Source organism: Leptonotus elevatus, chromosome 3 (genome assembly GCF_054856555.1).
Source record: "Leptonotus elevatus isolate MCC_2025b chromosome 3, RoL_Lele_1.0, whole genome shotgun sequence".
Taxonomy (NCBI): domain Eukaryota; kingdom Metazoa; phylum Chordata; class Actinopteri; order Syngnathiformes; family Syngnathidae; genus Leptonotus; species Leptonotus elevatus.
The window spans coordinates 30,662,201-30,734,289 of NC_141241.1; positions in this window are offsets into that span (position 1 = coordinate 30,662,201).

A 72,089-nucleotide genomic window follows, 5' to 3' on the forward strand; every position below is an offset into this window, starting at 1 on the left:
ATCTTCAAGTTGCTAAAATACACTAATGACAGCAAAAAGTTTGTGTCTACAACATTTAGTTAAGGTGTGAGAGCCAAAATGAACTTTTTATTGCTGTAAACGCGTTTTCAGCACCTGAATGTACACTTCAGGTGAAACTGTCAAAATCTTCAAAATGAGCAAAAGCACAATGAAATTAAGGCTGGAATCATCTTCAAGTTGCTAAAATACACTAATGACAGCAAAAAGTTTGAGTCTACAACATTTAGTTAAGGTGTGAGAGCCTAAATGAACTTTGTATTGCTGTAAACGCGTTTTCAGCACCTGATTGTACACTTCAGGTGAAACTGTCAAAATCTTCAAAATGAGCAAAAGCACAATGAAATTAATGCTGGAATCATCTTCAGGTTGCTAAAATACACTAATGACAGCAAAAAGTTTGAGTCTACAACATTTAGTTAAGGTGTGAGAGCCAAAATTAACTTTGTATTGCTTTAAAATTCATTTTCAGCCCGATTGTACACTTCAGGTAAAACTGTCAAAATCTTCAAAATGAGCAAAAGCACAATGAAATGAATGCTGGAATCATCTTCAAGTTGCTAAAATACACTAATGACAGCAAAAAGTTTGAGTCTACAACATTTAGTTAAGGTGTGAGAGCCTAAATGAACCTTTCATTGCTTTAAACGCGTTTTCAGCCCGATTGTACACTTCAGGTAAAACTGTCAAAATCTTCAAAATGAGCAAAAGCACAATGAAATTAATGCTGGAATCATCTTCAAGTTGCTAAAATACACTAATGACAGCAAAAAGTTTGTGTCTACAACATTTAGTTAAGGTGTGAGAGCCAAAATGAACTTTTTATTGCTGTAAACGCGTTTTCAGCACCTGAATGTACACTTCAGGTGAAACTGTCAAAATCTTCAAAATGAGCAAAAGCACAATGAAATTAATGCTGGAATCATCTTCAAGTTGCTAAAATACACTAATGACAGCAAAAAGTTTGAGTCTACAACATTTAGTTAAGGTGTGAGAGCAAAAATTAACTTTGTATTGCTTTAAATGCATTTTCAGCCCGATAGTACACTTCAGGTGAAACTGTCAAAATCTTCAAAATGAGCAAAAGCACAATGAAATTAATGCTGGAATCATCTTCAGGTTGCTAAAATACACTAATGACAGCAAAAAGTTTGAGTCTACAACATTTAGTTAAGGTGTGAGAGCCAAAATGAACTTTGTATTGCTGTAAACGCGTTTTCAGGCCGATTGTACACTTCAGGTGAAACTGTCAAAATCTTCAAAATGAGCAAATGCACAATGAAATGAATGCTGGAATCATCTTCAAGTTGCTAAAATACACTAATGACAGCAAAAAGTTTGAGTCTACAACATTTAGTAAAGGTGTGAGAGCCTAAATGAACTTTTCATTGCTTTAAACGCGTTTTCAGCCCTTGATTGTACAATTCAGGTGAAACTGTCAAAATCTTCAAAATGAGCAAAAGCACAATGAAATTAATGCTGGAATCATCTTCAAGTTGCTAAAATACACTAATGACAGCAACAAGTTTGAGTCTACAACATTTAGTTAAGGTGTGAGAGCCTAAATGAACTTTGTATTGCTTTAAATGCACTTTCAGCCCGAATGTACACTTCAGGTGAAACTGTCAAAATCTTCAAAATGAGCAAAAGCACAATGAAATTAAGGCTGGAATCATCTTCAAGTTGCTAAAATACACTAATGACAGCAAAAAGTTTGAGTCTACAACATTTAGTTAAGGTGTGAGAGCCTAAATGAACTTTGTATTGCTGTAAACGCGTTTTCAGCACCTGATTGTACACTTCAGGTGAAACTGTCAAAATCTTCAAAATGAGCAAAAGCACAATGAAATTAATGCTGGAATCATCTTCAGGTTGCTAAAATACACTAATGACAGCAAAAAGTTTGAGTCTACAACATTTAGTTAAGGTGTGAGAGCCAAAATTAACTTTGTATTGCTTTAAAATTCATTTTCAGCCCGATTGTACACTTCAGGTAAAACTGTCAAAATCTTCAAAATGAGCAAAAGCACAATGAAATGAATGCTGGAATCATCTTCAAGTTGCTAAAATACACTAATGACAGCAAAAAGTTTGAGTCTACAACATTTAGTTAAGGTGTGAGAGCCTAAATGAACCTTTCATTGCTTTAAACGCGTTTTCAGCCCGATTGTACACTTCAGGTAAAACTGTCAAAATCTTCAAAATGAGCAAAAGCACAATGAAATTAATGCTGGAATCATCTTCAAGTTGCTAAAATACACTAATGACAGCAAAAAGTTTGTGTCTACAACATTTAGTTAAGGTGTGAGAGCCAAAATGAACTTTTTATTGCTGTAAACGCGTTTTCAGCACCTGAATGTACACTTCAGGTGAAACTGTCAAAATCTTCAAAATGAGCAAAAGCACAATGAAATTAATGCTGGAATCATCTTCAAGTTGCTAAAATACACTAATGACAGCAAAAAGTTTGAGTCTACAACATTTAGTTAAGGTGTGAGAGCAAAAATTAACTTTGTATTGCTTTAAATGCATTTTCAGCCCGATAGTACACTTCAGGTGAAACTGTCAAAATCTTCAAAATGAGCAAAAGCACAATGAAATTAATGCTGGAATCATCTTCAGGTTGCTAAAATACACTAATAACAGCAAAAAGTTTTAGTCTACAACATTTAGTTAAGGTGTGAGAGCCAAAATGAACTTTGTATTGCTGTAAACGCGTTTTCAGCACCTGATTGTACACTTCAGGTGAAACTGTCAAAATCTTCAAAATGAGCAAAAGCACAATGAAATTAATGCTGGAATCATCTTCAAGTTGCTAAAATACACTAATGACAGCAAAAAGTTTGAGTCTACAACATTTAGTTAAGGTGTGAGAGCCAAAATTAACTTTGTATTGCTTTAAAATTCATTTTCAGCCCGATTGTACACTTCAGGTGAAACTGTCAAAATCTTCAAAATGAGCAAAAGCACAATGAAATTAATGCTGGAATCATCTTCAAGTTGCTAAAATACACTAATGACAGCAACAAGTTTGAGTCTACAACATTTAGTTAAGGTGTGAGAGCCTAAATGAACTTTGTATTGCTTTAAATGCATTTTCAGCCCGATTGTACACTTCAGGTAAAACTGTCAAAATCTTCAAAATGAGCAAAAGCACAATGAAATTAATGCTGGAATAATCTTCAAGTTGCTAAAATACACTAATGACAGCAAAAAGTTTGTGTCTACAACATTTAGTTAAGGTGTGAGAGCCAAAATGAACTTTTTATTGCTGTAAACGCGTTTTCAGCACCTGAATGTACACTTCAGGTGAAACTGTCAAAATCTTCAAAATGAGCAAAAGCACAATGAAATTAATGCTGGAATCATCTTCAAGTTGCTAAAATACACTAATGACAGTAAAACGTTTGAGTGTATAACATTTAGTTAAGGTGTGAGAGCCAAAATGAACTTTGTATTGCTTTAAATGCACTTTCAGCCCGAATGTACACTTCAGGTGAAACTGTCAAAATCTTCAAAATGAGCAAAAGCACAATGAAATTAATGCTGGAATCATCTTCAAGTTGCTAAAATACACTAATGACAGCAAAAAGTTTGAGTCTACAACATTTAGTTAAGGTGTGAGAGCAAAAATTAACTTTGTATTGCTTTAAATGCATTTTCAGCCCGATAGTACACTTCAGGTGAAACTGTCAAAATCTTCAAAATGAGCAAAAGCACAATGAAATTAATGCTGGAATCATCTTCAGGTTGCTAAAATACACTAATGACAGCAAAAAGTTTGAGTCTACAACATTTAGTTAAGGTGTGAGAGCCAAAATGAACTTTGTATTGCTGTAAACGCGTTTTCAGGCCGATTGTACACTTCAGGTGAAACTGTCAAAATCTTCAAAATGAGCAAATGCACAATGAAATGAATGCTGGAATCATCTTCAAGTTGCTAAAATACACTAATGACAGCAAAAAGTTTGAGTCTACAACATTTAGTAAAGGTGTGAGAGCCTAAATGAACTTTTCATTGCTTTAAACGCGTTTTCAGCCCTTGATTGTACAATTCAGGTGAAACTGTCAAAATCTTCAAAATGAGCAAAAGCACAATGAAATTAATGCTGGAATCATCTTCAAGTTGCTAAAATACACTAATGACAGCAACAAGTTTGAGTCTACAACATTTAGTTAAGGTGTGAGAGCCTAAATGAACTTTGTATTGCTTTAAATGCACTTTCAGCCCGAATGTACACTTCAGGTGAAACTGTCAAAATCTTCAAAATGAGCAAAAGCACAATGAAATTAAGGCTGGAATCATCTTCAAGTTGCTAAAATACACTAATGACAGCAAAAAGTTTGAGTCTACAACATTTAGTTAAGGTGTGAGAGCCAAAATTAACTTTGTATTGCTTTAAAATTCATTTTCAGCCCGATTGTACACTTCAGGTGAAACTGTCAAAATCTTCAAAATGAGCAAAAGCACAATGAAATGAATGCTGGAATCATCTTCAAGTTGCTAAAATACACTAATGACAGCAAAAAGTTTGAGTCTACAACATTTAGTTAAGGTGTGAGAGCCTAAATGAACTTTCCATTGCTTTAAACGCGTTTTCAGCCCTTGATTGTACAATTCAGGTGAAACTGTCAAAATCTTCAAAATGAGCAAAAGCACAATGAAATTAATGCTGGAATCATCTTCAAGTTGCTAAAATACACTAATGACAGCAAAAAGTTTGTGTCTACAACATTTAGTTAAGGTGTGAGAGCCAAAATGAACTTTGTATTGCTGTAAACGCGTTTTCAGCACCTGAATGTACACTTCAGGTGAAACTGTCAAAATCTTCAAAATGAGCAAAAGCACAATGAAATTAATGCTGGAATCATCTTCAAGTTGCTAAAATACACTAATGACAGCAAAAGGTTTGAGTCTACAACATTTAGTTAAGGTGTGAGAGCCAAAATTAACTTTGTATTGCTTTAAAATTCATTTTCAGCCCGATTGTACACTTCAGGTAAAACTGTCAAAATCTTCAAAATGAGCAAAAGCACAATGAAATGAATGCTGGAATCATCTTCAAGTTGCTAAAATACACTAATGACAGCAAAAAGTTTGAGTCTACAACATTTAGTTAAGGTGTGAGAGCCTAAATGAACCTTTCATTGCTTTAAACGCGTTTTCAGCCCGATTGTACACTTCAGGTAAAACTGTCAAAATCTTCAAAATGAGCAAAAGCACAATGAAATTAATGCTGGAATCATCTTCAAGTTGCTAAAATACACTAATGACAGCAAAAAGTTTGTGTCTACAACATTTAGTTAAGGTGTGAGAGCCAAAATGAACTTTTTATTGCTGTAAACGCGTTTTCAGCACCTGAATGTACACTTCAGGTGAAACTGTCAAAATCTTCAAAATGAGCAAAAGCACAATGAAATTAAGGCTGGAATCATCTTCAAGTTGCTAAAATACACTAATGACAGCAAAAAGTTTGAGTCTACAACATTTAGTTAAGGTGTGAGAGCCTAAATGAACTTTGTATTGCTGTAAACGCGTTTTCAGCACCTGATTGTACACTTCAGGTGAAACTGTCAAAATCTTCAAAATGAGCAAAAGCACAATGAAATTAATGCTGGAATCATCTTCAGGTTGCTAAAATACACTAATGACAGCAAAAAGTTTGAGTCTACAACATTTAGTTAAGGTGTGAGAGCCAAAATTAACTTTGTATTGCTTTAAAATTCATTTTCAGCCCGATTGTACACTTCAGGTAAAACTGTCAAAATCTTCAAAATGAGCAAAAGCACAATGAAATGAATGCTGGAATCATCTTCAAGTTGCTAAAATACACTAATGACAGCAAAAAGTTTGAGTCTACAACATTTAGTTAAGGTGTGAGAGCCTAAATGAACCTTTCATTGCTTTAAACGCGTTTTCAGCCCGATTGTACACTTCAGGTAAAACTGTCAAAATCTTCAAAATGAGCAAAAGCACAATGAAATTAATGCTGGAATCATCTTCAAGTTGCTAAAATACACTAATGACAGCAAAAAGTTTGTGTCTACAACATTTAGTTAAGGTGTGAGAGCCAAAATGAACTTTTTATTGCTGTAAACGCGTTTTCAGCACCTGAATGTACACTTCAGGTGAAACTGTCAAAATCTTCAAAATGAGCAAAAGCACAATGAAATTAATGCTGGAATCATCTTCAAGTTGCTAAAATACACTAATGACAGCAAAAAGTTTGAGTCTACAACATTTAGTTAAGGTGTGAGAGCAAAAATTAACTTTGTATTGCTTTAAATGCATTTTCAGCCCGATAGTACACTTCAGGTGAAACTGTCAAAATCTTCAAAATGAGCAAAAGCACAATGAAATTAATGCTGGAATCATCTTCAGGTTGCTAAAATACACTAATGACAGCAAAAAGTTTGAGTCTACAACATTTAGTTAAGGTGTGAGAGCCAAAATGAACTTTGTATTGCTGTAAACGCGTTTTCAGGCCGATTGTACACTTCAGGTGAAACTGTCAAAATCTTCAAAATGAGCAAATGCACAATGAAATGAATGCTGGAATCATCTTCAAGTTGCTAAAATACACTAATGACAGCAAAAAGTTTGAGTCTACAACATTTAGTAAAGGTGTGAGAGCCTAAATGAACTTTTCATTGCTTTAAACGCGTTTTCAGCCCTTGATTGTACAATTCAGGTGAAACTGTCAAAATCTTCAAAATGAGCAAAAGCACAATGAAATTAATGCTGGAATCATCTTCAAGTTGCTAAAATACACTAATGACAGCAACAAGTTTGAGTCTACAACATTTAGTTAAGGTGTGAGAGCCTAAATGAACTTTGTATTGCTTTAAATGCACTTTCAGCCCGAATGTACACTTCAGGTGAAACTGTCAAAATCTTCAAAATGAGCAAAAGCACAATGAAATTAAGGCTGGAATCATCTTCAAGTTGCTAAAATACACTAATGACAGCAAAAAGTTTGAGTCTACAACATTTAGTTAAGGTGTGAGAGCCTAAATGAACTTTGTATTGCTGTAAACGCGTTTTCAGCACCTGATTGTACACTTCAGGTGAAACTGTCAAAATCTTCAAAATGAGCAAAAGCACAATGAAATTAATGCTGGAATCATCTTCAGGTTGCTAAAATACACTAATGACAGCAAAAAGTTTGAGTCTACAACATTTAGTTAAGGTGTGAGAGCCAAAATTAACTTTGTATTGCTTTAAAATTCATTTTCAGCCCGATTGTACACTTCAGGTAAAACTGTCAAAATCTTCAAAATGAGCAAAAGCACAATGAAATGAATGCTGGAATCATCTTCAAGTTGCTAAAATACACTAATGACAGCAAAAAGTTTGAGTCTACAACATTTAGTTAAGGTGTGAGAGCCTAAATGAACCTTTCATTGCTTTAAACGCGTTTTCAGCCCGATTGTACACTTCAGGTAAAACTGTCAAAATCTTCAAAATGAGCAAAAGCACAATGAAATTAATGCTGGAATCATCTTCAAGTTGCTAAAATACACTAATGACAGCAAAAAGTTTGTGTCTACAACATTTAGTTAAGGTGTGAGAGCCAAAATGAACTTTTTATTGCTGTAAACGCGTTTTCAGCACCTGAATGTACACTTCAGGTGAAACTGTCAAAATCTTCAAAATGAGCAAAAGCACAATGAAATTAATGCTGGAATCATCTTCAAGTTGCTAAAATACACTAATGACAGCAAAAAGTTTGAGTCTACAACATTTAGTTAAGGTGTGAGAGCAAAAATTAACTTTGTATTGCTTTAAATGCATTTTCAGCCCGATAGTACACTTCAGGTGAAACTGTCAAAATCTTCAAAATGAGCAAAAGCACAATGAAATTAATGCTGGAATCATCTTCAGGTTGCTAAAATACACTAATAACAGCAAAAAGTTTTAGTCTACAACATTTAGTTAAGGTGTGAGAGCCAAAATGAACTTTGTATTGCTGTAAACGCGTTTTCAGCACCTGATTGTACACTTCAGGTGAAACTGTCAAAATCTTCAAAATGAGCAAAAGCACAATGAAATTAATGCTGGAATCATCTTCAAGTTGCTAAAATACACTAATGACAGCAAAAAGTTTGAGTCTACAACATTTAGTTAAGGTGTGAGAGCCAAAATTAACTTTGTATTGCTTTAAAATTCATTTTCAGCCCGATTGTACACTTCAGGTGAAACTGTCAAAATCTTCAAAATGAGCAAAAGCACAATGAAATTAATGCTGGAATCATCTTCAAGTTGCTAAAATACACTAATGACAGCAACAAGTTTGAGTCTACAACATTTAGTTAAGGTGTGAGAGCCTAAATGAACTTTGTATTGCTTTAAATGCATTTTCGGCCCGATTGTACACTTCAGGTAAAACTGTCAAAATCTTCAAAATGAGCAAAAGCACAATGAAATTAATGCTGGAATAATCTTCAAGTTGCTAAAATACACTAATGACAGCAAAAAGTTTGTGTCTACAACATTTAGTTAAGGTGTGAGAGCCAAAATGAACTTTTTATTGCTGTAAACGCGTTTTCAGCACCTGAATGTACACTTCAGGTGAAACTGTCAAAATCTTCAAAATGAGCAAAAGCACAATGAAATTAATGCTGGAATCATCTTCAAGTTGCTAAAATACACTAATGACAGTAAAACGTTTGAGTGTACAACATTTAGTTAAGGTGTGAGAGCCAAAATGAACTTTGTATTGCTTTAAATGCATTTTCAGCCCGAATGTACACTTCAGGTGAAACTGTCAAAATCTTCAAAATGAGCAAAAGCACAATGAAATTAATGCTGGAATCATCTTCAAGTTGCTAAAATACACTAATGACAGCAAAAAGTTTGAGTCTACAACATTTAGTTAAGGTGTGAGAGCCTAAATGAACTTTCCATTGCTTTAAACGCGTTTTCAGCCCTTGATTGTACAATTCAGGTGAAACTGTCAAAATCTTCAAAATGAGCAAAAGCACAATGAAATTAATGCTGGAATCATCTTCAAGTTGCTAAAATACACTAATGACAGAAAAAAGTTTGTGTCTACAACATTTAGTTAAGGTGTGAGAGCCAAAATGAACTTTTTATTGCTGTAAACGCGTTTTCAGCACCTGAATGTACACTTCAGGTGAAACTGTCAAAATCTTCAAAATGAGCAAAAGCACAATGAAATTAATGCTGGAATCATCTTCAAGTTGCTAAAATACACTAATGACAGCAAAAAGGTTTGAGTCTACAACATTTAGTTAAGGTGTGAGAGCCAAAATTAACTTTGTATTGCTTTAAAATTCATTTTCAGCCCGATTGTACACTTCAGGTAAAACTGTCAAAATCTTCAAAATGAGCAAAAGCACAATGAAATGAATGCTGGAATCATCTTCAAGTTGCTAAAATACACTAATGACAGCAAAAAGTTTGAGTCTACAACATTTAGTTAAGGTGTGAGAGCCTAAATGAACCTTTCATTGCTTTAAACGCGTTTTCAGCCCGATTGTACACTTCAGGTAAAACTGTCAAAATCTTCAAAATGAGCAAAAGCACAATGAAATTAATGCTGGAATCATCTTCAAGTTGCTAAAATACACTAATGACAGCAAAAAGTTTGTGTCTACAACATTTAGTTAAGGTGTGAGAGCCAAAATGAACTTTTTATTGCTGTAAACGCGTTTTCAGCACCTGAATGTACACTTCAGGTGAAACTGTCAAAATCTTCAAAATGAGCAAAAGCACAATGAAATTAAGGCTGGAATCATCTTCAAGTTGCTAAAATACACTAATGACAGCAAAAAGTTTGAGTCTACAACATTTAGTTAAGGTGTGAGAGCCTAAATGAACTTTGTATTGCTGTAAACGCGTTTTCAGCACCTGATTGTACACTTCAGGTGAAACTGTCAAAATCTTCAAAATGAGCAAAAGCACAATGAAATTAATGCTGGAATCATCTTCAGGTTGCTAAAATACACTAATGACAGCAAAAAGTTTGAGTCTACAACATTTAGTTAAGGTGTGAGAGCCAAAATTAACTTTGTATTGCTTTAAAATTCATTTTCAGCCCGATTGTACACTTCAGGTAAAACTGTCAAAATCTTCAAAATGAGCAAAAGCACAATGAAATTAATGCTGGAATCATCTTCAAGTTGCTAAAATACACTAATGACAGCAAAAAGTTTGTGTCTACAACATTTAGTTAAGGTGTGAGAGCCAAAATGAACTTTTTATTGCTGTAAACGCGTTTTCAGCACCTGAATGTACACTTCAGGTGAAACTGTCAAAATCTTCAAAATGAGCAAAAGCACAATGAAATTAATGCTGGAATCATCTTCAAGTTGCTAAAATACACTAATGACAGCAAAAAGTTTGAGTCTACAACATTTAGTTAAGGTGTGAGAGCAAAAATTAACTTTGTATTGCTTTAAATGCATTTTCAGCCCGATAGTACACTTCAGGTGAAACTGTCAAAATCTTCAAAATGAGCAAAAGCACAATGAAATTAATGCTGGAATCATCTTCAGGTTGCTAAAATACACTAATGACAGCAAAAAGTTTGAGTCTACAACATTTAGTTAAGGTGTGAGAGCCAAAATGAACTTTGTATTGCTGTAAACGCGTTTTCAGGCCGATTGTACACTTCAGGTGAAACTGTCAAAATCTTCAAAATGAGCAAATGCACAATGAAATGAATGCTGGAATCATCTTCAAGTTGCTAAAATACACTAATGACAGCAAAAAGTTTGAGTCTACAACATTTAGTAAAGGTGTGAGAGCCTAAATGAACTTTTCATTGCTTTAAACGCGTTTTCAGCCCTTGATTGTACAATTCAGGTGAAACTGTCAAAATCTTCAAAATGAGCAAAAGCACAATGAAATTAATGCTGGAATCATCTTCAAGTTGCTAAAATACACTAATGACAGCAACAAGTTTGAGTCTACAACATTTAGTTAAGGTGTGAGAGCCTAAATGAACTTTGTATTGCTTTAAATGCACTTTCAGCCCGAATGTACACTTCAGGTGAAACTGTCAAAATCTTCAAAATGAGCAAAAGCACAATGAAATTAAGGCTGGAATCATCTTCAAGTTGCTAAAATACACTAATGACAGCAAAAAGTTTGAGTCTACAACATTTAGTTAAGGTGTGAGAGCCTAAATGAACTTTGTATTGCTGTAAACGCGTTTTCAGCACCTGATTGTACACTTCAGGTGAAACTGTCAAAATCTTCAAAATGAGCAAAAGCACAATGAAATTAATGCTGGAATCATCTTCAGGTTGCTAAAATACACTAATGACAGCAAAAAGTTTGAGTCTACAACATTTAGTTAAGGTGTGAGAGCCAAAATTAACTTTGTATTGCTTTAAAATTCATTTTCAGCCCGATTGTACACTTCAGGTAAAACTGTCAAAATCTTCAAAATGAGCAAAAGCACAATGAAATGAATGCTGGAATCATCTTCAAGTTGCTAAAATACACTAATGACAGCAAAAAGTTTGAGTCTACAACATTTAGTTAAGGTGTGAGAGCCTAAATGAACCTTTCATTGCTTTAAACGCGTTTTCAGCCCGATTGTACACTTCAGGTAAAACTGTCAAAATCTTCAAAATGAGCAAAAGCACAATGAAATTAATGCTGGAATCATCTTCAAGTTGCTAAAATACACTAATGACAGCAAAAAGTTTGTGTCTACAACATTTAGTTAAGGTGTGAGAGCCAAAATGAACTTTTTATTGCTGTAAACGCGTTTTCAGCACCTGAATGTACACTTCAGGTGAAACTGTCAAAATCTTCAAAATGAGCAAAAGCACAATGAAATTAATGCTGGAATCATCTTCAAGTTGCTAAAATACACTAATGACAGCAAAAAGTTTGAGTCTACAACATTTAGTTAAGGTGTGAGAGCAAAAATTAACTTTGTATTGCTTTAAATGCATTTTCAGCCCGATAGTACACTTCAGGTGAAACTGTCAAAATCTTCAAAATGAGCAAAAGCACAATGAAATTAATGCTGGAATCATCTTCAGGTTGCTAAAATACACTAATAACAGCAAAAAGTTTTAGTCTACAACATTTAGTTAAGGTGTGAGAGCCAAAATGAACTTTGTATTGCTGTAAACGCGTTTTCAGCACCTGATTGTACACTTCAGGTGAAACTGTCAAAATCTTCAAAATGAGCAAAAGCACAATGAAATTAATGCTGGAATCATCTTCAAGTTGCTAAAATACACTAATGACAGCAAAAAGTTTGAGTCTACAACATTTAGTTAAGGTGTGAGAGCCAAAATTAACTTTGTATTGCTTTAAAATTCATTTTCAGCCCGATTGTACACTTCAGGTGAAACTGTCAAAATCTTCAAAATGAGCAAAAGCACAATGAAATTAATGCTGGAATCATCTTCAAGTTGCTAAAATACACTAATGACAGCAACAAGTTTGAGTCTACAACATTTAGTTAAGGTGTGAGAGCCTAAATGAACTTTGTATTGCTTTAAATGCATTTTCAGCCCGATTGTACACTTCAGGTAAAACTGTCAAAATCTTCAAAATGAGCAAAAGCACAATGAAATTAATGCTGGAATAATCTTCAAGTTGCTAAAATACACTAATGACAGCAAAAAGTTTGTGTCTACAACATTTAGTTAAGGTGTGAGAGCCAAAATGAACTTTTTATTGCTGTAAACGCGTTTTCAGCACCTGAATGTACACTTCAGGTGAAACTGTCAAAATCTTCAAAATGAGCAAAAGCACAATGAAATTAATGCTGGAATCATCTTCAAGTTGCTAAAATACACTAATGACAGTAAAACGTTTGAGTGTACAACATTTAGTTAAGGTGTGAGAGCCAAAATGAACTTTGTATTGCTTTAAATGCACTTTCAGCCCGAATGTACACTTCAGGTGAAACTGTCAAAATCTTCAAAATGAGCAAAAGCACAATGAAATTAATGCTGGAATCATCTTCAAGTTGCTAAAATACACTAATGACAGCAAAAAGTTTGAGTCTACAACATTTAGTTAAGGTGTGAGAGCAAAAATTAACTTTGTATTGCTTTAAATGCATTTTCAGCCCGATAGTACACTTCAGGTGAAACTGTCAAAATCTTCAAAATGAGCAAAAGCACAATGAAATTAATGCTGGAATCATCTTCAGGTTGCTAAAATACACTAATGACAGCAAAAAGTTTGAGTCTACAACATTTAGTTAAGGTGTGAGAGCCAAAATGAACTTTGTATTGCTGTAAACGCGTTTTCAGGCCGATTGTACACTTCAGGTGAAACTGTCAAAATCTTCAAAATGAGCAAATGCACAATGAAATGAATGCTGGAATCATCTTCAAGTTGCTAAAATACACTAATGACAGCAAAAAGTTTGAGTCTACAACATTTAGTAAAGGTGTGAGAGCCTAAATGAACTTTTCATTGCTTTAAACGCGTTTTCAGCCCTTGATTGTACAATTCAGGTGAAACTGTCAAAATCTTCAAAATGAGCAAAAGCACAATGAAATTAATGCTGGAATCATCTTCAAGTTGCTAAAATACACTAATGACAGCAACAAGTTTGAGTCTACAACATTTAGTTAAGGTGTGAGAGCCTAAATGAACTTTGTATTGCTTTAAATGCACTTTCAGCCCGAATGTACACTTCAGGTGAAACTGTCAAAATCTTCAAAATGAGCAAAAGCACAATGAAATTAAGGCTGGAATCATCTTCAAGTTGCTAAAATACACTAATGACAGCAAAAAGTTTGAGTCTACAACATTTAGTTAAGGTGTGAGAGCCAAAATTAACTTTGTATTGCTTTAAAATTCATTTTCAGCCCGATTGTACACTTCAGGTGAAACTGTCAAAATCTTCAAAATGAGCAAAAGCACAATGAAATGAATGCTGGAATCATCTTCAAGTTGCTAAAATACACTAATGACAGCAAAAAGTTTGAGTCTACAACATTTAGTTAAGGTGTGAGAGCCTAAATGAACTTTCCATTGCTTTAAACGCGTTTTCAGCCCTTGATTGTACAATTCAGGTGAAACTGTCAAAATCTTCAAAATGAGCAAAAGCACAATGAAATTAATGCTGGAATCATCTTCAAGTTGCTAAAATACACTAATGACAGCAAAAAGTTTGTGTCTACAACATTTAGTTAAGGTGTGAGAGCCAAAATGAACTTTTTATTGCTGTAAACGCGTTTTCAGCACCTGAATGTACACTTCAGGTGAAACTGTCAAAATCTTCAAAATGAGCAAAAGCACAATGAAATTAATGCTGGAATCATCTTCAAGTTGCTAAAATACACTAATGACAGCAAAAGGTTTGAGTCTACAACATTTAGTTAAGGTGTGAGAGCCAAAATTAACTTTGTATTGCTTTAAAATTCATTTTCAGCCCGATTGTACACTTCAGGTAAAACTGTCAAAATCTTCAAAATGAGCAAAAGCACAATGAAATGAATGCTGGAATCATCTTCAAGTTGCTAAAATACACTAATGACAGCAAAAAGTTTGAGTCTACAACATTTAGTTAAGGTGTGAGAGCCAAAATGAACTTTTTATTGCTGTAAACGCGTTTTCAGCACCTGAATGTACACTTCAGGTGAAACTGTCAAAATCTTCAAAATGAGCAAAAGCACAATGAAATTAATGCTGGAATCATCTTCAAGTTGCTAAAATACACTAATGACAGCAAAAAGTTTGAGTCTACAACATTTAGTTAAGGTGTGAGAGCAAAAATTAACTTTGTATTGCTTTAAATGCATTTTCAGCCCGATAGTACACTTCAGGTGAAACTGTCAAAATCTTCAAAATGAGCAAAAGCACAATGAAATTAATGCTGGAATCATCTTCAGGTTGCTAAAATACACTAATAACAGCAAAAAGTTTTAGTCTACAACATTTAGTTAAGGTGTGAGAGCCAAAATGAACTTTGTATTGCTGTAAACGCGTTTTCAGCACCTGATTGTACACTTCAGGTGAAACTGTCAAAATCTTCAAAATGAGCAAAAGCACAATGAAATTAATGCTGGAATCATCTTCAAGTTGCTAAAATACACTAATGACAGCAAAAAGTTTGAGTCTACAACATTTAGTTAAGGTGTGAGAGCCAAAATTAACTTTGTATTGCTTTAAAATTCATTTTCAGCCCGATTGTACACTTCAGGTGAAACTGTCAAAATCTTCAAAATGAGCAAAAGCACAATGAAATTAATGCTGGAATCATCTTCAAGTTGCTAAAATACACTAATGACAGCAACAAGTTTGAGTCTACAACATTTAGTTAAGGTGTGAGAGCCTAAATGAACTTTGTATTGCTTTAAATGCATTTTCAGCCCGATTGTACACTTCAGGTAAAACTGTCAAAATCTTCAAAATGAGCAAAAGCACAATGAAATTAATGCTGGAATAATCTTCAAGTTGCTAAAATACACTAATGACAGCAAAAAGTTTGTGTCTACAACATTTAGTTAAGGTGTGAGAGCCAAAATGAACTTTTTATTGCTGTAAACGCGTTTTCAGCACCTGAATGTACACTTCAGGTGAAACTGTCAAAATCTTCAAAATGAGCAAAAGCACAATGAAATTAATGCTGGAATCATCTTCAAGTTGCTAAAATACACTAATGACAGTAAAACGTTTGAGTGTACAACATTTAGTTAAGGTGTGAGAGCCAAAATGAACTTTGTATTGCTTTAAATGCATTTTCAGCCCGAATGTACACTTCAGGTGAAACTGTCAAAATCTTCAAAATGAGCAAAAGCACAATGAAATTAATGCTGGAATCATCTTCAAGTTGCTAAAATACACTAATGACAGCAAAAAGTTTGAGTCTACAACATTTAGTTAAGGTGTGAGAGCCTAAATGAACTTTCCATTGCTTTAAACGCGTTTTCAGCCCTTGATTGTACAATTCAGGTGAAACTGTCAAAATCTTCAAAATGAGCAAAAGCACAATGAAATTAATGCTGGAATCATCTTCAAGTTGCTAAAATACACTAATGACAGAAAAAAGTTTGTGTCTACAACATTTAGTTAAGGTGTGAGAGCCAAAATGAACTTTTTATTGCTGTAAACGCGTTTTCAGCACCTGAATGTACACTTCAGGTGAAACTGTCAAAATCTTCAAAATGAGCAAAAGCACAATGAAATTAATGCTGGAATCATCTTCAAGTTGCTAAAATACACTAATGACAGCAAAAAGGTTTGAGTCTACAACATTTAGTTAAGGTGTGAGAGCCAAAATTAACTTTGTATTGCTTTAAAATTCATTTTCAGCCCGATTGTACACTTCAGGTAAAACTGTCAAAATCTTCAAAATGAGCAAAAGCACAATGAAATGAATGCTGGAATCATCTTCAAGTTGCTAAAATACACTAATGACAGCAAAAAGTTTGAGTCTACAACATTTAGTTAAGGTGTGAGAGCCTAAATGAACCTTTCATTGCTTTAAACGCGTTTTCAGCCCGATTGTACACTTCAGGTAAAACTGTCAAAATCTTCAAAATGAGCAAAAGCACAATGAAATTAATGCTGGAATCATCTTCAAGTTGCTAAAATACACTAATGACAGCAAAAAGTTTGTGTCTACAACATTTAGTTAAGGTGTGAGAGCCAAAATGAACTTTTTATTGCTGTAAACGCGTTTTCAGCACCTGAATGTACACTTCAGGTGAAACTGTCAAAATCTTCAAAATGAGCAAAAGCACAATGAAATTAAGGCTGGAATCATCTTCAAGTTGCTAAAATACACTAATGACAGCAAAAAGTTTGAGTCTACAACATTTAGTTAAGGTGTGAGAGCCTAAATGAACTTTGTATTGCTGTAAACGCGTTTTCAGCACCTGATTGTACACTTCAGGTGAAACTGTCAAAATCTTCAAAATGAGCAAAAGCACAATGAAATTAATGCTGGAATCATCTTCAGGTTGCTAAAATACACTAATGACAGCAAAAAGTTTGAGTCTACAACATTTAGTTAAGGTGTGAGAGCCAAAATTAACTTTGTATTGCTTTAAAATTCATTTTCAGCCCGATTGTACACTTCAGGTAAAACTGTCAAAATCTTCAAAATGAGCAAAAGCACAATGAAATGAATGCTGGAATCATCTTCAAGTTGCTAAAATACACTAATGACAGCAAAAAGTTTGAGTCTACAACATTTAGTTAAGGTGTGAGAGCCTAAATGAACCTTTCATTGCTTTAAACGCGTTTTCAGCCCGATTGTACACTTCAGGTAAAACTGTCAAAATCTTCAAAATGAGCAAAAGCACAATGAAATTAATGCTGGAATCATCTTCAAGTTGCTAAAATACACTAATGACAGCAAAAAGTTTGTGTCTACAACATTTAGTTAAGGTGTGAGAGCCAAAATGAACTTTTTATTGCTGTAAACGCGTTTTCAGCACCTGAATGTACACTTCAGGTGAAACTGTCAAAATCTTCAAAATGAGCAAAAGCACAATGAAATTAATGCTGGAATCATCTTCAAGTTGCTAAAATACACTAATGACAGCAAAAAGTTTGAGTCTACAACATTTAGTTAAGGTGTGAGAGCAAAAATTAACTTTGTATTGCTTTAAATGCATTTTCAGCCCGATAGTACACTTCAGGTGAAACTGTCAAAATCTTCAAAATGAGCAAAAGCACAATGAAATTAATGCTGGAATCATCTTCAGGTTGCTAAAATACACTAATGACAGCAAAAAGTTTGAGTCTACAACATTTAGTTAAGGTGTGAGAGCCAAAATGAACTTTGTATTGCTGTAAACGCGTTTTCAGGCCGATTGTACACTTCAGGTGAAACTGTCAAAATCTTCAAAATGAGCAAATGCACAATGAAATGAATGCTGGAATCATCTTCAAGTTGCTAAAATACACTAATGACAGCAAAAAGTTTGAGTCTACAACATTTAGTAAAGGTGTGAGAGCCTAAATGAACTTTTCATTGCTTTAAACGCGTTTTCAGCCCTTGATTGTACAATTCAGGTGAAACTGTCAAAATCTTCAAAATGAGCAAAAGCACAATGAAATTAATGCTGGAATCATCTTCAAGTTGCTAAAATACACTAATGACAGCAACAAGTTTGAGTCTACAACATTTAGTTAAGGTGTGAGAGCCTAAATGAACTTTGTATTGCTTTAAATGCACTTTCAGCCCGAATGTACACTTCAGGTGAAACTGTCAAAATCTTCAAAATGAGCAAAAGCACAATGAAATTAAGGCTGGAATCATCTTCAAGTTGCTAAAATACACTAATGACAGCAAAAAGTTTGAGTCTACAACATTTAGTTAAGGTGTGAGAGCCTAAATGAACTTTGTATTGCTGTAAACGCGTTTTCAGCACCTGATTGTACACTTCAGGTGAAACTGTCAAAATCTTCAAAATGAGCAAAAGCACAATGAAATTAATGCTGGAATCATCTTCAGGTTGCTAAAATACACTAATGACAGCAAAAAGTTTGAGTCTACAACATTTAGTTAAGGTGTGAGAGCCAAAATTAACTTTGTATTGCTTTAAAATTCATTTTCAGCCCGATTGTACACTTCAGGTAAAACTGTCAAAATCTTCAAAATGAGCAAAAGCACAATGAAATGAATGCTGGAATCATCTTCAAGTTGCTAAAATACACTAATGACAGCAAAAAGTTTGAGTCTACAACATTTAGTTAAGGTGTGAGAGCCTAAATGAACCTTTCATTGCTTTAAACGCGTTTTCAGCCCGATTGTACACTTCAGGTAAAACTGTCAAAATCTTCAAAATGAGCAAAAGCACAATGAAATTAATGCTGGAATCATCTTCAAGTTGCTAAAATACACTAATGACAGCAAAAAGTTTGTGTCTACAACATTTAGTTAAGGTGTGAGAGCCAAAATGAACTTTTTATTGCTGTAAACGCGTTTTCAGCACCTGAATGTACACTTCAGGTGAAACTGTCAAAATCTTCAAAATGAGCAAAAGCACAATGAAATTAATGCTGGAATCATCTTCAAGTTGCTAAAATACACTAATGACAGCAAAAAGTTTGAGTCTACAACATTTAGTTAAGGTGTGAGAGCAAAAATTAACTTTGTATTGCTTTAAATGCATTTTCAGCCCGATAGTACACTTCAGGTGAAACTGTCAAAATCTTCAAAATGAGCAAAAGCACAATGAAATTAATGCTGGAATCATCTTCAGGTTGCTAAAATACACTAATAACAGCAAAAAGTTTTAGTCTACAACATTTAGTTAAGGTGTGAGAGCCAAAATGAACTTTGTATTGCTGTAAACGCGTTTTCAGCACCTGATTGTACACTTCAGGTGAAACTGTCAAAATCTTCAAAATGAGCAAAAGCACAATGAAATTAATGCTGGAATCATCTTCAAGTTGCTAAAATACACTAATGACAGCAAAAAGTTTGAGTCTACAACATTTAGTTAAGGTGTGAGAGCCAAAATTAACTTTGTATTGCTTTAAAATTCATTTTCAGCCCGATTGTACACTTCAGGTGAAACTGTCAAAATCTTCAAAATGAGCAAAAGCACAATGAAATTAATGCTGGAATCATCTTCAAGTTGCTAAAATACACTAATGACAGCAACAAGTTTGAGTCTACAACATTTAGTTAAGGTGTGAGAGCCTAAATGAACTTTGTATTGCTTTAAATGCATTTTCAGCCCGATTGTACACTTCAGGTAAAACTGTCAAAATCTTCAAAATGAGCAAAAGCACAATGAAATTAATGCTGGAATAATCTTCAAGTTGCTAAAATACACTAATGACAGCAAAAAGTTTGTGTCTACAACATTTAGTTAAGGTGTGAGAGCCAAAATGAACTTTTTATTGCTGTAAACGCGTTTTCAGCACCTGAATGTACACTTCAGGTGAAACTGTCAAAATCTTCAAAATGAGCAAAAGCACAATGAAATTAATGCTGGAATCATCTTCAAGTTGCTAAAATACACTAATGACAGTAAAACGTTTGAGTGTACAACATTTAGTTAAGGTGTGAGAGCCAAAATGAACTTTGTATTGCTTTAAATGCACTTTCAGCCCGAATGTACACTTCAGGTGAAACTGTCAAAATCTTCAAAATGAGCAAAAGCACAATGAAATTAATGCTGGAATCATCTTCAAGTTGCTAAAATACACTAATGACAGCAAAAAGTTTGAGTCTACAACATTTAGTTAAGGTGTGAGAGCAAAAATTAACTTTGTATTGCTTTAAATGCATTTTCAGCCCGATAGTACACTTCAGGTGAAACTGTCAAAATCTTCAAAATGAGCAAAAGCACAATGAAATTAATGCTGGAATCATCTTCAGGTTGCTAAAATACACTAATGACAGCAAAAAGTTTGAGTCTACAACATTTAGTTAAGGTGTGAGAGCCAAAATGAACTTTGTATTGCTGTAAACGCGTTTTCAGGCCGATTGTACACTTCAGGTGAAACTGTCAAAATCTTCAAAATGAGCAAATGCACAATGAAATGAATGCTGGAATCATCTTCAAGTTGCTAAAATACACTAATGACAGCAAAAAGTTTGAGTCTACAACATTTAGTAAAGGTGTGAGAGCCTAAATGAACTTTTCATTGCTTTAAACGCGTTTTCAGCCCTTGATTGTACAATTCAGGTGAAACTGTCAAAATCTTCAAAATGAGCAAAAGCACAATGAAATTAATGCTGGAATCATCTTCAAGTTGCTAAAATACACTAATGACAGCAACAAGTTTGAGTCTACAACATTTAGTTAAGGTGTGAGAGCCTAAATGAACTTTGTATTGCTTTAAATGCACTTTCAGCCCGAATGTACACTTCAGGTGAAACTGTCAAAATCTTCAAAATGAGCAAAAGCACAATGAAATTAAGGCTGGAATCATCTTCAAGTTGCTAAAATACACTAATGACAGCAAAAAGTTTGAGTCTACAACATTTAGTTAAGGTGTGAGAGCCAAAATTAACTTTGTATTGCTTTAAAATTCATTTTCAGCCCGATTGTACACTTCAGGTGAAACTGTCAAAATCTTCAAAATGAGCAAAAGCACAATGAAATGAATGCTGGAATCATCTTCAAGTTGCTAAAATACACTAATGACAGCAAAAAGTTTGAGTCTACAACATTTAGTTAAGGTGTGAGAGCCTAAATGAACTTTCCATTGCTTTAAACGCGTTTTCAGCCCTTGATTGTACAATTCAGGTGAAACTGTCAAAATCTTCAAAATGAGCAAAAGCACAATGAAATTAATGCTGGAATCATCTTCAAGTTGCTAAAATACACTAATGACAGCAAAAAGTTTGTGTCTACAACATTTAGTTAAGGTGTGAGAGCCAAAATGAACTTTTTATTGCTGTAAACGCGTTTTCAGCACCTGAATGTACACTTCAGGTGAAACTGTCAAAATCTTCAAAATGAGCAAAAGCACAATGAAATTAATGCTGGAATCATCTTCAAGTTGCTAAAATACACTAATGACAGCAAAAGGTTTGAGTCTACAACATTTAGTTAAGGTGTGAGAGCCAAAATTAACTTTGTATTGCTTTAAAATTCATTTTCAGCCCGATTGTACACTTCAGGTAAAACTGTCAAAATCTTCAAAATGAGCAAAAGCACAATGAAATGAATGCTGGAATCATCTTCAAGTTGCTAAAATACACTAATGACAGCAAAAAGTTTGAGTCTACAACATTTAGTTAAGGTGTGAGAGCCTAAATGAACCTTTCATTGCTTTAAACGCGTTTTCAGCCCGATTGTACACTTCAGGTAAAACTGTCAAAATCTTCAAAATGAGCAAAAGCACAATGAAATTAATGCTGGAATCATCTTCAAGTTGCTAAAATACACTAATGACAGCAAAAAGTTTGTGTCTACAACATTTAGTTAAGGTGTGAGAGCCAAAATGAACTTTTTATTGCTGTAAACGCGTTTTCAGCACCTGAATGTACACTTCAGGTGAAACTGTCAAAATCTTCAAAATGAGCAAAAGCACAATGAAATTAAGGCTGGAATCATCTTCAAGTTGCTAAAATACACTAATGACAGCAAAAAGTTTGACTCTACAACATTTAGTTAAGGTGTGAGAGCCTAAATGAACTTTGTATTGCTGTAAACGCGTTTTCAGCACCTGATTGTACACTTCAGGTGAAACTGTCAAAATCTTCAAAATGAGCAAAAGCACAATGAAATTAATGCTGGAATCATCTTCAGGTTGCTAAAATACACTAATGACAGCAAAAAGTTTGAGTCTACAACATTTAGTTAAGGTGTGAGAGCCAAAATTAACTTTGTATTGCTTTAAAATTCATTTTCAGCCCGATTGTACACTTCAGGTAAAACTGTCAAAATCTTCAAAATGAGCAAAAGCACAATGAAATGAATGCTGGAATCATCTTCAAGTTGCTAAAATACACTAATGACAGCAAAAATTTTGAGTCTACAACATTTAGTTAAGGTGTGAGAGCCTAAATGAACCTTTCATTGCTTTAAACGCGTTTTCAGCCCGATTGTACACTTCAGGTAAAACTGTCAAAATCTTCAAAATGAGCAAAAGCACAATGAAATTAATGCTGGAATCATCTTCAAGTTGCTAAAATACACTAATGACAGCAAAAAGTTTGTGTCTACAACATTTAGTTAAGGTGTGAGAGCCAAAATTAACTTTGTATTGCTTTAAATGCATTTTCAGCCCGATAGTACACTTCAGGTGAAACTGTCAAAATCTTCAAAATGAGCAAAAGCACAATGAAATTAATGCTGGAATCATCTTCAGGTTGCTAAAATACACTAATGACAGCAAAAAGTTTGAGTCTACAACATTTAGTTAAGGTGTGAGAGCCAAAATGAACTTTGTATTGCTGTAAACGCGTTTTCAGGCCGATTGTACACTTCAGGTGAAACTGTCAAAATCTTCAAAATGAGCAAATGCACAATGAAATGAATGCTGGAATCATCTTCAAGTTGCTAAAATACACTAATGACAGCAAAAAGTTTGAGTCTACAACATTTAGTAAAGGTGTGAGAGCCTAAATGAACTTTTCATTGCTTTAAACGCGTTTTCAGCCCTTGATTGTACAATTCAGGTGAAACTGTCAAAATCTTCAAAATGAGCAAAAGCACAATGAAATTAATGCTGGAATCATCTTCAAGTTGCTAAAATACACTAATGACAGCAACAAGTTTGAGTCTACAACATTTAGTTAAGGTGTGAGAGCCTAAATGAACTTTGTATTGCTTTAAATGCACTTTCAGCCCGAATGTACACTCCAGGTGAAACTGTCAAAATCTTCAAAATGAGCAAAAGCACAATGAAATTAAGGCTGGAATCATCTTCAAGTTGCTAAAATACACTAATGACAGCAAAAAGTTTGAGTCTACAACATTTAGTTAAGGTGTGAGAGCCTAAATGAACTTTGTATTGCTGTAAACGCGTTTTCAGCACCTGATTGTACACTTCAGGTGAAACTGTCAAAATCTTCAAAATGAGCAAAAGCACAATGAAATTAATGCTGGAATCATCTTCAGGTTGCTAAAATACACTAATGACAGCAAAAAGTTTGAGTCTACAACATTTAGTTAAGGTGTGAGAGCCAAAATTAACTTTGTATTGCTTTAAAATTCATTTTCAGCCCGATTGTACACTTCAGGTAAAACTGTCAAAATCTTCAAAATGAGCAAAAGCACAATGAAATGAATGCTGGAATCATCTTCAAGTTGCTAAAATACACTAATGACAGCAAAAAGTTTGAGTCTACAACATTTAGTTAAGGTGTGAGAGCCTAAATGAACCTTTCATTGCTTTAAACGCGTTTTCAGCCCGATAGTACACTTCAGGTAAAACTGTCAAAATCTTCAAAATGAGCAAAAGCACAATGAAATTAATGCTGGAATCATCTTCAAGTTGCTAAAATACACTAATGACAGCAAAAAGTTTGTGTCTACAACATTTAGTTAAGGTGTGAGAGCCAAAATGAACTTTTTATTGCTGTAAACGCGTTTTCAGCACCTGAATGTACACTTCAGGTGAAACTGTCAAAATCTTCAAAATGAGCAAAAGCACAATGAAATTAATGCTGGAATCATCTTCAAGTTGCTAAAATACACTAATGACAGCAAAAAGTTTGAGTCTACAACATTTAGTTAAGGTGTGAGAGCAAAAATTAACTTTGTATTGCTTTAAATGCATTTTCAGCCCGATAGTACACTTCAGGTGAAACTGTCAAAATCTTCAAAATGAGCAAAAGCACAATGAAATTAATGCTGGAATCATCTTCAGGTTGCTAAAATACACTAATAACAGCAAAAAGTTTTAGTCTACAACATTTAGTTAAGGTGTGAGAGCCAAAATGAACTTTGTATTGCTGTAAACGCGTTTTCAGCACCTGATTGTACACTTCAGGTGAAACTGTCAAAATCTTCAAAATGAGCAAAAGCACAATGAAATTAATGCTGGAATCATCTTCAAGTTGCTAAAATACACTAATGACAGCAAAAAGTTTGAGTCTACAACATTTAGTTAAGGTGTGAGAGCCAAAATTAACTTTGTATTGCTTTAAAATTCATTTTCAGCCCGATTGTACACTTCAGGTGAAACTGTCAAAATCTTCAAAATGAGCAAAAGCACAATGAAATTAATGCTGGAATCATCTTCAAGTTGTTAAAATACACTAATGACAGCAACAAGTTTGAGTCTACAACATTTAGTTAAGGTGTGAGAGCCTAAATGAACTTTGTATTGCTTTAAATGCATTTTCAGCCCGATTGTACACTTCAGGTAAAACTGTCAAAATCTTCAAAATGAGCAAAAGCACAATGAAATTAATGCTGGAATAATCTTCAAGTTGCTAAAATACACTAATGACAGCAAAAAGTTTGTGTCTACAACATTTAGTTAAGGTGTGAGAGCCAAAATGAACTTTTTATTGCTGTAAACGCGTTTTCAGCACCTGAATGTACACTTCAGGTGAAACTGTCAAAATCTTCAAAATGAGCAAAAGCACAATGAAATTAATGCTGGAATCATCTTCAAGTTGCTAAAATACACTAATGACAGTAAAACGTTTGAGTGTACAACATTTAGTTAAGGTGTGAGAGCCAAAATGAACTTTGTATTGCTTTAAATGCACTTTCAGCCCGAATGTACACTTCAGGTGAAACTGTCAAAATCTTCAAAATGAGCAAAAGCACAATGAAATTAATGCTGGAATCATCTTCAAGTTGCTAAAATACACTAATGACAGCAAAAAGTTTGAGTCTACAACATTTAGTTAAGGTGTGAGAGCAAAAATTAACTTTGTATTGCTTTAAATGCATTTTCAGCCCGATAGTACACTTCAGGTGAAACTGTCAAAATCTTCAAAATGAGCAAAAGCACAATGAAATTAATGCTGGAATCATCTTCAGGTTGCTAAAATACACTAATGACAGCAAAAAGTTTGAGTCTACAACATTTAGTTAAGGTGTGAGAGCCAAAATGAACTTTGTATTGCTGTAAACGCGTTTTCAGGCCGATTGTACACTTCAGGTGAAACTGTCAAAATCTTCAAAATGAGCAAATGCACAATGAAATGAATGCTGGAATCATCTTCAAGTTGCTAAAATACACTAATGACAGCAAAAAGTTTGAGTCTACAACATTTAGTAAAGGTGTGAGAGCCTAAATGAACTTTTCATTGCTTTAAACGCGTTTTCAGCCCTTGATTGTACAATTCAGGTGAAACTGTCAAAATCTTCAAAATGAGCAAAAGCACAATGAAATTAATGCTGGAATCATCTTCAAGTTGCTAAAATACACTAATGACAGCAACAAGTTTGAGTCTACAACATTTAGTTAAGGTGTGAGAGCCTAAATGAACTTTGTATTGCTTTAAATGCACTTTCAGCCCGAATGTACACTTCAGGTGAAACTGTCAAAATCTTCAAAATGAGCAAAAGCACAATGAAATTAAGGCTGGAATCATCTTCAAGTTGCTAAAATACACTAATGACAGCAAAAAGTTTGAGTCTACAACATTTAGTTAAGGTGTGAGAGCCAAAATTAACTTTGTATTGCTTTAAAATTCATTTTCAGCCCGATTGTACACTTCAGGTGAAACTGTCAAAATCTTCAAAATGAGCAAAAGCACAATGAAATGAATGCTGGAATCATCTTCAAGTTGCTAAAATACACTAATGACAGCAAAAAGTTTGAGTCTACAACATTTAGTTAAGGTGTGAGAGCCTAAATGAACTTTCCATTGCTTTAAACGCGTTTTCAGCCCTTGATTGTACAATTCAGGTGAAACTGTCAAAATCTTCAAAATGAGCAAAAGCACAATGAAATTAATGCTGGAATCATCTTCAAGTTGCTAAAATACACTAATGACAGCAAAAAGTTTGTGTCTACAACATTTAGTTAAGGTGTGAGAGCCAAAATGAACTTTTTATTGCTGTAAACGCGTTTTCAGCACCTGAATGTACACTTCAGGTGAAACTGTCAAAATCTTCAAAATGAGCAAAAGCACAATGAAATTAATGCTGGAATCATCTTCAAGTTGCTAAAATACACTAATGACAGCAAAAGGTTTGAGTCTACAACATTTAGTTAAGGTGTGAGAGCCAAAATTAACTTTGTATTGCTTTAAAATTCATTTTCAGCCCGATTGTACACTTCAGGTAAAACTGTCAAAATCTTCAAAATGAGCAAAAGCACAATGAAATGAATGCTGGAATCATCTTCAAGTTGCTAAAATACACTAATGACAGCAAAAAGTTTGAGTCTACAACATTTAGTTAAGGTGTGAGAGCCTAAATGAACCTTTCATTGCTTTAAACGCGTTTTCAGCCCGATTGTACACTTCAGGTAAAACTGTCAAAATCTTCAAAATGAGCAAAAGCACAATGAAATTAATGCTGGAATCATCTTCAAGTTGCTAAAATACACTAATGACAGCAAAAAGTTTGTGTCTACAACATTTAGTTAAGGTGTGAGAGCCAAAATGAACTTTTTATTGCTGTAAACGCGTTTTCAGCACCTGAATGTACACTTCAGGTGAAACTGTCAAAATCTTCAAAATGAGCAAAAGCACAATGAAATTAAGGCTGGAATCATCTTCAAGTTGCTAAAATACACTAATGACAGCAAAAAGTTTGAGTCTACAACATTTAGTTAAGGTGTGAGAGCCTAAATGAACTTTGTATTGCTGTAAACGCGTTTTCAGCACCTGATTGTACACTTCAGGTGAAACTGTCAAAATCTTCAAAATGAGCAAAAGCACAATGAAATTAATGCTGGAATCATCTTCAGGTTGCTAAAATACACTAATGACAGCAAAAAGTTTGAGTCTACAACATTTAGTTAAGGTGTGAGAGCCAAAATTAACTTTGTATTGCTTTAAAATTCATTTTCAGCCCGATTGTACACTTCAGGTAAAACTGTCAAAATCTTCAAAATGAGCAAAAGCACAATGAAATGAATGCTGGAATCATCTTCAAGTTGCTAAAATACACTAATGACAGCAAAAAGTTTGAGTCTACAACATTTAGTTAAGGTGTGAGAGCCTAAATGAACCTTTCATTGCTTTAAACGCGTTTTCAGCCCGATTGTACACTTCAGGTAAAACTGTCAAAATCTTCAAAATGAGCAAAAGCACAATGAAATTAATGCTGGAATCATCTTCAAGTTGCTAAAATACACTAATGACAGCAAAAAGTTTGTGTCTACAACATTTAGTTAAGGTGTGAGAGCCAAAATGAACTTTTTATTGCTGTAAACGCGTTTTCAGCACCTGAATGTACACTTCAGGTGAAACTGTCAAAATCTTCAAAATGAGCAAAAGCACAATGAAATTAATGCTGGAATCATCTTCAAGTTGCTAAAATACACTAATGACAGCAAAAAGTTTGAGTCTACAACATTTAGTTAAGGTGTGAGAGCAAAAATTAACTTTGTATTGCTTTAAATGCATTTTCAGCCTGATAGTACACTTCAGGTGAAACTGTCAAAATCTTCAAAATGAGCAAAAGCACAATGAAATTAATGCTGGAATCATCTTCAGGTTGCTAAAATACACTAATGACAGCAAAAAGTTTGAGTCTACAACATTTAGTTAAGGTGTGAGAGCCAAAATGAACTTTGTATTGCTGTAAACGCGTTTTCAGGCCGATTGTACACTTCAGGTGAAACTGTCAAAATCTTCAAAATGAGCAAATGCACAATGAAATGAATGCTGGAATCATCTTCAAGTTGCTAAAATACACTAATGACAGCAAAAAGTTTGAGTCTACAACATTTAGTAAAGGTGTGAGAGCCTAAATGAACTTTTCATTGCTTTAAACGCGTTTTCAGCCCTTGATTGTACAATTCAGGTGAAACTGTCAAAATCTTCAAAATGAGCAAAAGCACAATGAAATTAATGCTGGAATCATCTTCAAGTTGCTAAAATACACTAATGACAGCAACAAGTTTGAGTCTACAACATTTAGTTAAGGTGTGAGAGCCTAAATGAACTTTGTATTGCTTTAAATGCACTTTCAGCCCGAATGTACACTTCAGGTGAAACTGTCAAAATCTTCAAAATGAGCAAAAGCACAATGAAATTAAGGCTGGAATCATCTTCAAGTTGCTAAAATACACTAATGACAGCAAAAAGTTTGAGTCTACAACATTTAGTTAAGGTGTGAGAGCCTAAATGAACTTTGTATTGCTGTAAACGCGTTTTCAGCACCTGATTGTACACTTCAGGTGAAACTGTCAAAATCTTCAAAATGAGCAAAAGCACAATGAAATTAATGCTGGAATCATCTTCAGGTTGCTAAAATACACTAATGACAGCAAAAAGTTTGAGTCTACAACATTTAGTTAAGGTGTGAGAGCCAAAATTAACTTTGTATTGCTTTAAAATTCATTTTCAGCCCGATTGTACACTTCAGGTAAAACTGTCAAAATCTTCAAAATGAGCAAAAGCACAATGAAATGAATGCTGGAATCATCTTTAAGTTGCTAAAATACACTAATGACAGCAAAAAGTTTGAGTCTACAACATTTAGTTAAGGTGTGAGAGCCTAAATGAACCTTTCATTGCTTTAAACGCGTTTTCAGCCCGATTGTACACTTCAGGTAAAACTGTCAAAATCTTCAAAATGAGCAAAAGCACAATGAAATTAATGCTGGAATCATCTTCAAGTTGCTAAAATACACTAATGACAGCAAAAAGTTTGTGTCTACAACATTTAGTTAAGGTGTGAGAGCCAAAATGAACTTTTTATTGCTGTAAACGCGTTTTCAGCACCTGAATGTACACTTCAGGTGAAACTGTCAAAATCTTCAAAATGAGCAAAAGCACAATGAAATTAATGCTGGAATCATCTTCAAGTTGCTAAAATACACTAATGACAGCAAAAAGTTTGAGTCTACAACATTTAGTTAAGGTGTGAGAGCAAAAATTAACTTTGTATTGCTTTAAATGCATTTTCAGCCCGATAGTACACTTCAGGTGAAACTGTCAAAATCTTCAAAATGAGCAAAAGCACAATGAAATTAATGCTGGAATCATCTTCAGGTTGCTAAAATACACTAATAACAGCAAAAAGTTTTAGTCTACAACATTTAGTTAAGGTGTGAGAGCCAAAATGAACTTTGTATTGCTGTAAACGCGTTTTCAGCACCTGATTGTACACTTCAGGTGAAACTGTCAAAATCTTCAAAATGAGCAAAAGCACAATGAAATTAATGCTGGAATCATCTTCAAGTTGCTAAAATACACTAATGACAGCAAAAAGTTTGAGTCTACAACATTTAGTTAAGGTGTGAGAGCCAAAATTAACTTTGTATTGCTTTAAAATTCATTTTCAGCCCGATTGTACACTTCAGGTGAAACTGTCAAAATCTTCAAAATGAGCAAAAGCACAATGAAATTAATGCTGGAATCATCTTCAAGTTGCTAAAATACACTAATGACAGCAACAAGTTTGAGTCTACAACATTTAGTTAAGGTGTGAGAGCCTAAATGAACTTTGTATTGCTTTAAATGCATTTTCATCCCGATTGTACACTTCAGGTAAAACTGTCAAAATCTTCAAAATGAGCAAAAGCACAATGAAATTAATGCTGGAATAATCTTCAAGTTGCTAAAATACACTAATGACAGCAAAAAGTTTGTGTCTACAACATTTAGTTAAGGTGTGAGAGCCAAAATGAACTTTTTATTGCTGTAAACGCGTTTTCAGCACCTGAATGTACACTTCAGGTGAAACTGTCAAAATCTTCAAAATGAGCAAAAGCACAATGAAATTAATGCTGGAATCATCTTCAAGTTGCTAAAATACACTAATGACAGTAAAACGTTTGAGTGTACAACATTTAGTTAAGGTGTGAGAGCCAAAATGAACTTTGTATTGCTTTAAATGCACTTTCAGCCCGAATGTACACTTCAGGTGAAACTGTCAAAATCTTCAAAATGAGCAAAAGCACAATGAAATTAATGCTGGAATCATCTTCAAGTTGCTAAAATACACTAATGACAGCAAAAAGTTTGAGTCTACAACATTTAGTTAAGGTGTGAGAGCAAAAATTAACTTTGTATTGCTTTAAATGCATTTTCAGCCCGATAGTACACTTCAGGTGAAACTGTCAAAATCTTCAAAATGAGCAAAAGCACAATGAAATTAATGCTGGAATCATCTTCAGGTTGCTAAAATACACTAATGACAGCAAAAAGTTTGAGTCTACAACATTTAGTTAAGGTGTGAGAGCCAAAATGAACTTTGTATTGCTGTAAACGCGTTTTCAGGCCGATTGTACACTTCAGGTGAAACTGTCAAAATCTTCAAAATGAGCAAATGCACAATGAAATGAATGCTGGAATCATCTTCAAGTTGCTAAAATACACTAATGACAGCAAAAAGTTTGAGTCTACAACATTTAGTAAAGGTGTGAGAGCCTAAATGAACTTTTCATTGCTTTAAACGCGTTTTCAGCCCTTGATTGTACAATTCAGGTGAAACTGTCAAAATCTTCAAAATGAGCAAAAGCACAATGAAATTAATGCTGGAATCATCTTCAAGTTGCTAAAATACACTAATGACAGCAACAAGTTTGAGTCTACAACATTTAGTTAAGGTGTGAGAGCCTAAATGAACTTTGTATTGCTTTAAATGCACTTTCAGCCCGAATGTACACTTCAGGTGAGACTGTCAAAATCTTCAAAATGAGCAAAAGCACAATGAAATTAAGGCTGGAATCATCTTCAAGTTGCTAAAATACACTAATGACAGCAAAAAGTTTGAGTCTACAACATTTAGTAAAGGTGTGAGAGCCTAAATGAACTTTTCATTGCTTTAAACGCGTTTTCAGCCCTTGATTGTACAATTCAGGTGAAACTGTCAAAATCTTCAAAATGAGCAAAAGCACAATGAAATTAATGCTGGAATCATCTTCAAGTTGCTAAAATACACTAATGACAGCAACAAGTTTGAGTCTACAACATTTAGTTAAGGTGTGAGAGCCTAAATGAACTTTGTATTGCTTTAAATGCACTTTCAGCCCGAATGTACACTTCAGGTGAAACTGTCAAAATCTTCAAAATGAGCAAAAGCACAATGAAATTAATGCTGGAATCATCTTCAAGTTGCTAAAATACACTAATGACAGCAACAAGTTTGAGTCTACAACATTTAGTTAAGGTGTGAGAGCCTAAATGAACTTTGTATTGCTGTAAACGCGTTTTCAACACCTGATTGTACACTTCAGGTGAAACTGTCAAAATCTTCAAAATGAGCAAAAGCACAATGAAATTAATGCTGGAATCATCTTCAGGTTGCTAAAATACACTAATGACAGCAAAAAGTTTGAGTCTACAACATTTAGTTAAGGTGTGAGAGCCAAAATTAACTTTGTATTGCTTTAAAATTCATTTTCAGCCCGATTGTACACTTCAGGTGAAACTGTCAAAATCTTCAAAATGAGCAAAAGCACAATGAAATGAATGCTGGAATCATCTTCAAGTTGCTAAAATACACTAATGACAGCAAAAAGTTTGAGTCTACAACATTTAGTTAAGGTGTGAGAGCCTAAATGAACCTTTCATTGCTTTAAACGCGTTTTCAGCCCGATTGTACACTTCAGGTAAAACTGTCAAAATCTTCAAAATGAGCAAAAGCACAATGAAATTAATGCTGGAATCATCTTCAAGTTGCTAAAATACACTAATGACAGCAAAAAGTTTGTGTCTACAACATTTAGTTAAGGTGTGAGAGCCAAAATGAACTTTTTATTGCTGTAAACGCGTTTTCAGCACCTGAATGTACACTTCAGGTGAAACTGTCAAAATCTTCAAAATGAGCAAAAGCACAATGAAATTAATGCTGGAATCATCTTCAAGTTGCTAAAATACACTAATGACAGCAAAAAGTTTGAGTCTACAACATTTAGTTAAGGTGTGAGAGCAAAAATTAACTTTGTATTGCTTTAAATGCATTTTCAGCCCGATAGTACACTTCAGGTGAAACTGTCAAAATCTTCAAAATGAGCAAAAGCACAATGAAATTAATGCTGGAATCATCTTCATGTTGCTAAAATACACTAATGACAGCAAAAAGTTTTAGTCTACAACATTTAGTTAAGGTGTGAGAGCCAAAATGAACTTTGTATTGCTGTAAACGCGTTTTCAGCACCTGATTGTACACTTCAGGTGAAACTGTCAAAATCTTCAAAATGAGCAAAAGCACAATGAAATTAATGCTGGAATCATCTTCAATATGATAAAATACACTAATGACAGCAAAAAGTTTGAGTCTACAACATTTAGTTAAGGTGTGAGAGCCAAAATGAACTTTGTATTGCTTTAAATGCATTATCAGGCCGATTGTACACTTCAGGTGAAACTGTCAAAATCTTCAAAATGAGCAAATGCACAATGAAATGAATGCTGGAATCATCTTCAAGTTGCTAAAATACACTAATGACAGCAAAAAGTTTGAGTCTACAACATTTAGTTAAGGTGTGAGAGCCTAAATGAACTTTTCATTGCTTTAAACGCGTTTTCAGCCCTTGATTGTACAATTCAGGTGAAACTGTCAAAATCTTCAAAATGAGCAAAAGCACAATGAAATTAATGCTGGAATCATCTTCAAGTTGCTAAAATACACTAATGACAGCAACAAGTTTGAGTCTACAACATTTAGTTAAGGTGTGAGATTCTAAATTAACTTTGTATTGCTGTAAACGCGTTTTCAGCCCCTGATTGTACACTTCAGGTGAAACTGTCAAAATCTTCAAAATGAGCAAAAGCACAATGAAATTAATGCTGGAATCATCTTCAAGTTGCTAAAATACACTAATGACAGTAAAACGTTTGAGTGTACAACATTTAGTTAAGGTGTGAGAGCCAAAATGAACTTTGTATTGCTTTAAATGCACTTTCAGCCCGAATGTACACTTCAGGTGAAACTGTCAAAATCTTCAAAATGAGCAAAAGCACAATGAAATTAATGCTGGAATCATCTTCAAGTTGCTAAAATACACTAATGACAGCAAAAAGTTTGAGTCTACAACATTTAGTTAAGGTGTGAGAGCAAAAATTAACTTTGTATTGCTTTAAATGCATTTTCAGCCCGATAGTACACTTCAGGTGAAACTGTCAAAATCTTCAAAATGAGCAAAAGCACAATGAAATTAATGCTGGAATCATCTTCAGGTTGCTAAAATACACTAATGACAGCAAAAAGTTTGAGTCTACAACATTTAGTTAAGGTGTGAGAGCCAAAATGAACTTTGTATTGCTGTAAACGCGTTTTCAGCACCTGATTGTACACTTCAGGTGAAACTGTCAAAATCTTCAAAATGAGCAAAAGCACAGTGAAATTAATGCTGGAATCATCTTCAAGTTGTTAAAATACACTAATGACAGCAAAAAGTTTGAGTCTACAACATTTAGTTAAGGTGTGAGAGCCAAAATTAACTTTGTATTGCTTTAAATGCATTTTCAGCCCGATTGGACACTTCAGGTGAAAGTGTCAAAATCTTCAAAATGAGAAAAAGCACAATGAAATTAATGCTGGAATCATCTTCAATATGATAAAATACACTAATGACAGCAAAAAGTTTGAGTCTACAACATTTAGTTAAGGTGTGAGAGCCAAAATGAACTTTGTATTGCTTTAAATGCATTATCAGGCCGATTGTACACTTCAGGTGAAACTGTCAAAATCTTCAAAATGAGCAAATGCACAATGAAATGAATGCTGGAATCATCTTCAAGTTGCTAAAATACACTAATGACAGCAAAAAGTTTGAGTCTACAACATTTAGTAAAGGTGTGAGAGCCTAAATGAACTTTTCATTGCTTTAAACGCGTTTTCAGCCCTTGATTGTACAATTCAGGTGAAACTGTCAAAATCTTCAAAATGAGCAAAAGCACAATGAAATTAATGCTGGAATCATCTTCAAGTTGCTAAAATACACTAATGACAGCAACAAGTTTGAGTCTACAACATTTAGTTAAGGTGTGAGAGCCTAAATGAACTTTGTATTGCTTTAAATGCACTTTCAGCCCGAATGTACACTTCAGGTGAAACTGTCAAAATCTTCAAAATGAGCAAAAGCACAATGAAATGAATGCTGGAATCATCTTCAAGTTGCTAAAATACACTAATGACAGCAAAAAGTTTGAGTCTACAACATTTAGTTAAGGTGTGAGAGCCTAAATGAACTTTGTATTGCTGTAAACGCGTTTTCAGCACCTGATTGTACACTTCAGGTGAAACTGTCAAAATCTTCAAAATGAGCAAAAGCACAATGAAATTAATGCTGGAATCATCTTCAGGTTGCTAAAATACACTAATGACAGCAAAAAGTTTGAGTCTACAACATTTAGTTAAGGTGTGAGAGCCAAAATTAACTTTGTATTGCTTTAAAATTCATTTTCAGCCCGATTGTACACTTCAGGTAAAACTGTCAAAATCTTCAAAATGAGCAAAAGCACAATGAAATGAATGCTGGAATCGTCTTCAAGTTGCTAAAATACACTAATGACAGCAAAAAGTTTGAGTCTACAACATTTAGTTAAGGTGTGAGAGCCTAAATGAACCTTTCATTGCTTTAAACGCGTTTTCAGCCCGATTGTACACTTCAGGTAAAACTGTCAAAATCTTCAAAATGAGCAAAAGCACAATGAAATTAATGCTGGAATCATCTTCAAGTTGCTAAAATACACTAATGACAGCAAAAAGTTTGAGTCTACAACATTTAGTTAAGGTGTGAGAGCAAAAATTAACTTTGTATTGCTTTAAATGCATTTTCAGCCCGATAGTACACTTCAGGTGAAACTGTCAAAATCTTCAAAATGAGCAAAAGCACAATGAAATTAATGCTGGAATCATCTTCAGGTTGCTAAAATACACTAATGACAGCAAAAAGTTTTAGTCTACAACATTTAGTTAAGGTGTGAGAGCCAAAATGAACTTTGTATTGCTGTAAACGCGTTTTCAGCACCTGATTGTACACTTCAGGTGAAACTGTCAAAATCTTCAAAATGAGCAAAAGCACAATGAAATTAATGCTGGAATCATCTTCAAGTTGCTAAAATACACTAATGACAGCAAAAAGTTTGAGTCTACAACATTTAGTTAAGGTGTGAGAGCCAAAATTAACTTTGTATTGCTTTAAAATTCATTTTCAGCCCGATTGTACACTTCAGGTGAAACTGTCAAAATCTTCAAAATGAGCAAAAGCACAATGAAATTAATGCTGGAATCATCTTCAAGTTGCTAAAATACACTAATGACAGCAACAAGTTTGAGTCTACAACATTTAGTTAAGGTGTGAGAGCCTAAATGAACTTTGTATTGCTTTAAATGCATTTTCAGCCCGATTGTACACTTCAGGTAAAACTGTCAAAATCTTCAAAATGAGCAAAAGCACAATGAAATTAATGCTGGAATAATCTTCAAGTTGCTAAAATACACTAATGACAGCAAAAAGTTTGTGTCTTAAACATTTAGTTAAGGTGTGAGAGCCAAAATGAACTTTTTATTGCTGTAAACGCGTTTTCAGCACCTGAATGTACACTTCAGGTGAAACTGTCAAAATCTTCAAAATGAGCAAAAGCACAATGAAATTAATGCTGGAATCATCTTCAAGTTGCTAAAATACACTAATGACAGCAAAAGGTTTGAGTCTACAACATTTAGTTAAGGTGTGAGAGCAAAAATTAACTTTGTATTGCTTTAAATTCATTTTCAGCCCGATAGTACACTTCAGGTGAAACTGTCAAAATCTTCAAAATGAGCAAAAGCACAATGAAATTAATGCTGGAATCATCTTCAGGTTGCTAAAATACACTAATGACAGCAAAAAGTTTTAGTCTACAACATTTAGTTAAGGTGTGAGAGCCAAAAGGAACTTTGTATTGCTGTAAACGCGTTTTCAGCACCTGATTGTACACTTCAGGTGAAAATGTCAAAATCTTCAAAATGAGCAAAAGCACAATGAAATTAATGCTGGAATCATCTTCAAGTTGCTAAAATACACTAATGACAGCAAAAAGTTTGAGTCTACAACATTTAGTTAAGGTGTGAGAGCCAAAATTAACTTTGTATTGCTTTAAAATTCATTTTCAGCCCGATTGTACACTTCAGGTGAAACTGTCAAAATCTTCAAAATGAGCAAAAGCACAATGAAATGAATGCTGGAATCATCTTCAAGTTGCTAAAATACACTAATGACAGCAAAAAGTTTGAGTCTACAACATTTAGTAAAGGTGTGAGAGCCTAAATGAACTTTTCATTGCTTTAAACGCGTTTTCAGCCCTTGATTGTACAATTCAGGTGAAACTGTCAAAATCTTCAAAATGAGCAAAAGCACAATGAAATTAATGCTGGAATCATCTTCAAGTTGCTAAAATACACTAATGACAGCAACAAGTTTGAGTCTACAACATTTAGTTAAGGTGTGAGAGCCTAAATGAACTTTGTATTGCTTTAAATGCACTTTCAGCCCGAATGTACACTTCAGGTGAGACTGTCAAAATCTTCAAAATGAGCAAAAGCACAATGAAATTAATGCTGGAATCATCTTCAAGTTGCTAAAATACACTAATGACAGCAAAAAGTTTGAGTCTACAACATTTAGTTAAGGTGTGAGAGCCAAAATTAACTTTGTATTGCTTTAAAATTCATTTTCAGCCCGATTGTACACTTCAGGTAAAACTGTCAAAATCTTCAAAATGAGCAAAAGCACAATGAAATGAATGCTGGAATCGTCTTCAAGTTGCTAAAATACACTAATGACAGCAAAAAGTTTGAGTCTACAACATTTAGTTAAGGTGTGAGAGCCTAAATGAACCTTTCATTGCTTTAAACGCGTTTTCAGCCCGATTGTACACTTCAGGTAAAACTGTCAAAATCTTCAAAATGAGCAAAAGCACAATGAAATTAATGCTGGAATCATCTTCAAGTTGCTAAAATACACTAATGACAGCAAAAAGTTTGAGTCTACAACATTTAGTTAAGGTGTGAGAGCAAAAATTAACTTTGTATTGCTTTAAATGCATTTTCAGCCCGATAGTACACTTCAGGTGAAACTGTCAAAATCTTCAAAATGAGCAAAAGCACAATGAAATTAATGCTGGAATCATCTTCAGGTTGCTAAAATACACTAATGACAGCAAAAAGTTTTAGTCTACAACATTTAGTTAAGGTGTGAGAGCCAAAATGAACTTTGTATTGCTGTAAACGCGTTTTCAGCACCTGATTGTACACTTCAGGTGAAACTGTCAAAATCTTCAAAATGAGCAAAAGCACAATGAAATTAATGCTGGAATCATCTTCAAGTTGCTAAAATACACTAATGACAGCAAAAAGTTTGAGTCTACAACATTTAGTTAAGGTGTGAGAGCCAAAATTAACTTTGTATTGCTTTAAAATTCATTTTCAGCCCGATTGTACACTTCAGGTGAAACTGTCAAAATCTTCAAAATGAGCAAAAGCACAATGAAATTAATGCTGGAATCATCTTCAAGTTGCTAAAATACACTAATGACAGCAACAAGTTTGAGTCTACAACATTTAGTTAAGGTGTGAGAGCCTAAATGAACTTTGTATTGCTTTAAATGCATTTTCAGCCCGATTGTACACTTCAGGTAAAACTGTCAAAATCTTCAAAATGAGCAAAAGCACAATGAAATTAATGCTGGAATAATCTTCAAGTTGCTAAAATACACTAATGACAGCAAAAAGTTTGTGTCTTAAACATTTAGTTAAGGTGTGAGAGCCAAAATGAACTTTTTATTGCTGTAAACGCGTTTTCAGCACCTGAATGTACACTTCAGGTGAAACTGTCAAAATCTTCAAAATGAGCAAAAGCACAATGAAATTAATGCTGGAATCATCTTCAAGTTGCTAAAATACACTAATGACAGCAAAAGGTTTGAGTCTACAACATTTAGTTAAGGTGTGAGAGCAAAAATTAACTTTGTATTGCTTTAAATTCATTTTCAGCCCGATAGTACACTTCAGGTGAAACTGTCAAAATCTTCAAAATGAGCAAAAGCACAATGAAATTAATGCTGGAATCATCTTCAGGTTGCTAAAATACACTAATGACAGCAAAAAGTTTTAGTCTACAACATTTAGTTAAGGTGTGAGAGCCAAAAGGAACTTTGTATTGCTGTAAACGCGTTTTCAGCACCTGATTGTACACTTCAGGTGAAAATGTCAAAATCTTCAAAATGAGCAAAAGCACAATGAAATTAATGCTGGAATCATCTTCAAGTTGCTAAAATACACTAATGACAGCAAAAAGTTTGAGTCTACAACATTTAGTTAAGGTGTGAGAGCCAAAATTAACTTTGTATTGCTTTAAAATTCATTTTCAGCCCGATTGTACACTTCAGGTGAAACTGTCAAAATCTTCAAAATGAGCAAAAGCACAATGAAATGAATGCTGGAATCATCTTCAAGTTGCTAAAATACACTAATGACAGCAAAAAGTTTGAGTCTACAACATTTAGTAAAGGTGTGAGAGCCTAAATGAACTTTTCATTGCTTTAAACGCGTTTTCAGCCCTTGATTGTACAATTCAGGTGAAACTGTCAAAATCTTCAAAATGAGCAAAAGCACAATGAAATTAATGCTGGAATCATCTTCAAGTTGCTAAAATACACTAATGACAGCAACAAGTTTGAGTCTACAACATTTAGTTAAGGTGTGAGAGCCTAAATGAACTTTGTATTGCTTTAAATGCACTTTCAGCCCGAATGTACACTTCAGGTGAGACTGTCAAAATCTTCAAAATGAGCAAAAGCACAATGAAATTAAGGCTGGAATCATCTTCAAGTTGCTAAAATACACTAATGACAGCAACAAGTTTGAGTCTACAACATTTAGTTAAGGTGTGAGATTCTAAATTAACTTTGTATTGCTTTAAATTCATTTTCAGCCCGATAGTACACTTCAGGTGAAACTGTCAAAATCTTCAAAATGAGCAAAAGCACAATGAAATTAATGCTGGAATCATCTTCAGGTTGCTAAAATACACTAATGACAGCAAAAAGTTTTAGTCTACAACATTTAGTTAAGGTGTGAGAGCCAAAATTAACTTTGTATTGCTGTAAACGCGTTTTCAGCACCTGATTGTACACTTCAGGTGAAAATGTCAAAATCTTCAAAATGAGCAAAAGCACAATGAAATTAATGCTGGAATCATCTTCAAGTTGCTAAAATACACTAATGACAGCAAAAAGTTTGAGTCTACAACATTTAGTTAAGGTGTGAGAGCCAAAATGAACTTTGTATTGCTGTAAACGCGTTTTCAGGCCGATTGTACACTTCAGGTGAAACTGTCAAAATCTTCAAAATGAGCAAATGCACAATGAAATGAATGCTGGAATCATCTTCAAGTTGCTAAAATACACTAATGACAGCAAAAAGTTTGAGTCTACAACATTTAGTAAAGGTGTGAGAGCCTAAATGAACTTTTCATTGCTTTAAACGCGTTTTCAGCCCTTGATTGTACAATTCAGGTGAAACTGTCAAAATCTTCAAAATGAGCAAAAGCACAATGAAATTAATGCTGGAATCATCTTCAAGTTGCTAAAATACACTAATGACAGCAACAAGTTTGAGTCTACAACATTTAGTTAAGGTGTGAGAGCCTAAATGAACTTTGTATTGCTTTAAATGCACTTTCAGCCCGAATGTACACTTCAGGTGAGACTGTCAAAATCTTCAAAATGAGCAAAAGCACAATGAAATTAAGGCTGGAATCATCTTCAAGTTGCTAAAATACACTAATGACAGCAAAAAGTTTGAGTCTACAACATTTAGTAAAGGTGTGAGAGCCTAAATGAACTTTTCATTGCTTTAAACGCGTTTTCAGCCCTTGATTGTACAATTCAGGTGAAACTGTCAAAATCTTCAAAATGAGCAAAAGCACAATGAAATTAATGCTGGAATCATCTTCAAGTTGCTAAAATACACTAATGACAGCAACAAGTTTGAGTCTACAACATTTAGTTAAGGTGTGAGAGCCTAAATGAACTTTGTATTGCTTTAAAATTCATTTTCAGCCCGATTGTACACTTCAGGTGAAACTGTCAAAATCTTCAAAATGAGCAAAAGCACAATGAAATTAATGCTGGAATCATCTTCAAGTTGCTAAAATACACTAATGACAGCAACAAGTTTGAGTCTACAACATTTAGTTAAGGTGTGAGAGCCTAAATGAACTTTGTATTGCTGTAAACGCGTTTTCAACACCTGATTGTACACTTCAGGTGAAACTGTCAAAATCTTCAAAATGAGCAAAAGCACAATGAAATTAATGCTGGAATCATCTTCAGGTTGCTAAAATACACTAATGACAGCAAAAAGTTTGAGTCTACAACATTTAGTTAAGGTGTGAGAGCCAAAATTAACTTTGTATTGCTTTAAAATTCATTTTCAGCCCGATTGTACACTTCAGGTGAAACTGTCAAAATCTTCAAAATGAGCAAAAGCACAATGAAATGAATGCTGGAATCATCTTCAAGTTGCTAAAATACACTAATGACAGCAAAAAGTTTGAGTCTACAACATTTAGTTAAGGTGTGAGAGCCTAAATGAACCTTTCATTGCTTTAAACGCGTTTTCAGCCCGATTGTACACTTCAGGTAAAACTGTCAAAATCTTCAAAATGAGCAAAAGCACAATGAAATTAATGCTGGAATCATCTTCAAGTTGCTAAAATACACTAATGACAGCAAAAAGTTTGTGTCTACAACATTTAGTTAAGGTGTGAGAGCCAAAATGAACTTTTTATTGCTGTAAACGCGTTTTCAGCACCTGAATGTACACTTCAGGTGAAACTGTCAAAATCTTCAAAATGAGCAAAAGCACAATGAAATTAATGCTGGAATCATCTTCAAGTTGCTAAAATACACTAATGACAGCGAAAAGTTTGAGTCTACAACATTTAGTTAAGGTGTGAGAGCAAAAATTAACTTTGTATTGCTTTAAATGCATTTTCAGCCCGATAGTACACTTCAGGTGAAACTGTCAAAATCTTCAAAATGAGCAAAAGCACAATGAAATTAATGCTGGAATCATCTTCATGTTGCTAAAATACACTAATGACAGCAAAAAGTTTTAGTCTACAACATTTAGTTAAGGTGTGAGAGCCAAAATGAACTTTGTATTGCTGTAAACGCGTTTTCAGCACCTGATTGTACACTTCAGGTGAAACTGTCAAAATCTTCAAAATGAGCAAAAGCACAATGAAATTAATGCTGGAATCATCTTCAATATGATAAAATACACTAATGACAGCAAAAAGTTTGAGTCTACAACATTTAGTTAAGGTGTGAGAGCCAAAATGAACTTTGTATTGCTTTAAATGCATTATCAGGCCGATTGTACACTTCAGGTGAAACTGTCAAAATCTTCAAAATGAGCAAATGCACAATGAAATGAATGCTGGAATCATCTTCAAGTTGCTAAAATACACTAATGACAGCAAAAAGTTTGAGTCTACAACATTTAGTTAAGGTGTGAGAGCCTAAATGAACTTTTCATTGCTTTAAACGCGTTTTCAGCCCTTGATTGTACAATTCAGGTGAAACTGTCAAAATCTTCAAAATGAGCAAAAGCACAATGAAATTAATGCTGGAATCATCTTCAAGTTGCTAAAATACACTAATGACAGCAACAAGTTTGAGTCTACAACATTTAGTTAAGGTGTGAGATTCTAAATTAACTTTGTATTGCTGTAAACGCGTTTTCAGCCCCTGATTGTACACTTCAGGTGAAACTGTCAAAATCTTCAAAATGAGCAAAAGCACAATGAAATTAATGCTGGAATCATCTTCAAGTTGCTAAAATACACTAATGACAGTAAAACGTTTGAGTGTACAACATTTAGTTAAGGTGTGAGAGCCAAAATTAGACTTTGTATTGCTTTAAATGCACTTTCAGCCCGAATGTACACTTCAGGTGAAACTGTCAAAATCTTCAAAATGAGCAAAAGCACAATGAAATTAATGCTGGAATCATCTTCAAGTTGCTAAAATACACTAATGACAGCAAAAAGTTTGAGTCTACAACATTTAGTTAAGGTGTGAGAGCAAAAATTAACTTTGTATTGCTTTAAATGCATTTTCAGCCCGATAGTACACTTCAGGTGAAACTGTCAAAATCTTCAAAATGAGCAAAAGCACAATGAAATTAATGCTGGAATCATCTTCAGGTTGCTAAAATACACTAATGACAGCAAAAAGTTTGAGTCTACAACATTTAGTTAAGGTGTGAGAGCCAAAATAAACTTTGTATTGCTGTAAACGCGTTTTCAGCACCTGATTGTACACTTCAGGTGAAACTGTCAAAATCTTCAAAATGAGCAAAAGCACAGTGAAATTAATGCTGGAATCATCTTCAAGTTGCTAAAATACACTAATGACAGCAAAAAGTTTGAGTCTACAACATTTAGTTAAGGTGTGAGAGCCTAAATGAACTTTGTATTGCTTTAAATGCACTTTCAGCCCGAATGTACACTTCAGGTGAGACTGTCAAAATCTTCAAAATGAGCAAAAGCACAATGAAATTAAGGCTGGAATCATCTTCAAGTTGCTAAAATACACTAATGACAGCAACAAGTTTGAGTCTACAACATTTAGTTAAGGTGTGAGATTCTAAATTAACTTTGTATTGCTTTAAATTCATTTTCAGCCCGATAGTACACTTCAGGTGAAACTGTCAAAATCTTCAAAATGAGCAAAAGCACAATGAAATTAATGCTGGAATCATCTTCAGGTTGCTAAAATACACTAATGACAGCAAAAAGTTTTAGTCTACAACATTTAGTTAAGGTGTGAGAGCCAAAATTAACTTTGTATTGCTGTAAACGCGTTTTCAGCACCTGATTGTACACTTCAGGTGAAAATGTCAAAATCTTCAAAATGAGCAAAAGCACAATGAAATTAATGCTGGAATCATCTTCAAGTTGCTAAAATACACTAATGACAGCAAAAAGTTTGAGTCTACAACATTTAGTTAAGGTGTGAGAGCCAAAATGAACTTTGTATTGCTGTAAACGCGTTTTCAGGCCGATTGTACACTTCAGGTGAAACTGTCAAAATCTTCAAAATGAGCAAATGCACAATGAAATGAATGCTGGAATCATCTTCAAGTTGCTAAAATACACTAATGACAGCAAAAAGTTTGAGTCTACAACATTTAGTAAAGGTGTGAGAGCCTAAATGAACTTTTCATTGCTTTAAACGCGTTTTCAGCCCTTGATTGTACAATTCAGGTGAAACTGTCAAAATCTTCAAAATGAGCAAAAGCACAATGAAATTAATGCTGGAATCATCTTCAAGTTGCTAAAATACACTAATGACAGCAACAAGTTTGAGTCTACAACATTTAGTTAAGGTGTGAGAGCCTAAATGAACTTTGTATTGCTTTAAATGCACTTTCAGCCCGAATGTACACTTCAGGTGAGACTGTCAAAATCTTCAAAATGAGCAAAAGCACAATGAAATTAAGGCTGGAATCATCTTCAAGTTGCTAAAATACACTAATGACAGCAAAAAGTTTGAGTCTACAACATTTAGTAAAGGTGTGAGAGCCTAAATGAACTTTTCATTGCTTTAAACGCGTTTTCAGCCCTTGATTGTACAATTCAGGTGAAACTGTCAAAATCTTCAAAATGAGCAAAAGCACAATGAAATTAATGCTGGAATCATCTTCAAGTTGCTAAAATACACTAATGACAGCAACAAGTTTGAGTCTACAACATTTAGTTAAGGTGTGAGAGCCTAAATGAACTTTGTATTGCTTTAAAATTCATTTTCAGCCCGATTGTACACTTCAGGTGAAACTGTCAAAATCTTCAAAATGAGCAAAAGCACAATGAAATTAATGCTGGAATCATCTTCAAGTTGCTAAAATACACTAATGACAGCAACAAGTTTGAGTCTACAACATTTAGTTAAGGTGTGAGAGCCTAAATGAACTTTGTATTGCTGTAAACGCGTTTTCAACACCTGATTGTACACTTCAGGTGAAACTGTCAAAATCTTCAAAATGAGCAAAAGCACAATGAAATTAATGCTGGAATCATCTTCAGGTTGCTAAAATACACTAATGACAGCAAAAAGTTTGAGTCTACAACATTTAGTTAAGGTGTGAGAGCCAAAATTAACTTTGTATTGCTTTAAAATTCATTTTCAGCCCGATTGTACACTTCAGGTGAAACTGTCAAAATCTTCAAAATGAGCAAAAGCACAATGAAATGAATGCTGGAATCATCTTCAAGTTGCTAAAATACACTAATGACAGCAAAAAGTTTGAGTCTACAACATTTAGTTAAGGTGTGAGAGCCTAAATGAACCTTTCATTGCTTTAAACGCGTTTTCAGCCCGATTGTACACTTCAGGTAAAACTGTCAAAATCTTCAAAATGAGCAAAAGCACAATGAAATTAATGCTGGAATCATCTTCAAGTTGCTAAAATACACTAATGACAGCAAAAAGTTTGTGTCTACAACATTTAGTTAAGGTGTGAGAGCCAAAATGAACTTTTTATTGCTGTAAACGCGTTTTCAGCACCTGAATGTACACTTCAGGTGAAACTGTCAAAATCTTCAAAATGAGCAAAAGCACAATGAAATTAATGCTGGAATCATCTTCAAGTTGCTAAAATACACTAATGACAGCGAAAAGTTTGAGTCTACAACATTTAGTTAAGGTGTGAGAGCAAAAATTAACTTTGTATTGCTTTAAATGCATTTTCAGCCCGATAGTACACTTCAGGTGAAACTGTCAAAATCTTCAAAATGAGCAAAAGCACAATGAAATTAATGCTGGAATCATCTTCATGTTGCTAAAATACACTAATGACAGCAAAAAGTTTTAGTCTACAACATTTAGTTAAGGTGTGAGAGCCAAAATGAACTTTGTATTGCTGTAAACGCGTTTTCAGCACCTGATTGTACACTTCAGGTGAAACTGTCAAAATCTTCAAAATGAGCAAAAGCACAATGAAATTAATGCTGGAATCATCTTCAATATGATAAAATACACTAATGACAGCAAAAAGTTTGAGTCTACAACATTTAGTTAAGGTGTGAGAGCCAAAATGAACTTTGTATTGCTTTAAATGCATTATCAGGCCGATTGTACACTTCAGGTGAAACTGTCAAAATCTTCAAAATGAGCAAATGCACAATGAAATGAATGCTGGAATCATCTTCAAGTTGCTAAAATACACTAATGACAGCAAAAAGTTTGAGTCTACAACATTTAGTTAAGGTGTGAGAGCCTAAATGAACTTTTCATTGCTTTAAACGCGTTTTCAGCCCTTGATTGTACAATTCAGGTGAAACTGTCAAAATCTTCAAAATGAGCAAAAGCACAATGAAATTAATGCTGGAATCATCTTCAAGTTGCTAAAATACACTAATGACAGCAACAAGTTTGAGTCTACAACATTTAGTTAAGGTGTGAGATTCTAAATTAACTTTGTATTGCTGTAAACGCGTTTTCAGCCCCTGATTGTACACTTCAGGTGAAACTGTCAAAATCTTCAAAATGAGCAAAAGCACAATGAAATTAATGCTGGAATCATCTTCAAGTTGCTAAAATACACTAATGACAGTAAAACGTTTGAGTGTACAACATTTAGTTAAGGTGTGAGAGCCAAAATTAGACTTTGTATTGCTTTAAATGCACTTTCAGCCCGAATGTACACTTCAGGTGAAACTGTCAAAATCTTCAAAATGAGCAAAAGCACAATGAAATTAATGCTGGAATCATCTTCAAGTTGCTAAAATACACTAATGACAGCAAAAAGTTTGAGTCTACAACATTTAGTTAAGGTGTGAGAGCAAAAATTAACTTTGTATTGCTTTAAATGCATTTTCAGCCCGATAGTACACTTCAGGTGAAACTGTCAAAATCTTCAAAATGAGCAAAAGCACAATGAAATTAATGCTGGAATCATCTTCAGGTTGCTAAAATACACTAATGACAGCAAAAAGTTTGAGTCTACAACATTTAGTTAAGGTGTGAGAGCCAAAATAAACTTTGTATTGCTGTAAACGCGTTTTCAGCACCTGATTGTACACTTCAGGTGAAACTGTCAAAATCTTCAAAATGAGCAAAAGCACAGTGAAATTAATGCTGGAATCATCTTCAAGTTGCTAAAATACACTAATGACAGCAAAAAGTTTGAGTCTACAACATTTAGTTAAGGTGTGAGAGCCAAAATTAACTTTGTATTGCTTTAAATGCATTTTCAGCCCGATTGGACACTTCAGGTGAAAGTGTCAAAATCTTCAAAATGAGAAAAAGCACAATGAAATTAATGCTGGAATCATCTTCAATATGATAAAATACACTAATGACAGCAAAAAGTTTGAGTCTACAACATTTAGTTAAGGTGTGAGAGCCAAAATGAACTTTGTATTGCTTTAAATGCATTATCAGGCCGATTGTACACTTCAGGTGAAACTGTCCAAATCTTCAAAATGATCAAATGCACAATGAAATGAATGCTGGAATCATCTTCAAGTTGCTAAAATACACTAATGACAGCAAAAAGTTTGAGTCTACAACATTTAGTAAAGGTGTGAGAGCCTAAATGAACTTTTCATTGCTTTAAACGCGTTTTCAGCCCTTGATTGTACAATTCAGGTGAAACTGTCAAAATCTTCAAAATGAGCAAAAGCACAATGAAATTAATGCTGGAATCATCTTCAAGTTGCTAAAATACACTAATGACAGCAACAAGTTTGAGTCTACAACATTTAGTTAAGGTGTGAGAGCCTAAATGAACTTTGTATTGCTTTAAATGCACTTTCAGCCCGAATGTACACTTCAGGTGAAACTGTCAAAATCTTCAAAATGAGCAAAAGCACAATGAAATGAATGCTGGAATCATCTTCAAGTTGCTAAAATACACTAATGACAGCAAAAAGTTTGAGTCTACAACATTTAGTTAAGGTGTGAGAGCCTAAATGAACTTTGTATTGCTGTAAACGCGTTTTCAGCACCTGATTGTACACTTCAGGTGAAACTGTCAAAATCTTCAAAATGAGCAAAAGCACAATGAAATTAATGCTGGAATCATCTTCAGGTTGCTAAAATACACTAATGACAGCAAAAAGTTTGAGTCTACAACATTTAGTTAAGGTGTGAGAGCCAAAATTAACTTTGTATTGCTTTAAAATTCATTTTCAGCCCGATTGTACACTTCAGGTAAAACTGTCAAAATCTTCAAAATGAGCAAAAGCACAATGAAATGAATGCTGGAATCGTCTTCAAGTTGCTAAAATACACTAATGACAGCAAAAAGTTTGAGTCTACAACATTTAGTTAAGGTGTGAGAGCCTAAATGAACCTTTCATTGCTTTAAACGCGTTTTCAGCCCGATTGTACACTTCAGGTAAAACTGTCAAAATCTTCAAAATGAGCAAAAGCACAATGAAATTAATGCTGGAATCATCTTCAAGTTGCTAAAATACACTAATGACAGCAAAAAGTTTGAGTCTACAACATTTAGTTAAGGTGTGAGAGCAAAAATTAACTTTGTATTGCTTTAAATGCATTTTCAGCCCGATAGTACACTTCAGGTGAAACTGTCAAAATCTTCAAAATGAGCAAAAGCACAATGAAATTAATGCTGGAATCATCTTCAGGTTGCTAAAATACACTAATGACAGCAAAAAGTTTTAGTCTACAACATTTAGTTAAGGTGTGAGAGCCAAAATGAACTTTGTATTGCTGTAAACGCGTTTTCAGCACCTGATTGTACACTTCAGGTGAAACTGTCAAAATCTTCAAAATGAGCAAAAGCACAATGAAATTAATGCTGGAATCATCTTCAAGTTGCTAAAATACACTAATGACAGCAAAAAGTTTGAGTCTACAACATTTAGTTAAGGTGTGAGAGCCAAAATTAACTTTGTATTGCTTTAAAATTCATTTTCAGCCCGATTGTACACTTCAGGTGAAACTGTCAAAATCTTCAAAATGAGCAAAAGCACAATGAAATTAATGCTGGAATCATCTTCAAGTTGCTAAAATACACTAATGACAGCAACAAGTTTGAGTCTACAACATTTAGTTAAGGTGTGAGAGCCTAAATGAACTTTGTATTGCTTTAAATGCATTTTCAGCCCGATTGTACACTTCAGGTAAAACTGTCAAAATCTTCAAAATGAGCAAAAGCACAATGAAATTAATGCTGGAATAATCTTCAAGTTGCTAAAATACACTAATGACAGCAAAAAGTTTGTGTCTTAAACATTTAGTTAAGGTGTGAGAGCCAAAATGAACTTTTTATTGCTGTAAACGCGTTTTCAGCACCTGAATGTACACTTCAGGTGAAACTGTCAAAATCTTCAAAATGAGCAAAAGCACAATGAAATTAATGCTGGAATCATCTTCAAGTTGCTAAAATACACTAATGACAGCAAAAGGTTTGAGTCTACAACATTTAGTTAAGGTGTGAGAGCAAAAATTAACTTTGTATTGCTTTAAATTCATTTTCAGCCCGATAGTACACTTCAGGTGAAACTGTCAAAATCTTCAAAATGAGCAAAAGCACAATGAAATTAATGCTGGAATCATCTTCAGGTTGCTAAAATACACTAATGACAGCAAAAAGTTTTAGTCTACAACATTTAGTTAAGGTGTGAGAGCCAAAAGGAACTTTGTATTGCTGTAAACGCGTTTTCAGCACCTGATTGTACACTTCAGGTGAAAATGTCAAAATCTTCAAAATGAGCAAAAGCACAATGAAATTAATGCTGGAATCATCTTCAAGTTGCTAAAATACACTAATGACAGCAAAAAGTTTGAGTCTACAACATTTAGTTAAGGTGTGAGAGCCAAAATTAACTTTGTATTGCTTTAAAATTCATTTTCAGCCCGATTGTACACTTCAGGTGAAACTGTCAAAATCTTCAAAATGAGCAAAAGCACAATGAAATGAATGCTGGAATCATCTTCAAGTTGCTAAAATACACTAATGACAGCAAAAAGTTTGAGTCTACAACATTTAGTTAAGGTGTGAGAGCAAAAATTAACTTTGTATTGCTTTAAATGCATTTTCAGCCCGATAGTACACTTCAGGTGAAACTGTCAAAATCTTCAAAATGAGCAAAAGCACAATGAAATTAATGCTGGAATCATCTTCAAGTTGCTAAAATACACTAATGACAGCAAAAAGTTTGAGTCTACAACATTTAGTTAAGGTGTGAGAGCAAAAATTAACTTTGTATTGCTTTAAATGCATTTTCAGCCCGATAGTACACTTCAGGTGAAACTGTCAAAATCTTCAAAATGAGCAAAAGCACAATGAAATTAATGCTGGAATCATCTTCAGGTTGCTAAAATACACTAATGACAGCAAAAAGTTTGAGTCTACAACATTTAGTTAAGGTGTGAGAGCCAAAATGAACTTTGTATTGCTGTAAACGCGTTTTCAGCACCTGATTGTACACTTCAGGTGAAACTGTCAAAATCTTCAAAATGAGCAAAAGCACAATGAAATGAATGCTGGAATCATCTTCAAGTTGCTAAAATACACTAATGACAGCAAAAAGTTTGAGTCTACAACATTTAGTTAAGGTGTGAGAGCCAAAATTAACTTTGTATTGCTTTAAATGCATTTTCAGCCCGATTGGACACTTCAGGTGAAAGTGTCAAAATCTTCAAAATGAGAAAAAGCACAATGAAATTAATGCTGGAATCATCTTCAATATGATAAAATACACTAATGACAGCAAAAAGTTTGAGTCTACAACATTTAGTTAAGGTGTGAGAGCCAAAATGAACTTTGTATTGCTTTAAATGCATTATCAGGCCGATTGTACACTTCAGGTGAAACTGTCAAAATCTTCAAAATGAGCAAATGCACAATGAAATGAATGCTGGAATCATCTTCAAGTTGCTAAAATACACTAATGACAGCAAAAAGTTTGAGTCTACAACATTTAGTTAAGGTGTGAGAGCCTAAATGAACTTTTCATTGCTTTAAACGCGTTTTCAGCCCTTGATTGTACAATTCAGGTGAAACTGTCAAAATCTTCAAAATGAGCAAAAGCACAATGAAATTAATGCTGGAATCATCTTCAAGTTGCTAAAATACACTAATGACAGCAACAAGTTTGAGTCTACAACATTTAGTTAAGGTGTGAGATTCTAAATTAACTTTGTATTGCTGTAAACGCGTTTTCAGCCCCTGATTGTACACTTCAGGTGAAACTGTCAAAATCTTCAAAATGAGCAAAAGCACAATGAAATTAATGCTGGAATCATCTTCAAGTTGCTAAAATACACTAATGACAGTAAAACGTTTGAGTGTACAACATTTAGTTAAGGTGTGAGAGCCAAAATGAACTTTGTATTGCTTTAAATGCACTTTCAGCCCGAATGTACACTTCAGGTGAAACTGTCAAAATCTTCAAAATGAGCAAAAGCACAATGAAATTAATGCTGGAATCATCTTCAAGTTGCTAAAATACACTAATGACAGCAAAAAGTTTGAGTCTACAACATTTAGTTAAGGTGTGAGAGCAAAAATTAACTTTGTATTGCTTTAAATGCATTTTCAGCCCGATAGTACACTTCAGGTGAAACTGTCAAAATCTTCAAAATGAGCAAAAGCACAATGAAATTAATGCTGGAATCATCTTCAGGTTGCTAAAATACACTAATGACAGCAAAAAGTTTGAGTCTACAACATTTAGTTAAGGTGTGAGAGCCAAAATAAACTTTGTATTGCTGTAAACGCGTTTTCAGCACCTGATTGTACACTTCAGGTGAAACTGTCAAAATCTTCAAAATGAGCAAAAGCACAGTGAAATTAATGCTGGAATCATCTTCAAGTTGCTAAAATACACTAATGACAGCAAAAAGTTTGAGTCTACAACATTTAGTTAAGGTGTGAGAGCCAAAATTAACTTTGTATTGCTTTAAATGCATTTTCAGCCCGATTGGACACTTCAGGTGAAAGTGTCAAAATCTTCAAAATGAGAAAAAGCACAATGAAATTAATGCTGGAATCATCTTCAATATGATAAAATACACTAATGACAGCAAAAAGTTTGAGTCTACAACATTTAGTTAAGGTGTGAGAGCCAAAATGAACTTTGTATTGCTTTAAATGCATTATCAGGCCGATTGTACACTTCAGGTGAAACTGTCCAAATCTTCAAAATGATCAAATGCACAATGAAATGAATGCTGGAATCATCTTCAAGTTGCTAAAATACACTAATGACAGCAAAAAGTTTGAGTCTACAACATTTAGTAAAGGTGTGAGAGCCTAAATGAACTTTTCATTGCTTTAAACGCGTTTTCAGCCCTTGATTGTACAATTCAGGTGAAACTGTCAAAATCTTCAAAATGAGCAAAAGCACAATGAAATTAATGCTGGAATCATCTTCAAGTTGCTAAAATACACTAATGACAGCAACAAGTTTGAGTCTACAACATTTAGTTAAGGTGTGAGAGCCTAAATGAACTTTGTATTGCTTTAAATGCACTTTCAGCCCGAATGTACACTTCAGGTGAAACTGTCAAAATCTTCAAAATGAGCAAAAGCACAATGAAATGAATGCTGGAATCATCTTCAAGTTGCTAAAATACACTAATGACAGCAAAAAGTTTGAGTCTACAACATTTAGTTAAGGTGTGAGAGCCTAAATGAACTTTGTATTGCTGTAAACGCGTTTTCAGCACCTGATTGTACACTTCAGGTGAAACTGTCAAAATCTTCAAAATGAGCAAAAGCACAATGAAATTAATGCTGGAATCATCTTCAGGTTGCTAAAATACACTAATGACAGCAAAAAGTTTGAGTCTACAACATTTAGTTAAGGTGTGAGAGCCAAAATTAACTTTGTATTGCTTTAAAATTCATTTTCAGCCCGATTGTACACTTCAGGTAAAACTGTCAAAATCTTCAAAATGAGCAAAAGCACAATGAAATGAATGCTGGAATCGTCTTCAAGTTGCTAAAATACACTAATGACAGCAAAAAGTTTGAGTCTACAACATTTAGTTAAGGTGTGAGAGCCTAAATGAACCTTTCATTGCTTTAAACGCGTTTTCAGCCCGATTGTACACTTCAGGTAAAACTGTCAAAATCTTCAAAATGAGCAAAAGCACAATGAAATTAATGCTGGAATCATCTTCAAGTTGCTAAAATACACTAATGACAGCAAAAAGTTTGAGTCTACAACATTTAGTTAAGGTGTGAGAGCAAAAATTAACTTTGTATTGCTTTAAATGCATTTTCAGCCCGATAGTACACTTCAGGTGAAACTGTCAAAATCTTCAAAATGAGCAAAAGCACAATGAAATTAATGCTGGAATCATCTTCAGGTTGCTAAAATACACTAATGACAGCAAAAAGTTTTAGTCTACAACATTTAGTTAAGGTGTGAGAGCCAAAATGAACTTTGTATTGCTGTAAACGCGTTTTCAGCACCTGATTGTACACTTCAGGTGAAACTGTCAAAATCTTCAAAATGAGCAAAAGCACAATGAAATTAATGCTGGAATCATCTTCAAGTTGCTAAAATACACTAATGACAGCAAAAAGTTTGAGTCTACAACATTTAGTTAAGGTGTGAGAGCCAAAATTAACTTTGTATTGCTTTAAAATTCATTTTCAGCCCGATTGTACACTTCAGGTGAAACTGTCAAAATCTTCAAAATGAGCAAAAGCACAATGAAATTAATGCTGGAATCATCTTCAAGTTGCTAAAATACACTAATGACAGCAACAAGTTTGAGTCTACAACATTTAGTTAAGGTGTGAGAGCCTAAATGAACTTTGTATTGCTTTAAATGCATTTTCAGCCCGATTGTACACTTCAGGTAAAACTGTCAAAATCTTCAAAATGAGCAAAAGCACAATGAAATTAATGCTGGAATAATCTTCAAGTTGCTAAAATACACTAATGACAGCAAAAAGTTTGTGTCTTAAACATTTAGTTAAGGTGTGAGAGCCAAAATGAACTTTTTATTGCTGTAAACGCGTTTTCAGCACCTGAATGTACACTTCAGGTGAAACTGTCAAAATCTTCAAAATGAGCAAAAGCACAATGAAATTAATGCTGGAATCATCTTCAAGTTGCTAAAATACACTAATGACAGCAAAAGGTTTGAGTCTACAACATTTAGTTAAGGTGTGAGAGCAAAAATTAACTTTGTATTGCTTTAAATTCATTTTCAGCCCGATAGTACACTTCAGGTGAAACTGTCAAAATCTTCAAAATGAGCAAAAGCACAATGAAATTAATGCTGGAATCATCTTCAGGTTGCTAAAATACACTAATGACAGCAAAAAGTTTTAGTCTACAACATTTAGTTAAGGTGTGAGAGCCAAAAGGAACTTTGTATTGCTGTAAACGCGTTTTCAGCACCTGATTGTACACTTCAGGTGAAAATGTCAAAATCTTCAAAATGAGCAAAAGCACAATGAAATTAATGCTGGAATCATCTTCAAGTTGCTAAAATACACTAATGACAGCAAAAAGTTTGAGTCTACAACATTTAGTTAAGGTGTGAGAGCCAAAATTAACTTTGTATTGCTTTAAAATTCATTTTCAGCCCGATTGTACACTTCAGGTGAAACTGTCAAAATCTTCAAAATGAGCAAAAGCACAATGAAATGAATGCTGGAATCATCTTCAAGTTGCTAAAATACACTAATGACAGCAAAAAGTTTGAGTCTACAACATTTAGTTAAGGTGTGAGAGCAAAAATTAACTTTGTATTGCTTTAAATGCATTTTCAGCCCGATAGTACACTTCAGGTGAAACTGTCAAAATCTTCAAAATGAGCAAAAGCACAATGAAATTAATGCTGGAATCATCTTCAAGTTGCTAAAATACACTAATGACAGCAAAAAGTTTGAGTCTACAACATTTAGTTAAGGTGTGAGAGCAAAAATTAACTTTGTATTGCTTTAAATGCATTTTCAGCCCGATAGTACACTTCAGGTGAAACTGTCAAAATCTTCAAAATGAGCAAAAGCACAATGAAATTAATGCTGGAATCATCTTCAGGTTGCTAAAATACACTAATGACAGCAAAAAGTTTGAGTCTACAACATTTAGTTAAGGTGTGAGAGCCAAAATGAACTTTGTATTGCTGTAAACGCGTTTTCAGCACCTGATTGTACACTTCAGGTGAAACTGTCAAAATCTTCAAAATGAGCAAAAGCACAATGAAATGAATGCTGAAATCATCTTCAAGTTGCTAAAATACACTAATGACAGCAAAAAGTTTGAGTCTACAACATTTAGTTAAGGTGTGAGAGCCAAAATTAACTTTGTATTGCTTTAAATGCATTTTCAGCCCGATTGGACACTTCAGGTGAAAGTGTCAAAATCTTCAAAATGAGAAAAAGCACAATGAAATTAATGCTGGAATCATCTTCAATATGATAAAATACACTAATGACAGCAAAAAGTTTGAGTCTACAACATTTAGTTAAGGTGTGAGAGCCAAAATGAACTTTGTATTGCTTTAAATGCATTATCAGGCCGATTGTACACTTCAGGTGAAACTGTCAAAATCTTCAAAATGAGCAAATGCACAATGAAATGAATGCTGGAATCATCTTCAAGTTGCTAAAATACACTAATGACAGCAAAAAGTTTGAGTCTACAACATTTAGTAAAGGTGTGAGAGCCTAAATGAACTTTTCATTGCTTTAAACGCGTTTTCAGCCCTTGATTGTACAATTCAGGTGAAACTGTCAAAATCTTCAAAATGAGCAAAAGCACAATGAAATTAATGCTGGAATCATCTTCAAGTTGCTAAAATACACTAATGACAGCAACAAGTTTGAGTCTACAACATTTAGTTAAGGTGTGAGAGCCTAAATGAACTTTGTATTGCTTTAAATGCACTTTCAGCCCGAATGTACACTTCAGGTGAAACTGTCAAAATCTTCAAAATGAGCAAAAGCACAATGAAATTAAGGCTGGAATCATCTTCAAGTTGCTAAAATACACTAATGACAGCAAAAAGTTTGAGTCTACAACATTTAGTTAAGGTGTGAGAGCCTAAATGAACTTTGTATTGCTGTAAACGCGTTTTCAGCACCTGATTGTACACTTCAGGTGAAACTGTCAAAATCTTCAAAATGAGCAAAAGCACAATGAAATTAATGCTGGAATCATCTTCAGGTTGCTAAAATACACTAATGACAGCAAAAAGTTTGAGTCTACAACATTTAGTTAAGGTGTGAGAGCCAAAATTAACTTTCCATTGCTTTAAAATTCATTTTCAGCCCGATTGTACACTTCAGGTAAAACTGTCAAAATCTTCAAAATGAGCAAAAGCACAATGAAATGAATGCTGGAATCATCTTCAAGTTGCTAAAATACACTAATGACAGCAAAAAGTTTGAGTCTACAACATTTAGTTAAGGTGTGAGAGCCTAAATGAACCTTTCATTGCTTTAAACGCGTTTCCGGCCCGATTGTACACTTCAGGTAAAACTGTCAAAATCTTCAAAATGAGCAAAAGCACAATGAAATTAATGCTGGAATCATCTTCAAGTTGCTAAAATACACTAATGACAGCAAAAAGTTTGTGTCTACAACATTTAGTTAAGGTGTGAGAGCCAAAATGAACTTTTTATTGCTGTAAACGCGTTTTCAGCACCTGAATGTACACTTCAGGTGAAACTGTCAAAATCTTCAAAATGAGCAAAAGCACAATGAAATTAATGCTGGAATCATCTTCAAGTTGCTAAAATACACTAATGACAGCAAAAAGTTTGAGTCTACAACATTTAGTTAAGGTGTGAGAGCAAAAATTAACTTTGTATTGCTTTAAATGCATTTTCAGCCCGATAGTACACTTCAGGTGAAACTGTCAAAATCTTCAAAATGAGCAAAAGCACAATGAAATTAATGCTGGAATCATCTTCAGGTTGCTAAAATACACTAATAACAGCAAAAAGTTTTAGTCTACAACATTTAGTTAAGGTGTGAGAGCCAAAATGAACTTTGTATTGCTGTAAACGCGTTTTCAGCACCTGATTGTACACTTCAGGTGAAACTGTCAAAATCTTCAAAATGAGCAAAAGCACAATGAAATTAATGCTGGAATCATCTTCAAGTTGCTAAAATACACTAATGACAGCAAAAAGTTTGAGTCTACAACATTTAGTTAAGGTGTGAGAGCCAAAATTAACTTTGTATTGCTTTAAAATTCATTTTCAGCCCGATTGTACACTTCAGGTGAAACTGTCAAAATCTTCAAAATGAGCAAAAGCACAATGAAATTAATGCTGGAATCATCTTCAAGTTGCTAAAATACACTAATGACAGCAACAAGTTTGAGTCTACAACATTTAGTTAAGGTGTGAGAGCCTAAATGAACTTTGTATTGCTTTAAATGCATTTTCAGCCCGATTGTACACTTCAGGTAAAACTGTCAAAATCTTCAAAATGAGCAAAAGCACAATGAAATTAATGCTGGAATAATCTTCAAGTTGCTAAAATACACTAATGACAGCAAAAAGTTTGTGTCTACAACATTTAGTTAAGGTGTGAGAGCCAAAATGAACTTTTTATTGCTGTAAACGCGTTTTCAGCACCTGAATGTACACTTCAGGTGAAACTGTCAAAATCTTCAAAATGAGCAAAAGCACAATGAAATTAATGCTGGAATCATCTTCAAGTTGCTAAAATACACTAATGACAGCAAAAGGTTTGAGTCTACAACATTTAGTTAAGGTGTGAGAGCAAAAATTAACTTTGTATTGCTTTAAATTCATTTTCAGCCCGATAGTACACTTCAGGTGAAACTGTCAAAATCTTCAAAATGAGCAAAAGCACAATGAAATTAATGCTGGAATCATCTTCAGGTTGCTAAAATACACTAATGACAGCAAAAAGTTTTAGTCTACAACATTTAGTTAAGGTGTGAGAGCCAAAATGAACTTTGTATTGCTGTAAACGCGTTTTCAGCACCTGATTGTACACTTCAGGTGAAAATGTCAAAATCTTCAAAATGAGCAAAAGCACAATGAAATTAATGCTGGAATCATCTTCAAGTTGCTAAAATACACTAATGACAGCAAAAAGTTTGAGTCTACAACATTTAGTTAAGGTGTGAGAGCCAAAATTAACTTTGTATTGCTTTAAAATTCATTTTCAGCCCGATTGTACACTTCAGGTGAAACTGTCAAAATCTTCAAAATGAGCAAAAGCACAATGAAATGAATGCTGGAATCATCTTCAAGTTGCTAAAATACACTAATGACAGCAAAAAGTTTGAGTCTACAACATTTAGTTAAGGTGTGAGAGCCTAAATGAACTTTCCATTGCTTTAAACGCGTTTTCAGCCCTTGATTGTACAATTCAGGTGAAACTGTCAAAATCTTCAAAATGAGCAAAAGCACAATGAAATTAATGCTGGAATCATCTTCAAGTTGCTAAAATACACTAATGACAGCAAAAAGTTTGTGTCTACAACATTTAGTTAAGGTGTGAGAGCCAAAATGAACTTTTTATTGCTGTAAACGCGTTTTCAGCACCTGAATGTACACTTCAGGTGAAACTGTCAAAATCTTCAAAATGAGCAAAAGCACAATGAAATTAATGCTGGAATCATCTTCAAGTTGCTAAAATACACTAATGACAGCAAAAGGTTTGAGTCTACAACATTTAGTTAAGGTGTGAGAGCCAAAATTAACTTTGTATTGCTTTAAAATTCATTTTCAGCCCGATTGTACACTTCAGGTAAAACTGTCAAAATCTTCAAAATGAGCAAAAGCACAATGAAATGAATGCTGGAATCATCTTCAAGTTGCTAAAATACACTAATGACAGCAAAAAGTTTGAGTCTACAACATTTAGTTAAGGTGTGAGAGCCTAAATGAACCTTTCATTGCTTTAAACGCGTTTTCAGCCCGATTGTACACTTCAGGTAAAACTGTCAAAATCTTCAAAATGAGCAAAAGCACAATGAAATTAATGCTGGAATCATCTTCAAGTTGCTAAAATACACTAATGACAGCAAAAAGTTTGTGTCTACAACATTTAGTTAAGGTGTGAGAGCCTAAATGAACTTTTCATTGCTGTAAACGCGTTTTCAGCACCTGAATGTACACTTCAGGTGAAACTGTCAAAATCTTCAAAATGAGCAAAAGCACAATGAAATTAATGCTGGAATCATCTTCAAGTTGCTAAAATACACTAATGACAGCAAAAAGTTTGAGTCTACAACATTTAGTTAAGGTGTGAGAGCAAAAATTAACTTTGTATTGCTTTAAAATTCATTTTCAGCCCGATAGTACACTTCAGGTGAAACTGTCAACATCTTCAAAATGAGCAAAAGCACAATGAAATTAATGCTGGAATCATCTTCAGGTTGCTAAAATACACTAATGACAGCAAAAAGTTTTAGTCTACAACATTTAGTTAAGGTGTGAGAGCCAAAATGAACTTTGTATTGCTGTAAACGCGTTTTCAGCACCTGATTGTACACTTCAGGTGAAACTGTCAAAATCTTCAAAATGAGCAAAAGCACAATGAAATTAATGCTGGAATCATCTTCAAGTTGCTAAAATACACTAATGACAGCAAAAAGTTTGAGTCTACAACATTTAGTTAAGGTGTGAGAGCCAAAATTAACTTTGTATTATTTTAAAATTCATTTTCAGCCCGATTGTACACTTCAGGTGAAACTGTCAAAATCTTCAAAATGAGCAAAAGCACAATGAAATTAATGCTGGAATCATCTTCAAGTTGCTAAAATACACTAATGACAGCAACAAGTTTGAGTCTACAACATTTAGTTAAGGTGTGAGAGCCTAAATGAACTTTGTATTGCTTTAAATGCATTTTCAGCCCGATTGTACACTTCAGGTAAAACTGTCAAAATCTTCAAAATGAGCAAAAGCACAATGAAATTAATGCTGGAATCATCTTCAAGTTGCTAAAATACACTAATGACAGCAACAAGTTTGAGTCTACAACATTTAGTTAAGGTGTGAGAGCCAAAATGAACTTTGTATTGCTGTAAACGCGTTTTCAGCACCTGATTGTACACTTCAGGTGAAACTGTCAAAATCTTCAAAATGAGCAAAAGCACAATGAAATGAATGCTGGAATCATCTTCAAGTTGCTAAAATACACTAATGACAGCAAAAAGTTTGAGTCTACAACATTTAGTTAAGGTGTGAGAGCCTAAATGAACTTTTCATTGCTTTAAACGCGTTTTCAGCCCTTGATTGTACAATTCAGGTGAAACTGTCAAAATCTTCAAAATGAGCAAAAGCACAATGAAATTAATGCTGGAATCATCTTCAAGTTGCTAAAATACACTAATGACAGCAACAAGTTTGAGTCTACAACATTTAGTTAAGGTGTGAGATTCTAAATTAACTTTGTATTGCTGTAAACGCGTTTTCAGCCCCTGATTGTACACTTCAGGTGAAACTGTCAAAATCTTCAAAATGAGCAAAAGCACAATGAAATTAATGCTGGAATCATCTTCAAGTTGCTAAAATACACTAATGACAGTAAAACGTTTGAGTGTACAACATTTAGTTAAGGTGTGAGAGCCAAAATGAACTTTGTATTGCTTTAAATGCACTTTCAGCCCGAATGTACACTTCAGGTGAAACTGTCAAAATCTTCAAAATGAGCAAAAGCACAATGAAATTAATGCTGGAATCATCTTCAAGTTGCTAAAATACACTAATGACAGCAAAAAGTTTGAGTCTACAACATTTAGTTAAGGTGTGAGAGCAAAAATTAACTTTGTATTGCTTTAAATGCATTTTCAGCCCGATAGTACACTTCAGGTGAAACTGTCAAAATCTTCAAAATGAGCAAAAGCACAATGAAATTAATGCTGGAATCATCTTCAGGTTGCTAAAATACACTAATGACAGCAAAAAGTTTGAGTCTACAACATTTAGTTAAGGTGTGAGAGCCAAAATGAACTTTGTATTGCTGTAAACGCGTTTTCAGGCCGATTGTACACTTCAGGTGAAACTGTCAAAATCTTCAAAATGAGCAAATGCACAATGAAATGAATGCTGGAATCATCTTCAAGTTGCTAAAATACACTAATGACAGCAAAAAGTTTGAGTCTACAACATTTAGTAAAGGTGTGAGAGCCTAAATGAACTTTTCATTGCTTTAAACGCGTTTTCAGCCCTTGATTGTACAATTCAGGTGAAACTGTCAAAATCTTCAAAATGAGCAAAAGCACAATGAAATTAATGCTGGAATCATCTTCAAGTTGCTAAAATACACTAATGACAGCAACAAGTTTGAGTCTACAACATTTAGTTAAGGTGTGAGAGCCTAAATGAACTTTGTATTGCTTTAAATGCACTTTCAGCCCGAATGTACACTTCAGGTGAAACTGTCAAAATCTTCAAAATGAGCAAAAGCACAATGAAATTAAGGCTGGAATCATCTTCAAGTTGCTAAAATACACTAATGACAGCAAAAAGTTTGAGTCTACAACATTTAGTTAAGGTGTGAGAGCCTAAATGAACTTTGTATTGCTGTAAACGCGTTTTCAGCACCTGATTGTACACTTCAGGTGAAACTGTCAAAATCTTCAAAATGAGCAAAAGCACAATGAAATTAATGCTGGAATCATCTTCAGGTTGCTAAAATACACTAATGACAGCAAAAAGTTTGAGTCTACAACATTTAGTTAAGGTGTGAGAGCCAAAATTAACTTTGTATTGCTTTAAAATTCATTTTCAGCCCGATTGTACACTTCAGGTAAAACTGTCAAAATCTTCAAAATGAGCAAAAGCACAATGAAATGAATGCTGGAATCATCTTCAAGTTGCTAAAATACACTAATGACAGCAAAAAGTTTGAGTCTACAACATTTAGTTAAGGTGTGAGAGCCTAAATGAACCTTTCATTGCTTTAAACGCGTTTTCAGCCCGATTGTACACTTCAGGTAAAACTGTCAAAATCTTCAAAATGAGCAAAAGCACAATGAAATTAATGCTGGAATCATCTTCAAGTTGCTAAAATACACTAATGACAGCAAAAAGTTTGTGTCTACAACATTTAGTTAAGGTGTGAGAGCCAAAATGAACTTTTTATTGCTGTAAACGCGTTTTCAGCACCTGAATGTACACTTCAGGTGAAACTGTCAAAATCTTCAAAATGAGCAAAAGCACAATGAAATTAATGCTGGAATCATCTTCAAGTTGCTAAAATACACTAATGACAGCAAAAAGTTTGAGTCTACAACATTTAGTTAAGGTGTGAGAGCAAAAATTAACTTTGTATTGCTTTAAATGCATTTTCAGCCCGATAGTACACTTCAGGTGAAACTGTCAAAATCTTCAAAATGAGCAAAAGCACAATGAAATTAATGCTGGAATCATCTTCAGGTTGCTAAAATACACTAATAACAGCAAAAAGTTTTAGTCTACAACATTTAGTTAAGGTGTGAGAGCCAAAATGAACTTTGTATTGCTGTAAACGCGTTTTCAGCACCTGATTGTACACTTCAGGTGAAACTGTCAAAATCTTCAAAATGAGCAAAAGCACAATGAAATTAATGCTGGAATCATCTTCAAGTTGCTAAAATACACTAATGACAGCAAAAAGTTTGAGTCTACAACATTTAGTTAAGGTGTGAGAGCCAAAATTAACTTTGTATTGCTTTAAAATTCATTTTCAGCCCGATTGTACACTTCAGGTGAAACTGTCAAAATCTTCAAAATGAGCAAAAGCACAATGAAATTAATGCTGGAATCATCTTCAAGTTGCTAAAATACACTAATGACAGCAACAAGTTTGAGTCTACAACATTTAGTTAAGGTGTGAGAGCCTAAATGAACTTTGTATTGCTTTAAATGCATTTTCAGCCCGATTGTACACTTCAGATAAAACTGTCAAAATCTTCAAAATGAGCAAAAGCACAATGAAATTAATGCTGGAATAATCTTCAAGTTGCTAAAATACACTAATGACAGCAAAAAGTTTGTGTCTACAACATTTAGTTAAGGTGTGAGAGCCAAAATGAACTTTTTATTGCTGTAAACGCGTTTTCAGCACCTGAATGTACACTTCAGGTGAAACTGTCAAAATCTTCAAAATGAGCAAAAGCACAATGAAATTAATGCTGGAATCATCTTCAAGTTGCTAAAATACACTAATGACAGCAAAAGGTTTGAGTCTACAACATTTAGTTAAGGTGTGAGAGCAAAAATTAACTTTGTATTGCTTTAAATTCATTTTCAGCCCGATAGTACACTTCAGGTGAAACTGTCAAAATCTTCAAAATGAGCAAAAGCACAATGAAATTAATGCTGGAATCATCTTCAGGTTGCTAAAATACACTAATGACAGCAAAAAGTTTTAGTCTACAACATTTAGTTAAGGTGTGAGAGCCAAAATGAACTTTGTATTGCTGTAAACGCGTTTTCAGCACCTGATTGTACACTTCAGGTGAAAATGTCAAAATCTTCAAAATGAGCAAAAGCACAATGAAATTAATGCTGGAATCATCTTCAAGTTGCTAAAATACACTAATGACAGCAAAAAGTTTGAGTCTACAACATTTAGTTAAGGTGTGAGAGCCAAAATGAACTTTGTATTGCTGTAAACGCGTTTTCAGCACCTGATTGTACACTTCAGGTGAAACTGTCAAAATCTTCAAAATGAGCAAAAGCACAATGAAATGAATGCTGGAATCATCTTCAAGTTGCTAAAATACACTAATGACAGCAAAAAGTTTGAGTCTACAACATTTAGTTAAGGTGTGAGAGCCTAAATGAACCTTTCATTGCTTTAAACGCGTTTTCAGCCCGATTGTACACTTCAGGTAAAACTGTCAAAATCTTCAAAATGAGCAAAAGCACAATGAAATTAATGCTGGAATCATCTTCAAGTTGCTAAAATACACTAATGACAGCAAAAAGTTTGTGTCTACAACATTTAGTTAAGGTGTGAGAGCCAAAATGAACTTTTTATTGCTGTAAACGCGTTTTCAGCACCTGAATGTACACTTCAGGTGAAACTGTCAAAATCTTCAAAATGAGCAAAAGCACAATGAAATTAATGCTGGAATCATCTTCAAGTTGCTAAAATACACTAATGACAGCAAAAAGTTTGAGTCTACAACATTTAGTTAAGGTGTGAGAGCAAAAATTAACTTTGTATTGCTTTAAATGCATTTTCAGCCCGATAGTACACTTCAGGTGAAACTGTCAACATCTTCAAAATGAGCAAAAGCACAATGAAATTAATGCTGGAATCATCTTCAGGTTGCTAAAATACACTAATGACAGCAAAAAGTTTTAGTCTACAACATTTAGTTAAGGTGTGAGAGCCAAAATGAACTTTGTATTGCTGTAAACGCGTTTTCAGCACCTGATTGTACACTTCAGGTGAAACTGTCAAAATCTTCAAAATGAGCAAAAGCACAATGAAATTAATGCTGGAATCATCTTCAAGTTGCTAAAATACACTAATGACAGCAAAAAGTTTGAGTCTACAACATTTAGTTAAGGTGTGAGAGCCAAAATTAACTTTGTATTATTTTAAAATTCATTTTCAGCCCGATTGTACACTTCAGGTGAAACTGTCAAAATCTTCAAAATGAGCAAAAGCACAATGAAATTAATGCTGGAATCATCTTCAAGTTGCTAAAATACACTAATGACAGCAACAAGTTTGAGTCTACAACATTTAGTTAAGGTGTGAGAGCCTAAATGACCTTTGTATTGCTTTAAATGCATTTTCAGCCCGATTGTACACTTCAGGTAAAACTGTCAAAATCTTCAAAATGAGCAAAAGCACAATGAAATTAATGCTGGAATCATCTTCAAGTTGCTAAAATACACTAATGACAGCAACAAGTTTGAGTCTACAACATTTAGTTAAGGTGTGAGAGCCAAAATGAACTTTGTATTGCTGTAAACGCGTTTTCAGCACCTGATTGTACACTTCAGGTGAAACTGTCAAAATCTTCAAAATGAGCAAAAGCACAATGAAATGAATGCTGGAATCATCTTCAAGTTGCTAAAATACACTAATGACAGCAAAAAGTTTGAGTCTACAACATTTAGTTAAGGTGTGAGAGCCTAAATGAACTTTTCATTGCTTTAAACGCGTTTTCAGCCCTTGATTGTACAATTCAGGTGAAACTGTCAAAATCTTCAAAATGAGCAAAAGCACAATGAAATTAATGCTGGAATCATCTTCAAGTTGCTAAAATACACTAATGACAGCAACAAGTTTGAGTCTACAACATTTAGTTAAGGTGTGAGATTCTAAATTAACTTTGTATTGCTGTAAACGCGTTTTCAGCCCCTGATTGTACACTTCAGGTGAAACTGTCAAAATCTTCAAAATGAGCAAAAGCACAATGAAATTAATGCTGGAATCATCTTCAAGTTGCTAAAATACACTAATGACAGTAAAACGTTTGAGTGTACAACATTTAGTTAAGGTGTGAGAGCCAAAATGAACTTTGTATTGCTTTAAATGCACTTTCAGCCCGAATGTACACTTCAGGTGAAACTGTCAAAATCTTCAAAATGAGCAAAAGCACAATGAAATTAATGCTGGAATCATCTTCAGGTTGCTAAAATACACTAATGACAGCAAAAAGTTTGAGTCTACAACATTTAGTTAAGGTGTGAGAGCCAAAATGAACTTTGTATTGCTGTAAACGCGTTTTCAGCACCTGATTGTACACTTCAGGTGAAACTGTCAAAATCTTCAAAATGAGCAAAAGCACAATGAAATTAATGCTGGAATCATCTTCAAGTTGCTAAAATACACTAATGACAGCAAAAAGTTTGAGTCTACAACATTTAGTTAAGGTGTGAGAGCCAAAATTAACTTTGTATTGCTTTAAATGCATTTTCAGCCCGATTGGACACTTCAGGTGAAAGTGTCAAAATCTTCAAAATGAGAAAAAGCACAATGAAATTAATGCTGGAATCATCTTCAATATGATAAAATACACTAATGACAGCAAAAAGTTTGAGTCTACAACATTTAGTTAAGGTGTGAGAGCCAAAATGAACTTTGTATTGCTTTAAATGCATTATCAGGCCGATTGTACACTTCAGGTGAAACTGTCAAAATCTTCAAAATGAGCAAATGCACAATGAAATGAATGCTGGAATCATCTTCAAGTTGCTAAAATACACTAATGACAGCAAAAAGTTTGAGTCTACAACATTTAGTAAAGGTGTGAGAGCCTAAATGAACTTTTCATTGCTTTAAACGCGTTTTCAGCCCTTGATTGTACAATTCAGGTGAAACTGTCAAAATCTTCAAAATGAGCAAAAGCACAATGAAATTAATGCTGGAATCATCTTCAAGTTGCTAAAATACACTAATGACAGCAACAAGTTTGAGTCTACAACATTTAGTTAAGGTGTGAGAGCCTAAATGAACTTTGTATTGCTTTAAATGCACTTTCAGCCCGAATGTACACTTCAGGTGAAACTGTCAAAATCTTCAAAATGAGCAAAAGCACAATGAAATTAAGGCTGGAATCATCTTCAAGTTGCTAAAATACACTAATGACAGCAAAAAGTTTGAGTCTACAACATTTAGTTAAGGTGTGAGAGCCTAAATGAACTTTGTATTGCTGTAAACGCGTTTTCAGCACCTGATTGTACACTTCAGGTGAAACTGTCAAAATCTTCAAAATGAGCAAAAGCACAATGAAATTAATGCTGGAATCATCTTCAGGTTGCTAAAATACACTAATGACAGCAAAAAGTTTGAGTCTACAACATTTAGTTAAGGTGTGAGAGCCAAAATTAACTTTGTATTGCTTTAAAATTCATTTTCAGCCCGATTGTACACTTCAGGTAAAACTGTCAAAATCTTCAAAATGAGCAAAAGCACAATGAAATGAATGCTGGAATCATCTTCAAGTTGCTAAAATACACTAATGACAGCAAAAAGTTTGAGTCTACAACATTTAGTTAAGGTGTGAGAGCCTAAATGAACCTTTCATTGCTTTAAACGCGTTTTCAGCCCGATTGTACACTTCAGGTAAAACTGTCAAAATCTTCAAAATGAGCAAAAGCACAATGAAATTAATGCTGGAATCATCTTCAAGTTGCTAAAATACACTAATGACAGCAAAAAGTTTGTGTCTACAACATTTAGTTAAGGTGTGAGAGCCAAAATGAACTTTTTATTGCTGTAAACGCGTTTTCAGCACCTGAATGTACACTTCAGGTGAAACTGTCAAAATCTTCAAAATGAGCAAAAGCACAATGAAATTAATGCTGGAATCATCTTCAAGTTGCTAAAATACACTAATGACAGCAAAAAGTTTGAGTCTACAACATTTAGTTAAGGTGTGAGAGCAAAAATTAACTTTGTATTGCTTTAAATGCATTTTCAGCCCGATAGTACACTTCAGGTGAAACTGTCAAAATCTTCAAAATGAGCAAAAGCACAATGAAATTAATGCTGGAATCATCTTCAGGTTGCTAAAATACACTAATGACAGCAAAAAGTTTTAGTCTACAACATTTAGTTAAGGTGTGAGAGCCAAAATGAACTTTGTATTGCTGTAAACGCGTTTTCAGCACCTGATTGTACACTTCAGGTGAAACTGTCAAAATCTTCAAAATGAGCAAAAGCACAATGAAATTAATGCTGGAATCATCTTCAAGTTGCTAAAATACACTAATGACAGCAAAAAGTTTGAGTCTAAAACATTTAGTTAAGGTGTGAGAGCCAAAATTAACTTTGTATTGCTTTAAAATTCATTTTCAGCCCGATTGTACACTTCAGGTGAAACTGTCAAAATCTTCAAAATGAGCAAAAGCACAATGAAATTAATGCTGGAATCATCTTCAAGTTGCTAAAATACACTAATGACAGCAACAAGTTTGAGTCTACAACATTTAGTTAAGGTGTGAGAGCCTAAATGAACTTTGTATTGCTTTAAATGCATTTTCAGCCCGATTGTACACTTCAGGTAAAACTGTCAAAATCTTAAAATTGAGCAAAAGCACAATGAAATTAATGCTGGAATAATCTTCAAGTTGCTAAAATACACTAATGACAGCAAAAAGTTTGTGTCTACAACATTTAGTTAAGGTGTGAGAGCCAAAATGAACTTTTTATTGCTGTAAACGCGTTTTCAGCACCTGAATGTACACTTCAGGTGAAACTGTCAAAATCTTCAAAATGAGCAAAAGCACAATGAAATTAATGCTGGAATCATCTTCAAGTTGCTAAAATACACTAATGACAGCAAAAGGTTTGAGTCTACAACATTTAGTTAAGGTGTGAGAGCAAAAATTAACTTTGTATTGCTTTAAATTCATTTTCAGCCCGATAGTACACTTCAGGTGAAACTGTCAAAATCTTCAAAATGAGCAAAAGCACAATGAAATTAATGCTGGAATCATCTTCAGGTTGCTAAAATACACTAATGACAGCAAAAAGTTTTAGTCTACAACATTTAGTTAAGGTGTGAGAGCCAAAATTAACTTTGTATTGCTGTAAACGCGTTTTCAGCACCTGATTGTACACTTCAGGTGAAAATGTCAAAATCTTCAAAATGAGCAAAAGCACAATGAAATTAATGCTGGAATCATCTTCAAGTTGCTAAAATACACTAATGACAGCAAAAAGTTTGAGTCTACAACATTTAGTTAAGGTGTGAGAGCCAAAATTAACTTTGTATTGCTTTAAAATTCATTTTCAGCCCGATTGTACACTTCAGGTGAAACTGTCAAAATCTTCAAAATGAGCAAAAGCACAATGAAATTAATGCTGGAATCATCTTCAAGTTGCTAAAATACACTAATGACAGCAAAAAGTTTGAGTCTACAACATTTAGTTAAGGTGTGAGAGCCTAAATGAACTTTCCATTGCTTTAAACGCGTTTTCAGCCCTTGATTGTACAATTCAGGTGAAACTGTCAAAATCTTCAAAATGAGCAAAAGCACAATGAAATTAATGCTGGAATCATCTTCAAGTTGCTAAAATACACTAATGACAGCAACAAGTTTGAGTCTACAACATTTAGTTAAGGTGTGAGAGCCAAAATGAACTTTGTATTGCTGTAAACGCGTTTTCAGCACCTGATTGTACACTTCAGGTGAAACTGTCAAAATCTTCAAAATGAGCAAAAGCACAATGAAATGAATGCTGGAATCATCTTCAAGTTGCTAAAATACACTAATGACAGCAAAAAGTTTGAGTCTACAACATTTAGTTAAGGTGTGAGAGCCTAAATGAACTTTTCATTGCTTTAAACGCGTTTTCAGCCCTTGATTGTACAATTCAGGTGAAACTGTCAAAATCTTCAAAATGAGCAAAAGCACAATGAAATTAATGCTGGAATCATCTTCAAGTTGCTAAAATACACTAATGACAGCAACAAGTTTGAGTCTACAACATTTAGTTAAGGTGTGAGATTCTAAATTAACTTTGTATTGCTGTAAACGCGTTTTCAGCCCCTGATTGTACACTTCAGGTGAAACTGTCAAAATCTTCAAAATGAGCAAAAGCACAATGAAATTAATGCTGGAATCATCTTCAAGTTGCTAAAATACACTAATGACAGTAAAACGTTTGAGTGTACAACATTTAGTTAAGGTGTGAGAGCCAAAATGAACTTTGTATTGCTTTAAATGCACTTTCAGCCCGAATGTACACTTCAGGTGAAACTGTCAAAATCTTCAAAATGAGCAAAAGCACAATGAAATTAAGGCTGGAATCATCTTCAAGTTGCTAAAATACACTAATGACAGCAAAAAGTTTGAGTCTACAACATTTAGTTAAGGTGTGAGAGCCTAAATGAACTTTGTATTGCTGTAAACGCGTTTTCAGCACCTGATTATACACTTCAGGTGAAACTGTCAAAATCTTCAAAATGAGCAAAAGCACAATGAAATTAATGCTGGAATCATCTTCAGGTTGCTAAAATACACTAATGACAGCAAAAAGTTTGAGTCTACAACATTTAGTTAAGGTGTGAGAGCCAAAATTAACTTTGTATTGCTTTAAAATTCATTTTCAGCCCGATTGTACACTTCAGGTGAAAATGTCAAAATCTTCAAAATGAGCAAAAGCACAATGAAATTAATGCTGGAATCATCTTCAGGTTGCTAAAATACACTAATGACAGCAAAAAGTTTGAGTCTACAACATTTAGTTAAGGTGTGAGAGCCTAAATGAACTTTTCATTGCTTTAAACGCGTTTTCAGCCCGATTGTACACTTCAGGTAAAACTGTCAAAATCTTAAAAATGAGCAAAAGCACAATGAAATTAATGCTGGAATCATCTTCAAGTTGCTAAAATACACTAATGACAGCAAAAAGTTTGAGTCTACAACATTTAGTTAAGGTGTGAGAGCAAAAATTAACTTTGTATTGCTTTAAATGCATTTTCAGCCCGATAGTACACTTCAGGTGAAACTGTCAAAATCTTCAAAATGAGCAAAAGCACAATGAAATTAATGCTGGAATCATCTTCAGGTTGCTAAAATACACTAATGACAGCAAAAAGTTTTAGTCTACAACATTTAGTTAAGGTGTGAGAGCCAAAATGAACTTTGTATTGCTGTAAACGCGTTTTCAGCACCTGATTGTACACTTCAGGTGAAACTGTCAAAATCTTCAAAATGAGCAAAAGCACAATGAAATTAATGCTGGAATCATCTTCAAGTTGCTAAAATACACTAATGACAGCAAAAAGTTTGAGTCTAAAACATTTAGTTAAGGTGTGAGAGCCAAAATTAACTTTGTATTGCTTTAAAATTCATTTTCAGCCCGATTGTACACTTCAGGTGAAACTGTCAAAATCTTCAAAATGAGCAAAAGCACAATGAAATTAATGCTGGAATCATCTTCAAGTTGCTAAAATACACTAATGACAGCAACAAGTTTGAGTCTACAACATTTAGTTAAGGTGTGAGAGCCTAAATGAACTTTGTATTGCTTTAAATGCATTTTCAGCCCGATTGTACACTTCAGGTAAAACTGTCAAAATCTTCAAAATGAGCAAAAGCACAATGAAATTAATGCTGGAATAATCTTCAAGTTGCTAAAATACACTAATGACAGCAAAAAGTTTGTGTCTACAACATTTAGTTAAGGTGTGAGAGCCAAAATGAACTTTTTATTGCTGTAAACGCGTTTTCAGCACCTGAATGTACACTTCAGGTGAAACTGTCAAAATCTTCAAAATGAGCAAAAGCACAATGAAATTAATGCTGGAATCATCTTCAAGTTGCTAAAATACACTAATGACAGCAAAAGGTTTGAGTCTACAACATTTAGTTAAGGTGTGAGAGCAAAAATTAACTTTGTATTGCTTTAAATTCATTTTCAGCCCGATAGTACACTTCAGGTGAAACTGTCAAAATCTTCAAAATGAGCAAAAGCACAATGAAATTAATGCTGGAATCATCTTCAGGTTGCTAAAATACACTAATGACAGCAAAAAGTTTTAGTCTACAACATTTAGTTAAGGTGTGAGAGCCAAAATGAACTTTGTATTGCTGTAAACGCGTTTTCAGCACCTGATTGTACACTTCAGGTGAAAATGTCAAAATCTTCAAAATGAGCAAAAGCACAATGAAATTAATGCTGGAATCATCTTCAAGTTGATAAAATACACTAATGACAGCAAAAAGTTTGAGTCTACAACATTTAGTTAAGGTGTGAGAGCCAAAATTAACTTTGTATTGCTTTAAAATTCATTTTCAGCCCGATTGTACACTTCAGGTGAAACTGTCAAAATCTTCAAAATGAGCAAAAGCACAATGAAATTAATGCTGGAATCATCTTCAAGTTGCTAAAATACACTAATGACAGCAAAAAGTTTGAGTCTACAACATTTAGTTAAGGTGTGAGAGCCTAAATGAACTTTCCATTGCTTTAAACGCGTTTTCAGCCCTTGATTGTACAATTCAGGTGAAACTGTCAAAATCTTCAAAATGAGCAAAAGCACAATGAAATTAATGCTGGAATCATCTTCAAGTTGCTAAAATACACTAATGACAGCAACAAGTTTGAGTCTACAACATTTAGTTAAGGTGTGAGAGCCAAAATGAACTTTGTATTGCTGTAAACGCGTTTTCAGCACCTGATTGTACACTTCAGGTGAAACTGTCAAAATCTTCAAAATGAGCAAAAGCACAATGAAATGAATGCTGGAATCATCTTCAAGTTGCTAAAATACACTAATGACAGCAAAAAGTTTGAGTCTACAACATTTAGTTAAGGTGTGAGAGCCTAAATGAACTTTTCATTGCTTTAAACGCGTTTTCAGCCCTTGATTGTACAATTCAGGTGAAACTGTCAAAATCTTCAAAATGAGCAAAAGCACAATGAAATTAATGCTGGAATCATCTTCAAGTTGCTAAAATACACTAATGACAGCAACAAGTTTGAGTCTACAACATTTAGTTAAGGTGTGAGATTCTAAATTAACTTTGTATTGCTGTAAACGCGTTTTCAGCCCCTGATTGTACACTTCAGGTGAAACTGTCAAAATCTTCAAAATGAGCAAAAGCACAATGAAATTAATGCTGGAATCATCTTCAAGTTGCTAAAATACACTAATGACAGTAAAAGTTTGAGTCTACAACATTTAGTTAAGGTGTGAGAGCCTAAATGA